The 72,089-nt window shown below is 43.5% G+C and overlaps 2 protein-coding genes across 14 annotated transcripts in view; both read right to left on the reverse strand.

Annotated features, from left to right (window-relative positions):
- Positions 1–7,918: 7,918 nt before the first annotated feature.
- Positions 7,919–52,347, reverse strand: NFKBIZ (NFKB inhibitor zeta). 10 transcript variants are annotated; one of them, XR_009966003.1, is made up of 14 exons: positions 40,656–40,991; positions 40,110–40,249; positions 39,182–39,218; positions 38,985–39,091; positions 38,126–38,889; positions 37,593–37,698; positions 37,122–37,268; positions 36,713–36,776; positions 36,158–36,327; positions 35,401–35,511; positions 35,116–35,283; positions 13,617–13,796; positions 9,535–9,744; positions 7,919–9,161 (listed from the first exon to the last, which is right to left on the reverse strand). XR_009966003.1 is itself a non-coding variant. In XM_062624788.1 (12 exons), exons 1-12 carry the CDS (start codon positions 40,885–40,887, stop codon positions 17,327–17,329), a joined length of 2,061 nt encoding a protein of 686 aa, XP_062480772.1. In that variant the 5' UTR covers positions 40,888–40,991; the 3' UTR covers positions 15,721–17,326. The 10 variants fall into 10 exon arrangements, 7 of the variants coding, with proteins under 7 accessions (XP_062480772.1, XP_062480771.1, XP_062480770.1 ...); XR_009966002.1 differs by having other exon boundaries at positions 7,919–9,744; positions 13,666–13,796; XR_009966001.1 differs by having other exon boundaries at positions 7,919–9,744.
- Positions 52,348–56,699: 4,352 nt separating this feature from the next.
- Positions 56,700–72,089, reverse strand: part of NXPE3 (neurexophilin and PC-esterase domain family member 3) — a 480,868-nt gene continuing 465,478 nt past the window's right edge. For all 4 annotated transcript variants that reach the window (XM_062624791.1, XM_062624794.1, XM_062624793.1 and 1 more), the window contains exons 3-6: positions 69,608–70,368; positions 67,535–67,608; positions 64,220–64,426; positions 56,700–61,068 (exon numbers count right to left, since the gene is read on the reverse strand). In XM_062624791.1, coding sequence (XP_062480775.1) covers positions 60,518–61,068; positions 64,220–64,426; positions 67,535–67,608; positions 69,608–70,368 — 1,593 coding nt within the window. In that variant the 3' untranslated portion in view covers positions 56,700–60,517. The remainder of the gene's footprint in view (positions 61,069–64,219; positions 64,427–67,534; positions 67,609–69,607; positions 70,369–72,089) is intronic.

Here is a 72,089-nt window from a genome sequence, read left to right on the forward strand (position 1 = left end):
TCTCCTAGAAGTCAACACCAAAACAGTTTTCTGGAGGGACCAGCTTTTTCCCAAGCAGATCAGGATCTCAGGCCCATGCTTTTGCAGATCAGAGATCAACAGCAGGAGAGGGAAATGAAATCATGGTGAATAACACAGTCCTATGGCCAATTTCACCAGCTTTAAGTGCTCAGAAATTAGGGGCCAGCCCTTTCCATCTCCCCACTTAGACTTTTCCCATACCAGTTGAAAAGAATCCCCACAAGGCTAGCTTGTAAATTCAGGACTTTAAGGGAAAAAAATAACAACAAAACCAAAAACCCAACATCTGGGCAGTTTCCCTTCAGGTGCCTTAGCAAGGGGAGTTTTCCAGCCACAACTCCAGCTGTTACCACCACAACCCCGGGGCCAACGCAGCTCCCTTTCGACAGGCACAGCAGGGCAGGCAGCTGGGAAGTCAGCGCAGGCTCCTCAGCAGCTGAAACCAGGGGCTGCAGGGTGCAAGGGAGCAAAGTTGAGCAAACCCAGCCTGGTGCAGCCACTGTGAACCATAACCCAGATTGCAGAAGCTGGCAGAGCCATGTTTTTACTGTCTGCAGACAGTGTCCCCTGTGGGGATAATGAGGCAGAGAGGACCCATTGGGTGTATTTCCTCAGTGGAGGATGGTGGAGTTATAAATTGCCAAAACCAGGCAAAAAATGGGGAGCAACTGAAATGCAGGGTGCATTGTCCAGCAGCTGCAGCACAACCAGAGGAGAGGGAACCGTGGTGTAAGAGCCCCACCGGCACTGCTGCTGCTGGGTTTTATTGCCTGCACTGCACCCAGACAGCGATAGCCCTCGGGAGAAACAGTCTCATAGCACTTCCAAAAATGCAGACAGGGCCTCGCTGCTGCAGAGGCTACAGCCGACCCCAGCCAAAAGAGACAAGCCCACGTCTGGTCACCTGCCTGTGCCCAGGGCAGCACTGAACATTTGTGCTCTTGGGACACTCTCCTGCTCCATGCACACTCCACTGGATGCTCTGCACCAGTGCCTGGCCACAGCAGCAGGAGGATGGTGGGGTGCAGGCTGCTCCCCTCAAGCTGTGTGCTGATGGAGGGGAAAGTTTGATCTTGCCATCCTGGTCTCACGGCTGCTACTGCAGGGCAGGGGCAGGATCCTGAGCCAGGCAGACCTTTAGCCTGGTCCCTTACACATGCTTTGCATTCGCTTCCCTTATTTCCTGCCTCTGGTGTGGAACAAGCTCCAATTTTTACATCTCTGCTGAAAATGCTGAATAGGAACACAATGGATTGCTTCCAGACAGCTCCCTTCAGCTGTTTTCTGGTGTTTCCTATCCTTTTTCCAGCCAGTCATTTCACCATGGCATTTTTTCCACTCTTTTGCTGGTTACAGCACAATAAGACATAGAGTGACAGGGAAGGAGCACAAGTGCATTTTGCTGCTGGCAGAGATGTTTCAGACCCTCTATAGCTGCCACCGCATGTGGAGATGGGTATGCACTGAGTGCCTGGGTATGCACAGCCACCCTTGACACCTCTGCAGCACTGGCAAAACCAGACAAATCCCCATGCACCTGCTATTTGCGGGAAAGTGAACAGAAGAGCGTAAGTTGTGATAAAATGAAACTGTGATAAAATAAAAGCCATCAAGCGTTCACACAACTGGGCCACATTTACACTGCAAATATGAATGACTATATGCTGGTTTGTTTGGCTGTTGTTAAGCCAGGAAACAAAAGGGGTCAGGTCTGGAGGCCAAGTGTGACAGCACGGCTTGCTCCCCTGCAGCTTGCCTTTCTCTCCCCAGCCAGGAGAATTGAGACCCGTCTGCTCTGCCTTGGGGGGCAGCCCTCACACACATGCTGCCCACGACTTCCCTGGGTGCCCCTCCCTACCCTGGGGGCTAGGGCTGTGCTCACCAACCCACCACACTGGGAGTAAGGCAGGGTGGCTGACAAGAGGACATGCTCCTGAGCTGCACCAGTGGCTGGTGAGGATGTAGCTGCTCTTTATGTGCTTGAGACAGGCATTTTATGTGGGGACCACTTTGGACCTCCCTTGCAGCACCAGTTCCTGTCTGGCAGCTCTGAGGCTGTGGTCTTACCTTTGGGATGATATGCTGTGCTTCTTACACTAATAGGCACAGCAAAAGCTATCCTATAGAACCCCTTGAATTATTAACACCAAAGGTAACCTGGCAACACAGACAGGCTTCACAAGAGGCCTGGAGCATCTGCTGATGCCATCCTATCACCTCTCCCTTCTCCTCTGATAAGGAGTGGGCAGGAAGTCTGCTGAAGTTTCCAAATTAGAATACCAAACTACAAGTATGTGCATATTGGCCAAGTTGGGCACTTTGACACAGAAGATGTAACAAACCCATTATTATTATTATTGTTATTATTATTATTATTATTAATATTTTACCTATTTCCAGGAGCTCCTGTCTTACTCTGCGCTCCCCACATACTAGAAGAATGTTTCTGTCCTAAAGAACTGCTCAGCTCATCCTTGACCACAAACTAGCAGCCTGAGGTAGCACAGATAAAATCACAGCTACACACCTTTATGTTCTACCACCAGTCTGAGCTGACAGGAATGAGCATCACCGGGCTAAATCTCTTAAAACAGGCATTGGAGCCCTATTTGAGCCATACTTTTACTTGGGAACTGAGAGACAGTGGTCTAAATCACACAACCAGGCATTTTACACTGTAAAACACCTCCAACCCATTGTTATATGCTTATATGTCAGTCTACTCTGAGCACAAATCAAAGGGCAAATGCTGATGGAAGAGGGGCAGAGAAGTGCAGCAGAGAGGTAAATAAAATGAAAGGCCTTAGGAGGCTTACAGCTGCCCTGGTATAAAAGAATCATCTTTCAAGCTGATAAAATAATATTACAGGCTCTGATAAGAATAATCTCCCAAGATCTGATAAGGATACAATGAGAAGAACACAACATTAGTGAACCACAACCCCATCCTGCCCAGAAATACCCTTTCTAGCTGCTGCTTCCTTTTGTTCTTCAGCAGGACAAGCACTGAAAAGAGCTGCTTTAGCTTTCCTCCCTGTTTAGCAAACTTGAGCAGCACAGCCAGGAAAGGACTCCCTGGGCTCCACCCTATTGAGTATGGAACAATTCACACCAAAGCAACTAAAGAATGCAAATAATTGACATCAAATGAAATTATTCCTATGTTTAAGTGTTCTACTGAATGAAGGCCAGGGTGCTCAGCACTCCAGAGTATCAAGTCTTAAGTGTTTTGGAAGGCGTTAAGTGAGAGGGAATGGTTTGGGAAACAGCAGTGGGGAAAGTGGGTGGGAAAGGAGTTGTCCCACTGAATAATAGGTCAGTTACATCTGAAGTTCTTGATGGATACAGGGAGAAGAAGAATGGTGAATGATCTAAATCTGTTTGGACATTTGTGTTAATCATGACTTACCACCTCATATCCACACTGACCTAGAAACTGGACTGGCTGTATGGTTAGGAAGTTGAATTAAGAAATACAACCTGTAATAGCCTATGCACACAACTCACAAGCATTCTCTCCCTATTTCTACCACAATAAAAGAGTGTATTCAGCCAACCTGCTGTTCTTGAAGGGATGGGATGACTTCCATGGCACAAAAAATAACTGAAATTCTGCACGTCTCAAGCTGAAGAAAGTAGATATTTTTGAGGCAGAACTTGTATTCCATGGAGCTCGGTGAAGCCAGCTAAGCACGAACACCTACCCATGCACATCTGAAGGACACTTGCAATGCAGGGGGACAGCTCAATACCTACTGCCAGGCACAGAGCTGTTTTGTAGGGTAGGTCATATTCACAACAGCAGGCACAGGGATGGTTTCCAAAAAGCCACTGGTTTGGTAGGAGTGACCAACACAAAACCCCATGGAAATGACCTACTGCACTGGACCACACCTGAGTGCTACACAGGCATTGTGCTGCAGCCATCCAGGGTGGGCTGTGGGTGAAATTAAGGAAAATGTGAAGTGGAAAACCATAACCTCAGGTTCATGCTGAACTACCCGGAGTACCCTTTGCCATGTACACTCCTGAAAGATCGTATCCCAAGGACCTGGACATAAAAACTGATTCATTCCTAATTTCTTCCAGCACATCGCTGGCTTCCTTCTGCCCCAACAGACATACTTTGCACTTCTCATGACTGATCTCAGTTTATTCCAAAACAACAGATGAAAGCCAGCTAGCATTAAAGTAAACAGGAGGTTTGCTCTCAACCACATTTGGAGCAGAATTTGACCCAGAATTAAGAGAACACTTTCTACTGGTGATCCAGCAGGTTTCTGATGCTGTTCCAGTAGCTCCAGGAGGCACACCTGCTCTTGGATCTGCATGGCAATTTCTGTGGTTTGGCCACTGAGGATAGTCTTATATTATTTTGGAATGCTACAGTTAAAAAGAAGGAGACTTTTTTTTTTCTCTTTTCCATCCACTTCACTTGTTTTGCAAAAACCTTAGACAGACCTGAATACAGGTGACAAAGCCATACAGAGACTGTTCTCACGGCTGTGCACAGAAAACATCCATCACAGTTGTGCAGGGTATTTCACCCAGCCTCAGCCTCTCACCCAAGGCCCCTTTGCCCAGCTGCCCATGCACCTGGCCCTCAGGACTGACCCGAAGCAAGCTGACTGCAGCAGAAGTTGCAATGCTGGTGTGACTGGTGTGTTCCCAGGAGACCTCAGCTGCCTCTGCTCTGTGTTTCTGCCTCTCTTCTCTCCCACTAATCATAGGAATGGAGTGGCGGGTGATACCAGGCTGGCAGACCCTGTAAGCTTTGCAATTCACCCATTACTATCCCATCTTATATAAGGAAACTGAGGCACAGCTGCTGACTCACTCCACATCACAGAATCAGGCTGGGTAGGAGGCCAAGGCTGTGGTCTAGTGCTTCCCACCACTAATCTCTAGGATATACCTTCTGCTTTGACCATCGCATTAATAACATCAGATGGCATTTGTGATTAATGGCCAAATCAGAAGTGAAAACATTTATAAAAACATGTAAAACTGCTTCAAGTGCAATTGAGCAGCTATTAGAGCAGTTTTCCACAGGAGTTGCCAGTGGTGCAGAGAACAATTCCAATTCAGTAGAGGAGTAAGTCGTGGTGAAACAATCCCTTGTGATATGCCTGCTACGGGAGATTTAGGCCAGATACCTGGATGTAAAGAAGAGTCTTTAAGACATTTAATATGATTTTAACAGTTTTGGATAATAACAAGTGTGAAGTGATGCTCAGACAGGCACCAAGAACAGTTTCTACATGGGTGGGGAAAAAAAACCCACAGGTTTAAATAAAAGCAAAGCCCACAGGAAACACTATTTTACTCCAAAAGAAATGAAGTGCACTTTTCAATAAGCAGGAGTGTGGCACCTGGGGAATTTGCAGGCTTGCCTGCCACCATGATATGGAGAGCAATAACAGCCAAGCAGGTCATTCCTGCCTGGGAGCCAGCAGTAGGGCTGAAATTGGACCCTGGCATTTGCGTCATCACCGAACAATTAGTAACAGCTTCAGGTAACTCAGGCCAGCAGTCAGTACTTCTGAAAACGTCTGTGGCTGGATAAGGGTTGTCATATTCCTAATGTCAACATTGAGGCTTTGCAGTGAACTCCGCATCGTCGCATGAGAGCAGCCAGCCTGGTGGGGAAAAACACCTCCTAAGGTAAATTGCTGCTCAGGGTAATGATAGGACGGATTTGGGACAGCACAGAAGGAGAAACAGGGCCAACTCACTTCCCTCCAAATGCAAAGGTCCAGTTGAGGTGGGGATTTCCACAGTTAAAGGCTTGTAAAGACAGCTAACCTCACTCACAAATGAAATGCCCACAGCTTGCTGACGCTCTTGTTGACTGGTGGAAATGTAACAGGAGATTCTCTTTTAGCCAGCTTAATTTTTAGCATTTTGACAACCAAACTTGCTTAAAAGCTGTTTCTTGAAGAGGGAAGAGGAGTAATGTAGCAAAATTCAGGCTCTTATGGAAAATATTTTGACATTTTCTGTAACGAGGCACTTTCATAATTCACCCTAGATCCAGAGGGATATATTTCTATTACATGTTGCAACTTGGCCAATCCAAATAACATCTGTGAGACATGGTGTCTCTCTCCCTCTGGCTCAGCAGCTCTGTTACTAATTTTTCCGTCATCAGGTAGATGTGTTGACAATCAGAAAAGGCTGTTGCTCTCCCAAGAAAACCTTGCAGACCCCAGTTTTAGCCCTGCCAAAGAGGTAAGTGTTTTTAAATCATGTACCTAGGCTATTTTGTGTACAATTAAAAAACCAAACCAAAACAAAAGAAACAAAGAAAAAGATACCAGTACGGCTGTTTCACCAGATCTCCTTTTGGAGAGACTTGGATAGAGCAAGTCAGAATTCACCATCTCTATAAGGAGAGGTGTAGGGGAGACATTCAGAGGATACTAGACTTATAGTGTGGCAGCAAGTTACCATACCAGCTGCAGAGGTATCACTGTGCATCAAGAACACAAGAGACACACAAGCAGGTGGGACAGGCAAAGGACAGCAGCTATCAGCAGGCTGAATGCAGAGCTGACAAACCGGTTTTTTAGATGTTTTTTTCCCTCAAAAAGAAACATCAAAATTGACTGGGGGACCAGCAGTTCATGTAAAACTTCTTTCACTCAAAAGCCACAGTTTCTCATTAAAAATTATATACCATTACCATTCAGAAACACTTTGTCAGGAGAGACAAAGCAAAGGATCAACTACCCAGTCCATATCAATAAAAAGAATAGCTAGGATTACTGCTGTAAACATGTGGAATAGTTAGTCAACCTCTGTTGCGGGTCTTAAAATAATCCCTATTTACATTATTAGTTGATCTCATAGGCAAGATAATCACTGACTTTCATGGCTTTTGGATTAGATCTCTAATAGGTTTTAGATCCTGGCATCTGCTGCCTTGTTTACAAACAAAGGCAGAAAAAAAAATCCTCATAAAACAATAATCAAGGTAAAGGAATACAAATACTTCAGAGATAGAAGGGAGACCAACTACTTAGCAACACCACCATTTTCCAGTAATCACTCCCAGAAAAAAAAAGTAATTGCTATTAATGTGCACATACTAATTCTAGATCCCTCATACTTCTAACCCTTACATGTTTTCTGTGGATTAAGTCCACTGCTGATGTAATATTCTCTTTTTACTGCTTTGCCACCTCTGAATTTTACTGCCACAACCTCCAGACTCAGTTCCAAAAGGCAGCAAGTCTAGCAAAGAGCCAGGATGGAGGACTGCACCAGCCACAGTTTTCTTTGACAGATAGAAAGGGTGTATTGTAAGGGTGAAAAAAAAAACATTCCTGTGTCACATGTGGAAGTTTTAGAGAGAGTAGGGGAAAGGAAGAGAACAGAGAACTTAAGCTATTAGTGCCTTTCTTGAGAGGACCTTGTACCACCATTCTTCTTTTCTCCTCACAAAATCCTATGTTTGGGGAACTCAGAGTATAAATCTACATAACTTGCCATCAGAAGAGAAACTTTACACCGGTTAATGTTAGCACTCACCTGCAAACCCAGTCTCACAAGACACCAAGTGTCCAAACATCAGCAATAATCCCTAGACCTCTTGTAGTAAAATACCATGATAAGAGCTAATCCAAAGCCAGCAGTAAAAATGAAGTCCACTGCGGCCCTGACATTACACTGGGAACTACTGTATACATCCGTGGTGTCATGAATCAAGGCATATACAGTAATCAGAAAATACCTATCCAGGTGTGGAGAGATCTATATTTAAGAGGAAGACTTAACCTGAGCTAATAAGGGGAAAAAGCATGCCTGTTAGGAAGATCTCTTCAGCAGCAAGTGATGAAATCCATTTGATACAAATATAAACCTGTATTATGAAATAGAAACTAGACATTGCATGTGCATTTCCAAACCAGCAGAGGTATTCTTACTTTCATTCTACATATATCACCACAGAGTTTCAGAAGAGATTTTTGGCTGTCTGGAGACATCCTTGGCATCCTGTCCTTTTATGCACAGAATGGTTTGCTCTCATAAGCAGCATTACATACACTCTGCCTTTTCAAATATCCAGTGTATCCTATTTTCTGTAAGGAGCAAGTCCTTTCTTACTCAGTTCTAGCAAATTGTCAAGGGAGATAGATGATCATGTGCTTCCAATGCTTTTGTGTCATTTCTCTGCTTGCTCTGCTTGCCTAAAGCTAAGGTCATTCTGGGCAAATACTTTTCCATCTGAGAAACACTTTTTTCTATTCCAGGGCTATAAGCCATTAGCAAACCATGTCTTCGTTGGGAATTAAGCCCTGCCAGAAATGAAGACATGTCATATGCTGCAAAAAGGAAGTCTCTAATCACAAGAAAATCTCTCAAAATCAAAAAAACAAAACAAAACAAAACAGTGGAGTGTAAAACAACTGGTTTGCTTAAAGTAACCAGAGTACCAGTGAGCAGTTGGTGCCTTCTTTTCTGCTAGATGAGGTTGCCTACTGACACCAAAGTAATAGCCCATTAAATATTGCTTCTTATCAATTTCATTTTTATAGCTTGTGGTCTTGAGGAGGTGGTGCTAGTGAAAGAGGGTGGCACCGTTACCTTTTCTCTACCATATTGGCTGACTTGGTGGAGTTGAAGTTGTGTATTTGCTAACTGTTGTGGTTTAAACCCAACTGGTAACTCAGAACCATGCAGCTGCTCACTCACCCTCTTCTTCCCCGCCTCCCTAGGGATGTGATGGGGAGGAGAATCAAAAGAATGTAAACCTCATGGGTTGAGCTAAGAGCAGTCCAATAACTAAAATAAAGTAAAATATAGTAATAATAGAAAGAATACCAACAAAACCAATAATGATAATAAGAAGCAACAAGAGAAGAAATAAAAGATCAGAAAACACAAGTGATGCACAGTACAATTGCTCACCAGCCACTGACCGATACCCAGCCCAACCTGAGCAGTGATCGGTCCCTTCCAGGAAACTCCCACCCATTTATATACTGGGCATGACATGCTGTGGTATGGAATACTGCTTTGGCTAGTTTGGGTCAGGTGTCCTGTCTTTGCTTCCTCCTGGCTTCTTGTGCCCCTCCTCCCTGGCAGAGCATGAGACTGAAAAGTCCTTGATCGGGGTAAGCGCTGCTCAGCAACAACTGAAACACCAATTGGTGTGTTATCAACACTGTTTCCAAACTAAAGCCAAAACACAGCACTGTACCAGCTACAAGGATGAAAAATAACTGTTACAGCCAAACCCAGGGCAGTATCCACCCCTTAGCCTATACCATTCATGTCATGCTCAGATCCCACATTTTCCAATATACCATCACTTTTTTTTGTCTCTTGATGTAGACACACACATATATACAGACAGGTATCATTCCTTAATCTATGCACCATTCCTATAAAATTTGTTGAGCTCATTCAATATGGTATCGGGCTTCATCTGTCCTAACAGTCCTTCAGGGCAGGAGAGACGGTGTATGGTATTAGATTGTTGCCTGCTGACATCACTGCTGAGCTCACCTCGTTTCATCACAGTTCATTCTTTGTTGGGATGATGATTGAAGGGAAGTCGGGTTCAGTCAATGGTGATGTAAAGACAGTACCAGGAGACTCCCATTGCTGCTGACTTTCCACAGCTTTATTCTCTGCTGATGATCATGACAGCACTGTTTTGTTTTGTTTTTTTTGAAGTCTGGAGTTGCAGAGATGGGCATCTAGCTGTACCGGCTACTAGGAAGAAAAATAACCTTTACAGATGAAACCAGGACACTACCATTCCTTATTTCCCATGAAAACCTGAAACACGGCTATGCCAGAATTTTATATGCTGTTACGAAAAAAAATAACACATCAATACAAACAATACCCCAAAATAGCGCACTTTGTCTTCAGGGAAGCAATGCAAACACATAAGTTTCAATCATTATGTTTTTGTTTTGCAAAGACTAGTTTCTTCTACCTCAGTCCAGAAAGTTTATCAAGCATCATCGTACACATAGTAGCAGCTCCACCTCAAGGATTAAGCATTTATATACACAGACGTGTGTGTGTAAGTGTATATAAACACTTATATTGCCCAAGATATGGGTGTAGCTTGGATTTATGTATTGTATAATAACATTACTTGGTTTTGGTTTCTTTGCCATTCCAGGTGTTGTGCAAAATCCAAGTATTTAAGTGGCTGCATGTTATTTCAGCTAAAGAGCTGATAGAAGCATCCACCACAGGGCACAGACAGGGTCTATTTATAATTTGTATGCAGGGATTTTTAGCCTGGCTGGATCCCACATGCTGTCCAGCTGCAAATGTAGACACTGGATATAAGTTTTTTAAGTGGATGTAACAAGCCAATAGTACATAAACTCCTAAGGCCACTAAGGCTTTATTTTGAATGCACAGAATTGAGACTTACACCAGAGTGAGAATTCAGGCACTAGTTTGCTTTAAAATAGGAGAATAAGGTCAAGCTATCTACTCTCTGACATTTGCATGATCACTCAGCAGCATTGGTTTTGACAGCTTGGAAAAAAACAGGGACAAGATAACATCTGAGTTGCTCAAAACACAAGCTTGTCCTGCAAGACACTGCTGGAGCTTACACAGCTCCTGCAGCCTATGAGTCACCCCAGCTACACAAAATTTCGTCTCCATCCAAATAGTACCAGTGCACCAACTGTCATGTACAGCCAGTGGCAAAGCCAGCATTACATGAAAAAATGGCCTGCCATTGTGCGGGTCAGCCACCTAGGCTTCCTGATGCATATTTCTGAAGCTTCTGGTTGACCTGCACGTGGCAGCTTTGCTGAGTTTTTTCCTGACAAAGCAGGGAAGACGAAGGCATACTGACTAAGCAGGAATCCTGTACATGGGGTCCTGGGTTCAGCAGTAGCAGTCATGTTTCTCCTTCTTGGTAGCTGGTGCAGTGCTGTGTTTTGACTTCCAGCCTGGGAACAGTGTTTGTGAAACCGATGTTTTCGGTTGTTGCTAAGTGATGTTTACCCTGACCAAGGACTTTGTGAGGCTCATGCTCTGCCAGGGAGGAGGGGAAGCCATGAGGAAGCAGAGATGGGGCGCCTGACCCAGGCTAGCCAAGGAGGTATTCCATACCACAGCATGTCATGCCCGGGGTGGGGGGTAACTGGGAGTTACCCGGAAGGACACGGGCTTCCGGGTGGGACTCGTTTTCTTGGCCAGTGGTATCGTATTCTTTTCCCTTGTTATTTTCTCTTATCATTGTGGTCATTGGTAGTAGCAGTGGTGATTTGTGTTGTACATTGGTTGCTGGACTGTTCTTGTCTCAACCTGTAGGAGTTGCACTCTTTCGATCCTCCTCCCCGTTCCTCCGGGAGCGGGGAAGGGGAGAGCCCCAGTGGGGGGGGGGGGCCCTCGATTGCTGTCAGCTTAGCACCACTCACTGGGAGTGAGTGAACAAGTTGCCTGACTGGGTTTAAACCACGACAAACATTTAGAAAGCAAAATCAGCATACACGGCACACTGCCATGCGATTTGCTGTCACCCTCCGTGGCCTGTGGTGGTGTAGCTGGAGTCATCAAAATTCTCAGCTTCCATGTGCCAGGAGTCTGCAGAAAAAGGAGCCTTGAGAAAGAGGCATTTTTTGCACAGCATTTGTGTTGAAGGCAGAGAAATACCTGATCTAGCAACAGGAACATCACCCACCTACAAAGAGAAGGATGAATCACATAGTAGTAGTTCACGAACTGTGAAACCTTGATTGCAACAAGTAAACTGCGACAAGTGGGCTGGGTAGTTTGTCTCCTAATGGGTTCTGTCACCTCTGTGCCTTGCAAGATGATGGAACAGATCCTCCTAGAAACTATGCTAAAGCACATAGATCATGAGGAGGTGATTGGTGACAGCCAGCATGGCTTCACTAAGGAAAATCATGCCTGACAAATTTGGTGGCCTTCTAAGACAGGGTTACAGTTTTGGTAGATAAGGAAAGAGAAACTGTTGTCATCTACCTGGATTTGTACAAAGCATTTGGCACTGTTCCACATGACATCCTTGTCTCTAAACTGGAAAGGCATGGATTTGATGGATGGATAACCCAGTGGATAAGGAATTAGCTGGATGATCCCACTCAAAGAGTTGTGGTCAAGTGCAGTCCTGCACCTGGGCTGGGGCAATCCCAAGCACAGCTACAGTGGAAAATGGTCTGAGAGCAGCCCTGACGAGAAGGATTTGGGTGTATTGGTTGATGGAAAGCTCACCATGAGCCGGCAGTGTGTGCTCACAGCCCAGAATGCAACTATATGCTGGGCTGCATCAAAAGAAGCTTGACCAGCAGGTCAAAGGAGATGATCCTGCCCCTCTACTCTGTTCTCCTGAATCCCCACCTGCAGTACTGTGTTCAGCTCTGGGGCCCCCACACAAGAGGGAAGTGGAGCTGCTTGAGTGAGTCCAGAGGAGGGCCATGATGATTGATGATGACTGGGGGCTGGAGAATCTTTCCTGTGACGATGGGCTGAGCGAGTTGGTCCTGTTCAGCCTGGAGAAGAGAAGGCTCTGGGAAGACCTTACAGCAGCCTTCTAGTACCTAAAGGGAGCCTATGAGAAAGCTGAAGAGGGTCTTTTTAGCAGGCCTTGAGTGACAGGACAAGGGGGAATGGCTTTAAACTGAAAGAGCGCAGCTTTAGATTAGATATTAGGAAGAAATTCTTCACTGTAAGGGTGGTGAGACCCTGGAACAAGTTGCCCAGAGAAACTGTGGATGTCCCATCTCTGGAAGTGTGCAAGGCCAGGTTGGATGGGGCTGTGAGCAACCTGGCCTAGTGGAAGGTGCCCTTAGATGATCTTTAAGGTCCTTCCAATCCAAATCATTCCAGGATTTATGATTCATTCTGTTCACTTGCATTGCGAAGTGCTGACATAGTACTACTGAGCTCATCAGTGGGAAAGACCCAGTTTCTTCAAGTGCGGTTTTACTCTGAAGGGTGACCGCCTCGAAAAGTTACTTTTGCTTTATGAGCTCTCTCTGCAGCATGAGTCAGAATATCACAGAAGCCTTCGCTTACAGAGATAGGTTTGCATAGCTAGACACATTCAACACACCGGGTGTACTCTGCACTCAAAGCTCAGAGCCCCACCACAGCTAGGGGGCAAGACCAGCCACCCCTGGGACAGGCTCACTCCTGATGATCCAGATGGCACAGCAAAAGCTATGCCTCATGTAAGGAGCCTTTCATTTACAATTGCCTTGTATTTAAAGCACCTTCTTCTATTACCTCCAGATGTTTTACCTTGCAATATTAAACACAAAAGCAGTCACAAAAGGCATATCATTAAAATTCAGGAAACCAAATTTCTGCTTTGCACAACAGTAGGAAATAATAATAGTATATCACCACAATTTCTTAATAAACTGGATGTTCAGTCCTAAAGTGAGAGATGCAGCAGGTATAGAAACAAACTCCTCTCCCATTTTCTTCACTCTGCATGTGCCATGTCACATAATTGGATTACCATAGACTACAGAATTTCCTCTGAAGCCTCACGTTTTGTCCTCTCCAGACCCACATACATGGGCAGTGGCCTGAAACAACAGATTACTACCACAAAAATATGTCATATTAAAAGTCACCTGGAAGAGGAGGGAAAATGCAAGTTCTCTAATTTGCCTGTGTTCTGACCTGAATGTCCCTGTCACTCTTCCCGACAAGAGGAGGTGGTGGGTTTCCCCAGCTGGCTTTTGGAGTTAAGCACCAGACTCGTCTGCCATTCTTCTACCTGAAGGCAGAAGCACTAACACTGAGAAAAAGCCCTGCAAAACGGCAAAAAATGTTTGTTGCAGACCTTGTTTTATCACATAGCTGGAACACCTGAAGATATTTAGGAAAAATAAAAGAGTATCCTTGCTTTGAAAGGAAAATCTGAAGATTACCCAGCAAGGCTCAAGGAAAAAAAAATCAATGTGCTTAATTTGTCATGAAGTCCCTGATGATTTTCTGAGGAAATCTACAGATAAACTCTGTGGTTTTAATGTAGCCAAATTCTGAAAATGGGGAACACTTCAGGTCTCAAGTCAGTAACCTCTTACAACATGAACTGCCAGAATCAGGCTGCAGCTTGTGAATGTCCTCTTCGATATTTAATTTAAAAATCCTAATTAAAGTTTCTTCCCTTTAGAGTTTCTGAAAGGAAAAAAAATGGGACATGAGGAAACCCTAAAAGCAGGAAAGAAAAGCACTGCTCCAGATTGCCCTCACATCAAATCATTCTCCTAAGCCAAGTTTCAAGCTAACCCTGGGTTAGTACTGAGTTGGTGAGATCAGTGACTGTGAAATCAGTCTCCACTTACACATCACTGTGAGGAAAAAGGAATGGGAAAAAAACACAAGCTTATGTACGAGGTCAGATCTGTCTTAAGAAACCAAGAAATACCTGATTTTTTTTTCACCTTTACGTTGCCTTTCTTTTCTTTTCTTGGGTGCTGCTTTGGAGGGCACATACGCCTTTATATTATCCACGCTTATGACCTGCACTGGGGGCTCACAAGAATGAATGCAAGCTTTAGTCAATTCACAGAAGCAAAGGAAAGCCAAAGCACACACACAAGGGCTTTGATACGCTGAGACTCGACAGCAGGCTCTATGACAGAGCCAGATACAGCTTCTGAACACATGGATTTCATGGCTGGAGAAACATTCATGCAGGACGGACAGCAAGGGTTTCACTTTCACAGCGCAGCGTGGGTCGGGTGGGGGTGGGGGGAGAACCCTGTGAATCACAATGGACACTTTCCCAAGGGTTTCTCAGGAGATTTACAAGTCTAATTGTAATCTTAGTTTACTCAGGCATGGCCTCTAGCAGAGCCGCAGGCACACCACCCCCTCCTGCTCCACCCTTGCATCCCTCAGGCCATCTCTTGTTCCATTACACCCACATCCCCAGGCTCAAGCCCAGTGCTAGTATCTGCCTCCACTGTCTGGGACCCAGACCCATCCCTCACCTCTGGGATCTTGGGACTGCCGACACATCCCCCTCTCCACCAGCCATGACCCATCTCCACACTCTGCAAGTAGAGCTTTTACTGGAAAGGCAAAATAAAATTTACCCTCATTTTGCACATGGTGGAAGCCTCACTGTTGGATCCACCAGTTAGCACACTGGTGGACCCTTCTGAGGTACCCATGATGCTTCAAGAGGCCCTAAACTTGCTGTCATCCTCCCTTTAGCAGGCCAGCTTACCCAGAGCTGCTTAACTCTCAGGAGACAATTCAGTGGCAAAAACTGGCAACAGAGAAAAATATCAGCTCAGGTCCACTGATTTATGTGAAAGAAGGCTGATGACGGTGGGGTAACCTGCACAACAGGCCCAGCCTAGGCTGTGAGAGGCAAGAGAAGAGGGAGAAGCCCAAACTAGCACCAGCACATCTGCAGGGGAGGGATGGTACTGATGGTAGAGGACTAGATGTCTATAGATTTAGCCACAAACGGATCTCCATCAGCAAATTTCTAGGTGGGGAAAAAATACTGGTACAAAACACACTGGACAGACAAAAGTCACCCTGATAATTTGGGCAGACTAGGCAAAGTACATGTACCTTTTTCTCTGAAAACCCCATTGATGTCACTGATAGAACAAATTGCTGTCATTTGACAGTTTGCTCAGCCCTTCAGATTGTTGCTGACCATTCGGTTTTTTTCAGCAGAATTAGTCATGCCATAAATTGTTACACTTGAAATGAGAATGACAATCACCAGATTATTATCCATTTAATTAAAACAAACCTAAGTATTTCACACTATATATACAGTATGAGGTTCATGTGCCAAATATCAAGATATGGAGTGCTTTGGAATTTATATTGACGTCAGTTTTTTGCTTCAGCCAACATTTACCTTTTAGGTCAATACATTTTTATGTTTGTCATAACAGAAGTGAGCATCAACATGCTTATGACTGTAATTATTTAATTTAACTCTTTCAGTGCTTGAAATAACATTTGCAAGGAAGAAGGAAAACACAGTAGCTTTGCCTGGCCTTTCTCTCAGTTAAATCCAGTAAAATGTTATTGCACTGCTGTTATCTGGAAGAATCACCTCACTCTTTGCCAGTGGTGGCTCAGAATATATAACAACATTGCCAGTAATATTAAATAACAGTAATAGCCCACCTGAATAGCCGGGAGACAAACATTCAGTTATTAAAAGTGATGGTACAGAATTGCCTCATTAAGCCTGGTAGCTTGCTGTTTACAATGGGCTAGTGCCAGAAGAAGAACACAGTTTTACAGCTTTTATTGCTATTGTCTCAATACATTGAAAAATAGTCTGTTTTCAGATAACTTAAAAAAAACAACCTGATTTTAATCAATATGAGGTATCTGAATTCTGTGGCCACCATTTGGCATTTGGTTCAGCCCTGCTGAGATAAGTAACAGAATAAGCGTTTTTCTGTTTGGTTTATGCAAGAAGTAAGTAAACTGTTTGCTTTCATTTAGCACGCTCCACTTGCCAGCATTATCCATGCCAGCTCAAGCACTAGTGGAGAAAACAACATCTACCCAGGGATGGATGATACACGTTACGTGTGCTTCAAAGTCCAGTTGTGGGTAAACCACAGCTGTAGGTACCAATGGCTTCCTCAGCACCACCATCTCAAGGAACAACTTCATGTCCCCAGACATTCAAGCCTAAAGCAGTTTGAGGATGAGAAGAGTACATAGAATCGGTATAAAATGTGCAGGCACAAAGTCACAACTGCCCTGCCAAAAAAATATGCTCATGCACTCACATGGTAGGCTTGTTGGCAGACTCTCTCCCTTGCTTTCTCTCGCGTATGTATACATGCATATATATGTGTGTATATACATGTATATATGTGTATGTATATATCTTTGCTTCTATTTTCTGGGCCACAAATCTTCCCTGCAAGCCTAGAATTGCCAAAAACCATTTCATTGGCCTTGCTCCAAACTATTAACAATACAAACAGCTGTTCTGCTCCGGCAATACCAGAGAAGCAAGGAAAAGAAGGCATGCTGTACACACAGAGGAGGAGGGACATTAGTGGAGAGATGGGAAAAGCACAGAAGAGGTTTTACCCTTCACAAGTAAAGCACACCATCACTGAGGTGTGGTACCCTCCGAAGGGTGTAACTGGGAGTTTCTAGGCATCTCCCTAACACAGCATGTCTCCATGCCCAGGGTGCGATCCCCAGTTTCTCTCCAAGACGTGGGCACAGGATGTTTTGGTGGCTGCCTGTGTCCAGAGCAGAGCCCTTACTCCAGTACTGAGGCTTCTCTTGTGCAGCACCAGTTCTGTACAACTCTGCGCTCATCCCCATCTCAATTACAGTTCCTCTAAGCAAACAGGAGGAAGGAAGGTCAGTGTGCTCAATTGCAGCCTGAAAACAAAGATAAAAAAAACCATGCAAAATTGGCTCTAAGCGCATAAAAGGCAAACAGTTTCCCTCACTTTCCAGTAACTCATCACCTTAAAGGCAGAAGATAGACAATTAACAGTATGGGTTGTGTGTTAAGTCACACTGGGGGGCTAGGGCTTAAACCCACTTTAAAGAAACTAGGCCAATAATTTTATGAGGCATGGGAATTGTTAAATTGGGCTATCCCTTCTGCTTCATACAATTGCATGAAGACTGATATTGTGGAGAGCTTTTTAGTGAAGGCCTTATATTGCTCTAGGTCACGACATTTGCATTTGTGAAGATTACATTGAAAGCACACAAAATGAAGCAGCATGAACAAACAGCAGTGTTTTCATCTTTAAAAAAACAAAAAAGCCCGCATTCCATCTGTGGGAATATGGTACCAGGGACTGGGAAACAATGATTTCTATTTCCAGCTTTGCTGTCAATTTACAGGAGTCTGACCTTAAGCAAATCATCTTACTCAGGAACCTCATTTATCAGCCTCAGGTGTGTAGGGGCTCATTAGCACCCTCACTAATGAGCTTCACAAAATCATATGCAAAGCACACCATTTTAGTGGGTTTTGGAAGACTAAGATTTGTAAAGCCCTTTGAAATTCAAGATGATGGAGATATGTAAAGATCTCCCTCTTGCTCACTTGCTCTCTTTCACACACTCTCCAGGTGATAAAGAGAAATTCCATTTTAAATATTTCAATTCCCAAGCACAAACAGTGTAAAATCAAAGTCCAGTTTTTGAAGTTTTATTGCTTCTTTGAAATAGTGTTAACACACACACAAACAAAATAAATCCAAACAGCAGCAAGTTACTGGAACTGTTGATCCTGAGCAAGCAATAAAGGCCTAAACAAAGTTGAACTTTGGATTATATCCCATGTTGAGCTATTGAATTTGACAGGTTAATTTGTTCATTTCTTTGGCCTGATTTATATAGTCGCTGTATACTTTCAGAACACCTCATGTGCTACTTTTATGCTTCTTGCCCTTTTGTAGCCTCAATAGTACAGAGGCAGTCACCTGCTATAAGTGCACAGTTGTAAGCCTGTGACTTACCTTCAACTAATTGGTACAGGTGGAAAAAAATTAGTTTTCATGCCTACAGCTCCAAAGCAAAGAATTACTCTGTTCCCAAAAGAGCATCTCAATTTTTTTGCAGTTGTAACACTTGGTCTAATAAAAGATTTTAGTTTTACCTACAAATCTTGTCCACCCAACTTCCTTTGAACAATGTTCTTGTAACAAAATACCAGGGTAAAAACTTTGACTTACTACTCCTCCTTATTGGAAATAAAAGGTGCACAGGTTTTGGCTGGGATACAGTCAACTTTTTTCATAGCAGCTTATATGATGTTATGTTTTGGTTTGTGACCAAAACAGGCTTGATAATAAACTGATGTTTTAATTACTGCAGAACAGTGCTCACACAGAGTCAAGGGTTTTTCTGCTTCTCAGTGTGTCCTGCTCTTGAGTAGGCTAGGAGTGCACAAGAAGTTGGGAGGGGGACACAGCCAGGACAGCTGACCCCAGCTCATGCTTGCATGTGCATGCACATTTTGCTTTACCTATTAAACTGCCTTTATCTCAATCCAGGAGTTTTCACACTTTTACTCTTCCAATGGTCTCCCCCATCCAGCTGAGGGGGATCAGCAAGTGGGAGTGGGATGAGCTGCCCATCAGGGCTAACTCACAGCAACAGGCTATTTCTAGCAAGGTAAGTACATCCACAAAAGGCTGGAGTCCATCAGTACTGCTTTAATCAGAGCAAATTATAGTTACACTACTTTAAGAAGATCAAAGTGGTAGGTTGAACATTTTCCAAAATTGAATTTAATGTGAAAACAGAAACAAAAACCAAAGGGGCTTTCTAGGAAGTGTGCCAGAAGCTACCTGACAAGCAAACTGCAATATCCTTGCACAATCAGTCTCATTTCCCCTTCCACACACAGAAGGTCTAAACCAAGGATAATCCCTATGAATGTCTGCAGCAAAGCATGCTGGTAAGTCTCCCCTGCACAACCAGATACCTGAAATCAGAATAAAATAACTCTTCTCTGCATGTGGAAAGCTGGACACCAGGCACTGATGCAGGACTCAAGCAATCACTCTGCTACGCTCATACAGCTTCTTCCTTCTCTGTCCCAAAGCCTCCAGGGAAGGACAATGGCCATTTCACAGACACAAAGCTGAGGTCCCAGTGCCACGTTATTTTAGGATATGTAGGTACTTTGGAAAGACTCTCAAATCCGTGTCAGCTGCCTAACCCTCATAGGGAGCAATTGCTGTCAGAGTCCAGGCAAACTTCAGAAAAGCCTCCACAAGTGGCCACATAGGAAACCCTTGTGCCAGTTTCATCTCTTTTTTTTCACAGGCACAGGCAAGCCATTTGCAGCCCAGGGAGCCCACACTAAAACAAGAGCACTTTCCTTGTGGAGAAAGGAAGGATTTTCTGTGGGAAAAGTGGCCAGAGCAGCCTTGTATGACACCTCGGGGCTCCGGTGAGCCACAGCCTTCCTGAAAAGATATATATAACAGCAAGAAATTGTGTTGAAGGGTAAGTGGGGAGTTTGTCCTGGTTTGTTTGGTGCAAGCTTTGCACAAGCTAAATATTTGCTTGGATGGAGGTTTTGGGCATTAAAATTAAAGAGAAACAATACTTTGATGAGGCAAAAGTCCCTAGGCAATTAAGGTTTTGTCAGGATGAGGAAGTAGCAGAAAGACCACCATTTTGCAGGAAATGAAATCAGATTCTTATCACTGATCAGTTTCGTTTTCTCATTGAACATAATTGCATTACTTTGCATTTATCCTTGGGTAAGGAAAAGGAAAACAGATTTAAGGTTCTATGTAAGAGAAGTTAGGTAAGGCGAGGTCAGAAAGCTCTAACTTGCTTAGAGCTTTAGTCTTGTCTCACCAACTGAATAGCTTTGCTTCCCCTTTGCACTTGCTACAACCCCTCAAGGACAAGGAGAGCTCTCCGCACCTTTCTAAAGCCAGTACAAAACCTCACCTTCCTCCACTTCCCAGAGGATCCAAAAGGCTCTCACGATTTCATCACATCTCAGACCATCCCCCAGATCCAGCAGGGTTCAGGGCTCCTCAAGCCAGCACTGGTTTGCCTCGACAGGCCAAGCAATCTCCAGCACAACCGCCCATGCAATCTGGGGAGAAGGCAACTGCAGCACAGTAGCCACATTTTTCCTCCTGTGACCTTCCTCCCCTTGCTGCCACCCAGCCAACCCCTTGCTGCAGGGCTTCTCTCTCTTAATGGTGGGAGCTGTCCAGGGGACCAAACCTATGAGCAGACTTTGAAGAGGTCCAGGTTAACAATAACCCCTTAAAAAAGAAGTAAAAGCATGTGGGAAGAGCTCCTAAGGCCATGCAACACATGGCAGAGCCAAGTAGGTGGCAGTTGGTGGTAGTGGGAATGAGAAAGGATGGGGCAAAACCAAGCATCTCGAACCAAACCATATTCCCAGAAAAGCCAGAGCTGGGGTCCATTTCCAACACATTCTGACATCCCCCATCCTGCAAAAGTGCTTAAAACCCTGGAAGGGTCAGTGTCAGGCCCTCCTTGGTGAAGAGAGGTTTTTCCCTCTTGCACTTCCTCATGCTTTGTTCAGAGAAACAGCCTTCAGGGAAGTAAGACTTTTCCCAACTAGGGGCTGGCAGCTTGCCCCAGTGTTCCTCCCCGGAATAACCCCATTTAGCATTATTGACCCCCACCCGACACCAGCACCCACGAGAAGCTGTGTGTGACTGACACTGGGACGGTGCTGGAGGAGTCACCTGAATTGCTGCCAAGGGAAGCAGACAAGCCCAAGGGCCCAGCGCCTGAGGAAAAGGGTGCTTCTGGCACCCAGCACCTGAAAGCCTTTCCCACGGAGGGAGAGGGGAGCTAGCAGAAGCCCTGTGTCCCCTGTTCTGCTCAGTACTGGGCTATGTGAGATTTCTCCTAGATGGTGATCCTCTTACTACCTTCATGCTGCTAAGATGATGGCTAATATATTAAGAAATGTCAAGAATGGATTTAAGGCATATCATCCCCCCAGCCACCTGGGTCAGCACCACTTCTCACACTGTAACCTGGATGTGGACTAAAATGGAGCTGAGATAAGATTCTTCCTTTGCTGCAGAAAAACATCCTCTTTCTTCCAGACAGGAATGAACCAGTGTGGGGTAAGGTGTCGAAAGTCCCTGCACAGCTTGCCATTACCAGCACAGTTGTGTTGCCAGGACTGATGCTGGGGTGTTTCCTACCTCTCAGGCCCAGACAACTAGAATGCCCACCCACTCCTGCCTTAAAGGGAAGGCTTGTTCCCTGCTGGGTGCATGAGCTGGCTCTGCATGCATTTGCATGTCTTCCGATAGCACCCAGAGAGCCACTCTTCCAAAATCATTGCACTGGAGACACCATGACTCTAATGTTGTGATGATTAACACCAAACTCGGTCCCCATCCTGAAGACCTCTATTCCTCTGCATGCCTCATGAGCTTGCATGCAGTTCCAGGATGGGCTATGTGTGGCAATCCACTTTCCCTTGCAAGACAAACATCATGTGTTTGTCCTTCTGCCCCAGCCCTCCCCATGCACTCATACACATATTTATATGGGCAGCATTGAGAATAGGGTCACCAGAGAGTGTCTTGGGGTCTGAGAATATCCTCCTGGTACCGGCATCCCAGGCAAGCTTCTGCATAGTCCTGGGACATGGGAAGTACTTTGCTGTTCCTCTGAGAGCAGGAAAGGGAGATGCAAGAGAAGGTTTTAAGAACAATCATCTGCCTTCCCCAATTCTGAGGATCTCTTTCCCCCTCCTAAAGAAGGTTTAACTCATCAGGAATCAAAGAAAAGCAACAGGGAGAAAGGGAAACAAGAGCAGAGCTGCAGGGAGAGCCAGGGCCATGGCTGGCAGGGCACAGGAGAGCAAGCTGAGCCATGCCACTGAGGTATGAGCCATGCCCCAGGCTCATACCACCTCCCACCCACTTCTGCTGGCACAGGCAGGGCCCAAGCTGCTTGCGCTGCCACTATGTCAAGCATATCCCCCCATGCCTGCCCCTCCTCTTCCATTCCCATCCCAGCGCAGAAAGTGCCAAGGCAGACAGGCATTGGGCTGCAGCCAGGCACAGATTCTTTTAGCTTAATTCATCCACCTAAGCTCAGCAGCCTGGTCTCCACATTCACAGTTTAATCATCAGTCTCAGCATCATTGCTCATCCTCACCCTGACCAGCCGTACAGTACAAGTGATCTGCAGAAAAGGGCACCCTATGTTAACGCTCCAGGGAGTTTTTCAAGGGCATTTTATATAATGCAGTCAGAAACACTAGTTATTTCCAAAATTGTTTTCTGAGGCCTTCTTTTCTAGTTAGCATTTCCTGTGGACGTAGAGCAAAAGGCAGTCTTTAACACCACTGGAGAAGAGAGCACTGTGGCTGCAACCTCTACAAGAGCAGAGTGAGAATTCTTTCTGCACCACCGTGGTTACAGCCAAGGTGTTACCAAGTTATGCACCAAAATAGGCTGGTGGTAGTATAAACTGGATACGAGGATGGCTACAAGAACCACAGTGTTTCTCTACATTGCCTTCCCCTCAAGGCACCTCCACTTGAAAAGAAGTTTCCAGCTGCACTGACAGACATGGAAGCTGAACTTCTATTTAGAAAGAGAATAGGCCTAACACAGATTTCCTCATGCTGTCTGAAAGGACATGACAGTCAGGAACCACACCAAGGGAGGCTGTTTCTGGGACTTGCAGTCTGTAAAGTCTTTGCCTGCCTTGGCCAAGGACAGTGACCACTGGGCAAAGGAGGGGTGTGCCATCCCCTCTGCAGCAGCCCACCTGAGATGACTCGAGGCAGCAGCAGCCTCCCATATGCTGGGGTACAACTGGGGCAACAAAGGAAGAGCCTGGCAGCATGCTTGCTCTCAGGCATATTTCTTCACAAAGGGAGCAGCTTCCACACAGGCATTTTGATAGTTTTCTAAGATTTATCATTAAGTCAACAACTCGTTAAGCAAGAGGACCTGAGAGATGTCACTGCCATAGCACTATTAAATCCAAGATATCACAGCATTTTTATACCTCATGCCATGCATCTGCTATTTTTCAAAGAGACAAGCCACCAGGCTACATACTTGTGACCAAAGATGTTAGCATTTTACTGAGGGAGACAGAAGACAGACAGATAAGACATGCAGAGAATACACTGCTTAAAAGAAAAAAAACGGGGGACAGAAAATAACAGCTTTCTGTGGGAGACAGTCTCCCCACAGGAAGAAGTAGACATTTGTTTTAAGTGGGTTTATTTTTCTTTTTAAAGGAATGGTGTTTCACCTGCAAAACCAGAGTTCATTTTACCTCCACCCACTCCTCATTAATCAACCTCAAAGAACATTTTTATAATAAAGAGATACAATATTAGTTAAACTAATGACTTTCATCGGCTGAATCATTCCCGCAATCTTGACAAATGCTTGGAGGAAGCAGACAGATCCTGAGAACTGACAGCGTTGGCTGAGGGGGGGAACAAGGCTCTTGAATGAGAGTTGCACGATGCGGGAATCCACCGTCCCAGCAAAAGCCTCTAGCTCCACCAGCCTCCATCAAGAGCATTGATGAGGCACGCAGCTGAGGCCACAAGGTGTGGCACAGCAAAGGAAACACTTCTGGGCACATACAGCAGCTGGAAATTCTCACTACCAACTTTGGGGAAATAAATGTCAATGCCAAGGCAATTCTGGCCACTGTTTTGATAGGTAGTATGCAAAGACAGAGCAGCTATTCTAGATGAAGTTCCATGTGCGGGGTGGGCTACAGGCTGCAGCCAGCCTACAGCATGGGTGAATAAAAAGGCACAATGGCTGCAGGACTGCATAAGCTCTGAGACCTGCTTATGCGGGAGAAGAAAGCACTCAACATTTCAGCAATGGGTTGTGACTAGAGGACTTTGAGTAGGAGACTAATGCGGTAGAATAGGTTAGTACTAGGCACATCAGCAAGGTTTGGCTGTTTCTAGCTTTGACGCTATTTCCTTCCTCTTCTAGTTTCCCCAAGTTTCAATTTGCCTTCTCTACAGAAGCAGTTTAATAGCAGCAGATACAAAAGGAAATGCATTGGTAGTGCTAGTAAGGTAAGCATAAGCTGGTAAGATTTGCACAGGTGGGAAAAGAGGCAGGGGAGAAAATGGTTGCAATGGCAGGGCTTGGGATGAACATGACTCTGCGGATAGCAACACAGAGCACAACAGAGAGTGGTAATGGAGACTGAATGCTGTAACAACATGGGAAGCCTGAGCTCCACAGAGGTGAAGTGCTCAAAGGCACCAGGCGAGGCAGAATCTGACTGCCCAAGCACACATATGGTGGTCCAAGGAGGAGACTGGGCAGGAGACAGGGGAAAGCAAATACCAAAGCTAGACATGGTAGACTGAATACAACTGGATAGAGGCTTTTGGATGCTGCTCAAGAAAAGAAGCACCAAAGAGATATCAGCACCAGTCTTGAGCAGAAAAGCAGGTTACAAAATGAAGTTGGCAACTTTCTTCTCTGTTTTGTTGCCAAAGTGTATCCCACCAAAGTAGTCAGGACAGCAGCAGGAAAAAATATAAATACATAAACCACTTGCAAAGCAAGAGTTAAGATGAAGGAAATCAGACAGGCAGAGGACATAAGAGCATACATAAAAGCAGAAAGAGAGAAGACAGAGCAAAAGAAATCCACCAACACCCTCCAGCTCCGAAAAGGAAGGTACAACACAGGCTGTAGAAGAACAAGGAAGGAGGGAGCTTGTGGCACAGGATAAGCCAAGAAGGCTGCTGGAAAACCACAAAGACTCACAGGAAAGCATAGGGATGATGCTCCGTATTATCAGTGCAAGACACAAGCTGATGGGGGAAGGAGGGGCAGAGAGAATGGCCAAAGCAAGCTGAAAGCAAAGCTAATGCATTTAACAAAGGCACAGAAGAGTCTCCACCAATATGGCAACACTAATTAAGAGGATGTGGCACCAAGATATGGTGGCAACAAATAATTAAAGATTGGCAAGAGGAAGTAATTTAAGGCTAATAAGAGGCAGTAATTTATCAGGAGCCAAGAAGAGTAAAGAGTCCAGAGCAATAAATTCAACAATGGAATAAACAGGCAGAGCCAGAACCAGAGCCACCAGCATGATAACCAAGATAACAAAACAGCAGCATATAAAATCTGTACACAAATGGAGAGCAGCTGATGAAAGCCCAGATGAAGCTGCCAGGCCTCCACTCTCTCCTTATTCAAATTTTCCCCAAATGCCTAACTGCATCCAGCCAGTGACCAGGGAAGACATCTTTTTGAAGTAGAGACCCTGTTGCGCTTGTTCCTGCACCTAGCATCTAGACCAAGAGCTCTTTGGGGCAGAGGCCATTACAAGATCCCCACCATGGATGAGGTGGACAGGGTGTGGATGGACACAAGGTGGGGAGGCATTTCCAGAGATGGCAGCCACCAGTAGATCCATGAAGGAAGGTACCATTGCTGGGCTTTTGGAGCACAAGCAGCACAAGGAAGGGTCAAGAGAGCTTAATAGTTGCAGTCCCAGCTAAGGAGCAACAGCCAGGCACCTCTCTGGAAAGCAAAGGGCCATTCTGCCATAGGAGTGGAGAACAGGAGCCTAGGTGTCAACAGGGGAACAAGAAGGCAGGAGGAGCAGCCTGCATTCCCCACAGTTCTTACTATGTCTTTTCAGCACCTTCCTAGAAAGCACATAATGCTCATTAGTTGTGCTCCTGCTCTGTTCGGCCCAGATGAACAGGAGTCATTGTCCCTGCAGCAAGGATACCTCTCCCTTGAACATGCTCCAGGACAAAAGCAAGGCAGCTGGAGGTATACACCCACCCCAGTGCTGTCTGTTTCCAAGCTTGAAAATCCTGATCCTGAACTTGGGCCACTCCAAAGGGGGATCAGTGCCCAGCAACCGCAGGTTTGCTCCAGCGCTTCCTCCCATCGGCTGTCCCCAGGCTCAGCCACAGCCACAGCAGCCAGACTGTGCTTATGGCTGGGGACACAAGGCGTGGAAAGGATGGCTGCCCTGAAATCGAGAGGCACCTTGAGACACTTGATGCAGAGCGTGTGGGAAAGAAGCTAACGACATTCATGTTCATCAGGAGACAGATAAACCACTACAATAATAAAATTTCATTATGACAGCTAAGGAAGAAGAAACAAAAATTCTTTGTTTACTGCATCTGTAATAAAGTACAAAGGTATCTGCCTTTGCACTACTGGTTGCACAGGCAGGTTTCAGCCCTGGATGAGGGCTAGAAGTTGCTTGTGCATTGTTTGTCATTTTCCAGGCAGCAGATCAGCCCTTTGCAGTGTTAACTCGGTCCTCCATGCCACAAGGTGCACACAAAACACCTTTACTAGGATCCTTCTCCTTACAGGAACAGAGAGGAGATTGCAAGATTTACTAGTTCACAGAGACTCATAGATTTATGAATCCACTGTGAGAGGAATGGGGAGGACGTTAGGGTTCTCAATTTCAGACACAGACTGTACTCACATACTTGGCATAGCGTTCATTCTCAGGACCAAAAACCGCTAGAAACTTGATTTTTATTCCCCATAGAGCTTTGGGTTTTACTACAGGTTTTCCCTAGTGCATGCAATTTACAAATCTGAGAGAATAGTATGGGAAAAGTTTCTATTTTTAACAAAAGAAAATAAAAACTTCTGAAGTAATGAACTCCTGAGTAAAAAGATTAATCTTGTTGAAAGAGCTTTGCTGCCTTATGTACTCCCACACAATACATTTTACATATTTCATTTTGCATGCATATATACATACACTTCTTCTACAGAGTACAAAAATAAATTGATCTGTATTATAAACTCACTCTACATATGCATGCTTTTTATTCATAGACATGTGTGAGAAAGTTTGAAAAAATGAAAACCCATACCAGCCTGCAACTAGGGGCAGGGGCAGAGCTGGATAAAAGCTGTGTATTCCAGGCAGTAAAACATCCTCTCCTACCTGCTTACTTTTAAAGATGCTCTTTCTCCCAACCCCCTTACTATTTTTGTTAAGAGAAGTCCATCTATCCTGAGCATCAGAGCAGCTGACCCACTGACATAGTTACCTCCTGGTGAGTCATCTGTGTCCTGAGCTGAATCTTCGCATCCCGGTAGGAAGATTTATTTTATAGAGCTACATCAGATCACTCGTGGTGATGTTTTAAGCACTGTTAAAAGCTCATACCTGTAAGTCAAATGTGTATGTCTTAGTTCTATTTACCCTCCCTTTTTTAAGAAATCCACTAATAATTAAGCATGTTTTATGACTAGCTTTTTAAAATGTCTTTATACAATTTCACCTCACTTAAAAATGGCTTTCATAGTTTTGCCCCAAATGGTCACAAAACGCAATGAGACTAGAGACCTGGGTTTGGCTTAGAGTTCCCTGCAGTCACAATACACTCAATTTGACCTGGTATATTTTTCCCTAGTCAGGGTCTGCTTTTTCGCTTCCTGTTCCAGCCATCATGGCTTAGATAACATTTTTCAGGGAAAAAGACTGCAGCTTGTTCTGAGGTTCCATCCAATGGCTGATCTGAACAGCCTGGCAATCCCAGCAGTGAGCAAAAGCAGTATCCCAGGCAAGGTCTCTGAACTGAGTGCACAAAAACCATGAATTAAATGTGAATTACTTATAAAAGGATACTGAATGACTTACAGATCAGTCATTGCACACCACATTATTCAGCAAACTCAGAAAGAGTAGGCAACTATTGCAGGCCTGCACTACCTTTGGATGAAGCTCCTGTGGTTCTTTGAGTATCTTCAGATGAGCCTTTTCTCTCTACCTCTGGCTTCTTATTTAACTGATGGGATTAGTGACTATTGCTGGCTTTTGAAGCCACCTGGAAATCTACTGATGAAGAGTGATAAAAGCACACTACTGTCTTGATGTTTCTCCTCAAATTGCTCCTAAAACACTTCCCCTCAAAATGCACATAGGCTGCACTGGTGACCCAGCTCTTACTCCTACACACTATGCCCAGCTGCAGCCCTGTGCGAAGGACAAGGTCACAGGTAGCACTGTAAGCATCTCTAAATATCTTGCATTGGTGTGACCTCAAATTTCCAATTCTTACAGAAACCGCAAATTTATTGACATCACTTACTAGGCTGTTTTTAGCAGAGTGAAAGTCCTTGGGCAAAGACCTGTGGTCTACCAGAGGATAATAAGATGTACCTGCTCAGCTCCGCAGGGTCTATTGGCTGGCCACAAACAGCAGTGTTTATGTAGTCCCAGTCCTTTCTTATGGCAAGCCTGAGTTTGAAGCTTACAGAGCAGGTCTGGGCCTCCTCAGAAAGCCCTCAAGAGCCACACGAGCAGTGATCGAAGGCTGTCCCAGTGAGCCACAGACTGAAATGATCCAACTTCTACATCTCTCCTAGGTCATGTTGATGGAAAGAGGTCAACACTGCTGAAGAGATCTTTTATTTGGGGCCTAAAAGCCAGCCACAGGCAGCCAACATGCACCATTTGGTACATGACCTACCAAATGGTATCTACTATGGTACCGAAATGTCACAAGACCAAGACCATCTGAACAGAGCTAGAGGCTTTCATTAAACATATGTGAAAGCATCTCTGCACTGCATCCACATGAAGACAGTTCAGTCAGGATCTCCATAGTCTTACTTGCAGTCCAGACAGATTTACAGAAGCAAAGGACAACTTCTTTCAATTACTTGCTCCCCCTCTTAAATTTTAAACACCATCTTAGTCATCTTTCCCTCAGGGTTTCTGACTAACAAAGGGGAAGGGAGAAATTTCACCAGTAACTAAGAGGAAAACCACATGAAGTGTAAGTTGGTTAGTACAGCAACCACCTTATCAAACCAGCTTAGATCACATTTTCAGAGCTAAGAGCAAAACAAAGACTTACAGAGTCAGCCTCTTAATCACGAGAGCTGAAAATAAATACACACTAAACAAACACAGCCCAAGATATATTACCTTTCTTCTCCAGCAAGACCAAGATAGGCACCTGCAGGAGAAACCAACCCCCAAATCCAACTACCTGAAAAGAGGTAACTTCTGGTATAGCATCTCTGCACTAGCACAGTAACGAGTTTCACTAGTGCTGTCTTGAATTTTTTTGCTAACAGTGATAGGATCTAATGAAATGCTTTAAGATTGAACACTGGTCCATTAGTCAACAATACTCGTTAAATTCTGCCAGGAAATGTAACTGCACATACGGGTTTTGTATATGGATGAACATTCCCAGATAGCAAGGCCACCTGTCATATGCAACTCATTTAAGGACTACTTCTGCCTCATTTAGAGGCAGAAACATCAGCAGTCCATCCCTTGAGAAAACTAAACCTTTCTCCTGTCAAGGTTGGTGTTTTATCTTCTAAAATAAATTGTAAGAAATTCTAATAAAGCATACTAAGAAAGGCTTCCTCTCAAAGTAGCAAAATTCTGCCAGGCGAGCCCTCGATGCAGGCCTGGGGGCAGTGGGGAAGGGAGTTGAGATGATGCTTCAAAGTTGCCCTGATGTCTGGGGGTGACACTTGCCTTTCTAAACCCAGGTGCAGGCCAGTGCCAGAATCAGCATTGCTGGCACTGTCCTTGTCTTAATCATAAAAAGTGAAAGGTAGCTACTGGAGGCTGTATGACACTTAACCAACCTGGTGAGGAGTCGGTTTTGACTCTCCCAAGGCACCAGTATCTCAGGCCAATATCACCACCAAACACTTAAGAAAGGTAATAGATAGCAACAGAAGAATTTGTTTTGAATGCACTGAAAATCAAGGTCAATTTTTGGCAAATACATAACTGCAGGAACCCATTCTTTATTTTCCCATGTTCACTGCACTTTAACCACCCTCAGCATTTCCCTTACACAGGGGAGCACCTATATTTTGAAAAGAAAGGCAACCAGATAAGCAAACTATCAGGCAAGAAGAACAAGCAGTTCGTGTCCTATCTTTGCAGTCGCTTTTACCACACCCAATCTCTGTAAGAGTGCACTTACTGGCTATGTTTTTCTTTTCTGATAAAATTATAAAATGAGCAATAAATGTGGGAAATTGTATTTTTCCATCCCCAGAAGCAGAACACGTTTCTTTTAAATTGTGGATTGCTGCCTTCCACAACTCCAGCCATATGAGTAGCCCACAAAAATAAAAAAGCAACCCTTTTGGGTTGCCTTTTTTGGCTCACTTAGACAAACAAATCAGAAACATTCTGGGAACAAAGCTCCATGTGTCTTAATATTCCTACTTGGACCCAAGCCAGAGTCTCTTCTGCCTCTACTCCAGCCAGAAAAGTAACTAGTGTGCTGACATCCACATCAATAAAAGTTATTCAGCACTTTCCCAGCACCATGAGTTTTTCAGGTAAATACTACCAACCTGCTAAATACTTAGTGTCACTTACCCTTCAGTGAAAGGGGATTATTTCCAATCTAGTTCTATCATGGCAGATAGGCCAGAACTTCCCAATATCATAGGGGAGAAACATGAGTCAATTACACTCAGAGTAGAGATACTTTTTTGTGAAGTTGCCTACTGAGCTCTTGAGACAATGAATTTAGGCTCTTGGCAGGTTAAATGAACTTCAAACACTTCAGTGTCTCCTTAGGAATTTCCTAACTTGGAGTGCCAGGAGCACCCCTTCCAGAACGGCATGAGTGCCACTGAAAGCCACTTGACACTGTGCTACTTGCCAAATGCCTCTCACCAGCAGAGCCTATATCATGCTCAAGGATTGTCTGAACTCATGCTTATGCTCTGCCACCCTTACAGACTCAAGGTACTTCCTTCCTTTGTGAGATAACTCAGTCAACACCACCCAAAAAAGGAATGCCAGGCATCTGGCTGATCTGAAGGGCCCGAATATCCCATCAGCAATTATTTTTCCTGTATCACTTCCTATAAAGAAAATGGAAGTGAAATGGAAGCAGTACTATCAAGTGTATCATAGCAAAAAAAAAACCAACAAAAACAAAAAACAAAACAAACAAATAAACCCACAAAAAAAGTCAAACCAAACCAAAAACCCTGCAGCAGGGTCACTTGCAGTGAGAGGTGCAGATAACATGTTCAACACAATTTAGGCCTAATTAGCTGTTCACATAGAAGTGCCATTTAACCTTTGCAAACCTTAACTAGAAATTCAGTTCTGTTTCCAGTCTCTATCATCATTTCTCACTCTCATCTACTAAACAACCTTCAGCCTCTTCACCTTACCTCAGCACCAAATGCCATTTTTGAGACTTGCAGGGACATGTTTTTGCACTCAAGCAAAGGATCAGGAAGGGTTCAACTGGCTGCAAGATGAATTTCCAACATTTTCTTCTTATGAAAGGTGCAACCAGTATCAGTGGAACCAGACTGAACTCATGAACCACTAAAGCCTAACTGCAAGGATCTGAGCGCAGGTTATAATCTACTCTGGTATCAAGTCTGTGAGAGCATCCATTAGCAAGTCCCTGAGAGCAGGGCAAGCCTGTAGTACAGTACTTCACCCTTTCAGAGAGGACTGCCTCACATGGTTTTTCTTATGACTCTCCACAAAAATGCCCTCCTTCTAAACATACACCCATGCCCTCCCTGGACCTGCAAAAGTCTTGTTTCTGCCACATTCTTCTACTATCTCAAGGAAACATCCTGTCTGTTTTGTACTCAGTACCTTCATTAACAGCCTCCAGCACCCATACTGGAAGAGACAGTGAGTAGTACATCCCAATCCGGTTTCACTGGCCTGACATGACTCTGCAGGCCTGTCATACCTGCTGTCAGACATCACTTTTGCAACTGAAGAGCCCTAGCTTGCTCTGATGCTCCCTGCAAGGAGGATCCTCCACACCTCTGAGCCTCTTCCAATCCTAAAACATTTTGATCTGACAGGACACCCTAACCACAAAAAACAGTGAAGCAGGGGTGAACAACAGGTTTATACAGTAGCACAGAAGCACTCGTTTCTCTTCAGTCCTTTCCTTCATATCCTAAAGCTTCACCAGCTTTTCTTGACTGTTGCCATGCCACCAGCACAGTGCTCAGCAGGGATGGTCTGTGATGGCAGTTCTTCCTCCTGAAAGGTCATGGCCAGCTCAGACCATTTTTTAATGTGTGAAGCAAGCACAGTCTTTCACCATGTGTATACTCTCATTTGCTTATGCAGACTTCCACCCATCCTAGGGTGACTGCTTGTACCTGAGCTGTAAGAATTGAGGACCAAGGCAAGGAAGTCGTGGGGAAACACGACATTGTCAGAGCTGCTCTCACTCACATATACAGGGAGAAGTGTTCGGGTCACAACCTGCAATTTCAGCAACCTGGTGACTATTAACTCTATTTAGGGCACATGTACTAAGTACAGAGGCAATACAACTGCATGGTGTATGATCCAAAACACCAAAGTACCAGCTTCAAAACCAGCATCAAACAAGAGAAAGCATTAAACAGCAGGATGAACATTCACCAGTCCAACAGGATTACCTTGCTAAAACACTTCTCTGTCAAGCTTGATTTCATTATCATTTGTATCACAGACAGTAGCCACCAAAATTTAATTAGCATGTTTATTCAATCACAAGTTACATGAGAACCTTCAGGAAATACATTGCAACTAAGTCTCTGCATATCAGATTTTTTTTTTTTTACTTAGCTTGTATACAAGACATACTTTGTCAAAACAGCACAACCAGACTGAACTGTTAGGACAGAGAACTGCGTGTGAGGCAAAACCAGTTTAAGAGCAAAGACCATAGACCATACAGAGAACATGTTACTGGATTACAGCCCAGCATCATCATTCAGAAAGTGACAGGGAGAAGCTTTCTCCAACAGAACACAAGTATAGAGCATCATAAGTGTACATTTTGCATTAATACCCATAATTATTAAAAAATAGAAAAACATCAAGTTCAAATATTACTTGGCTAGCCACCATACCTATAAGGTAAAACCATAAATGGACTAACTCTGCTTAGAAGGTGAAAAACACCAAGTCTCTAAAATTAACCAGAGCCCAGTTTAGCAGACTACTTAAGCATGTGCTCAAGTCCTACTGAAATTAGCAAGGCTTATACATGTTGAAGTATTACAATTAATATGGAGATATTTCAGCATGCATCAACAGTTAAGTACATGCTAAATACTTTCACTGAATCAAGATCATACTCTCTGAAGTACAATAAAGTTATACACAGACTACTGAAGTCATGATCTTTCTCCCTCAGTCTATTGTCCCATCAAAAGAAAAACCTCCTGGGTACACGAAAAACTGATGCAGTCCTCTGAACTTTTTGTGTTTCATTAAGAACTCCAAAGGCATACACAAATCAATGCTATGGACACTGTAACGGTACTTTTGATTTTCAGCCTTTCAAAACAACAGAATTCTGTTTGCACTAGTGTAGTATCAAAACTGTACATGCAATTGGCAAGTTCAAGATAAAGGAACTTGTTTCTTCAGTTCATTCCCCAAATGATCAGTGGATTCTTAGAACTATATACAGCTGTACAAATAATGACAGTGACCATGTACAATCCTGCATGAGCTATTGGAAGAAAGCGACAAAGTTACATAAATAAATGTTCAAATTAAAAATATTTAATTTCTTTTGCACTTAATGTTTTAAGTGAGAAAAAAAAAAAGCGCTCTGCAATGTTGACATGTCTCAGACTGTAAAATTAGACTTGCCATAGCTAGGAAATCTAGGTATCCAGGCAAATATTCCACATACCTGGGAATGAAACATTCCCATTTACTCAGAAGAATTTGATTGTTAGGTTTTGGTTTGTTTGTTGGGTTTTGGTTTTTTTTCTTTAATTCTTATATAACCCACTATATGATAGTGAACAAAAAACTTTTGTTTCATAGAAACAACTAACATTTGCCCACACCAGGCAAATGGTCTATTTACAGATATAGTAGGACTGCCTGACTGACAGTGAGTGTGAGTTGCTGAACTCCAAGGAACATGGAGCTTAAAATGGGGACACCCTCTGCTGAATCGCCTTCCCTTTTAGGATACGTCTTATCTGGAGACAAGAAAGACAAATATATTAGCATTCATCATCCTAACATGAGTCAATCTGAAAAACAACCCCAACCCTAGACCAAGTTCTGCATTCCTCATTTATCTGAGCCCAGTTACTCCAGAATTGATCCAATTTTACAGCATTTGAATCAATGAAAAGCAAAAGAATTACTCAGTTGCTTAAGTTATTAGCTACTTAGGTCAAGAGTCACCATTTTCATCATGTATTTGTGTAGCTCCTAGGAAAGAGGGATTTTCTTCACCTGTTACTCGGGCCTAAGAACTGCCATTACTAATTATGACAAGAGCAACAATAGTACAATCTTGGGCCATACTGAAATGAACAGGAGAAGGTGTATTACACTCCAATATGTTGCAAGGTTACAAAGAAAAATCCTATCTTGACAGGAAAAAGCTTTTGAGATGGAAAAAAAAAAGTGAAATTTGTAATTTCAGGTCTTTGTACAGTTTCCCTGATCCTGACTTTTTAAGCCAAAGATCCACGAGTAAAATTGTGTTTGCTATGCATTTTCCACAAAAGCTGTAACTCAAAAACCGAAATTCAGAGAGGAATATGGCTTTTCTGTAGATGGGGACAGATGGGAGCAAAGGAGAAGGCTGTTTGATTTTTTTATTACCTGTTCTCCTACAAGGCCATCAGGAACCAGATGAACTGGCTGCTCATTCTCCAGGTTCCTGGCACTTGGATCAGCTCCCTTGCGCATGAGCAGACGCACAGCATCCAACTGACTCACCCGATACTGCAGGCTGGCAGCCACATGGAGTGCTGTGTTGCCATTATAAGCCTGAAGAAGACAAAGTAAGTCCATGAAGTAAAGGCAGGGCATTAGCCTCCGGACACTCACAGTGCCACACACATGCACATCCCAGATTATATCTGCATTCCAGAAAAATCACTGTACCTTTGCATTAACAAAAGACAGGCAGTTGGGCAGCTCTAAAAAGAGACGGATGAGCTCCAGGTTTGCTTCTTCTGCTGCCAAATGTAAAGCTGAACGACCACTTTTGCGATCCTATCAAAAAAGAAACTGTTAGTCTTCCCTGTAGGTGGTTCACCCATTCACGGTGAACATGCAGACAAAACAGAAAGAGTAACTGCAGTGTTGAGCAAACATATTGATACTAATAATTCACTGAAAGTCAATTTGAATATGTATTTTAATATGAACACATAATGAACAATGGAGAGATCTTATTTGGCAGCGAGTTTTCATAGCAAAAATATCAAATGTTACATCAAGTAATGTCTGCCCCAGCACAGACCTAAACTGGACAGGTCAGCAGTTTTTAATTAAAATTTGCAGCTCAAGAACAAAGTAATCACCAGCACCCTATTACTATGGATACACCTCAGAGTGCTCCAAACATACTCTTACTTTTAAGACACAATCAACTGCAGCCAGCATAGCATCATTCTTAATCCAGAAATTAAGACTGTCACCTCCCTTTTTCTCCAGGGTTCATCTACATCAATAATACCTTGCTCTGAATAAAGGCAACATTCTCATTCCACTCAGGTAAATTAAGATGTAGGGAAGCTTTCAAATTAGTCTACTTCCTTTGTAATAACACTGAAATGTGGCATAGGAGAAAAGGACATGTTTTTTTTCCCCCACATTCTCTCTGGATCTAACGCTTCAGACAAGCCATTTTACTTACTTTAGCTTCAACAGAGGCTCCCATTTGTATCAGAGTCTTGATGGTTTCTACCAGGCTCTTGTTTCTCAACAGAAGCTCCTGGACCTCAGGGGAGTGAGGTGGCTGACTGTTCTGCAGCTCATGCAACACAGCATTATGGGCCAGAACAGCACAGTGCAATGCTGTCAAACCTTAACATTAAAAAACATCACATGCACATTAGAAAGAGCTGTTATAATGGAATCTCTGCTGCCGAAGATTCTGGGTTCTGCACCCACTGACACATTGCTGGCACTCAAATATTTTAAATAATAGCCAATTATTACCTACACTCTCCATGCCAAACACAGCAATTGCATGTAAGAGGAAAGAGGTCCTGACAGGCACAGATTAACCACTTTTTTATCTGACAGATATGCCAATTCTAATGTAATTTCAACTGTAATTGTGAAATTCAACCTGGCAAAGATATGCTCAATTTTATTGATTCTCAACCCATGATAACAATCACATCAGCAGCTATTAAACATTATAGCATCCTATAACTCTGTAAATTATAACCTCTTAACTACTTACCTTCATAGTTTGTTGTCTCAAGGTCCACATACTGATTGCTTCCCATAGCTCCCTTTTGGATTGCCTACAAAAGGGGGAACAGGTATGCATTTAGGTCTTATCCAAACCACATATTCCTTCCTCAAGCTTGTATACAGCCTTACTGCAACAAAGTTACAATAAATAATGGCACCGAGATTTTTTTTTCATAGACTAGAAGATTCCACCAAATTACTCTAAAACATTAGTGAGAACTTGATTGTGAAATTCAGTCTCACTTCAAGCCATTACCATAGAACCCTGAGACATACTCACAAGGCTACACAGAGAAATAAAAAGGGAGGAGTGGCGTTTCCAGAGTTTCTCAAGACAACTAATACAATGTAGAAGCATTAACCGTCCGGGCAGAACTATGCCTGCTTGGTCTTACCTGAAGGACCTGGGCATGCCCCTTCTCAGCACAAACATGCAATGGTGTTCTACCCCAGCAGTCCATGGTGTTGACTTGAGCCCCCAAACTAACCAAGTCCTGCACAATGAGATGCTGATTGGCAGCCACAGCAACTTGGAAAGCACTCTGCAAATCAAAAAGAAAACTCAAACTATTAGTCATCTGATCTCTAACAGGAAAGAGCAACTAAAACAAATAAAAAGCCTAGCTACCTGGTTTTATTTAAGCAGTGATTATGAATACCAGGAAGCCAGGACAAATGAAGCAGAGCACAGTGTTTTACCAGCTCAAGGTGATCCCAGGAAGTATTAATAGCTCAAGGTTAATGTTAGTATGCAGGCTAAATCTCAGGGTTAATATTAAATAAACATTTCACCACATCTTCCCCAAGGTCCAGACATGCAGAAGCACTCAGGTGCACCAAGCAGGTGCACAGACTGAGAACCTTACCTGGCCATTGTGCTCCTTAATATCCAGCATGTTCAGGGCAGCCATCTTCCTTGCAAGAACATAGGAGAGTGCTCGTCGGCCCTGGGCAACAGCAATGTGAAGGAAGCTGTGGGAAAGAGGTAAAACACAAAGTTACACCATCATACAAACTACAGATCAAGACATTACAGAGATCCAAACATATGGGAGGGGTGTTATGCAGCCTTTCTCTGCATGACTAAGACAGGAACACAGATACCTTGTTCCCAGGGCAATTTAAAGCATCTAAATTAGAATCTTTTCCTCCCCATTTACTACATTGAAGTCTAATGGTAAGAACCTGAATTTATACAGTACAAACACCTTATCCAGTCAGTGTGCTGCAATTCTGTGCATTGCAGCCCACCAGCAAGACTTTTCACTTGGTGAAACTACTGCACTCATGACACAAACACTGCTAATGAACTGCTTCCATTACAAGCTCACGATCCACCAAACCCTAGACACATCCCCCAGTCTTTCACACCAGAAATGCAGAGGTAAAGAGCACTCACGTGTCTCCATCAGAGTCTTTTGCAAGGAACTGTTCTTGAGAAATGCTGGCCAGTTTGTTTTCCTCCTGCTCTACCTGCCACTGAAAAAATGACTTTCCCAGCCGAGTCGTGCTTCTGGTGATGCTTTGGTCAGGTAGAGAGACATTCAGAGTAGCCAAAGAGACACTGCGCTCCAGACTACCACAGATGTTACTGGAAATCAAGCTAAAGTTTGGAGGGTGGGGGCTGACATCAGGCTGCAGGTGGGCACTGCTCAGTGGCTGGAGGGGAGCAAAGATACCCTCTGAACCCTCAGAGTCGTTCAAGAGGGAGGAGAAGCTCTGTGATGGGCAGTACTGCAGTTCATGGCTCTCAAAGGTACTCTGCTGGTAGCCAGGAGACTGGTCATTGGCAGCAAAGGGCCTGTACTCCAGGGAGGCATCTGAAGGATAGGTCTGTGACAAATCTTGGTTCTGGGATGGAGGAAACTGGTAATGCTGCGGCGGATCAAGCATATGCTGCGAGGTGTGATCTTGGAATGCGTGGTACTTCTGGGATGGGGAGAAAGCCTGTGTTCCTGGGCTCTCCTGGTACTGCTCACCAGGTGAGCTGTGACTAGACACAGTGGGCAACCAGCTGACCTGCACTGTGTTCAGAGAAATGGGGCTTGATTCGTTCTTGATGTTTATAATGTTCTGAAGAAGATCGGAATTGCTGTCATGCTTTGGGTTGTTTTTATGAGTCTCCTCCATGTTATCCATAGAAGTTGGTGTCTGGGGTGGCGTCTGCCAAGAATAAAAAAGAAAAAGGAAAATCCAAACAAGACCCCAAAAGTTGGAGGCGAGTTGGCTCTGGAAGCCACTAATCACACAAAGCTTACCAGGAGGTGTGGGTGAACATTAGCTTGGCGCTTAAAAGACAGTCCATCAGAAAGCAGCTCTGGAGCCTTTCTTTTGCCACTGTGACCTAGTATGCTCTTCAGCTCTGCTGAGCAGAAAATAGATTTAGAACCCATTTGGAGGTTACTCTCACAATCAAACTTTAAAAAGGTATAAATGTATAAGGGTATTTTTTTACCTGTGTATTGGTCATAGTTCACCAATCCTCCTTGCGCCTTTTGAGAGAAATCCAGATTATTCCATTATTACGATATTTCAGAGAAAACAAAACCAAGAAGAAATCAGCAACAATTTGCTTTTATAAACATAGATTATACCTTAGAATAATTCTAGTACATGGTTGCCTAACCCTAATTTAATTGCTTTTAATTAAGGTTAAAAAATTGAAACATGGAACTTAAACAAAAAATATTTTTCTTATTTTGAGCTATTCATTACAATACCACAAACTCAAGAAAATTTAGAGAAAAGCACTCCTTACGGAGGTCAGAGAATTTTTTTTTTTTTTAATAAGTAAGCCTATTTTACACTTCTTCAGTGCCATGAGCTTTTCCATGCAAAACTTTTCCTGTGGCAAACATACACTCAGAAAAGAAAACCTTTAATCTGCCCAGAATTTCCTGTATTGTTATTGTTTTTCGTCTTTTCGGGGGGGGGGGGGGGTGGGGTGGGGTGGGGGGGTGGTGGTGTCTGCCTTTATACTGCATGTTCCTCACAGAGGAGCACAATAGCATGACAAACAATTTTCTTCTGAGAAGATTCCCCAACTTGTACAATGAATGAGCTCATCCAAGTTAGCAGGGAGTTTCTGTGGTTTCGTAACACAAACACATCTTTATCCAAACTCCCTTCAGAAAATAAAGCTTAGTAAAAACATTTTCAAGTGCCTCCTTCACCCACAATAAACCCCCTTGCTAATTTCTTCCCAGCTGTGTTCTTCCATTACGTATTGAAAAGGAAAAATACTGACTCCATCCACACCAGATAAACCAACAAGCTCCTTCCTGGCATTATCGCACGCCTTTTTTTATTTCTTTTGTTTGTTTGTTTGCCAGCTTCATCAAGCATTTCAAGCAATTATGTTATTGCTGAAAAATGCTAGTTACCTTGCCTTCCTCTGTGGCGGAGCCCGAGGACATCTGTTTGCTGCTCCTGAAGTGCAACAGGAGCTCCTTCACGGAGTTCTTCACACGAACCCCCTGGAAAGGTCCCCTGTGCTGCTTTCCGCCCCCCATGTGCTGTTCAGCTGTTGGAACACGAATGCAAACCCCGAGTTCAAGACATCGATCCCGTTTCCACGTTTTAACAATTAAAAAAAAAAAAACAAACAAAGAAAAGCGGGAACGCTCGTGGAAACCCCCCTGAACTCCCTATTTCAACAGAGAGAAGCCGAGGCGATGCTCCTGCTCCCCCCTCCATCGCCTCAAGCAGGGACCCCACTGCCGCAAGAACCGGGCGTTGCACACGCAGCGCCGGCTGAACGGTCCTGGCAGAAGCGAAGCTCCCTCTTATTCACCGCTTCCGGGGCTTTTAAACCAAGAGGGGTCCGCGACCGGCTTCGCTGCCGGTGTGAACGGGACGGGGCAGAAGCGGCGGCTTCGCTCCCTCCGTCGCCCCGCTGGGGCCGGAACCGCCGAGGGGGGACGCAGTACCTTGCAGAGCGGGGCGGGCACTGCCCCGGGGGTCCCTCCGGCCGCCTCCGCGGCTGCTCACCGAGAGGTCCGAGTCAGAGCCCGGCGACCCAGGGCCGGAGTGCGCCGGCGAGCAGCTGCCCTCGCTGGAGTGGGGCGACGCCCCGTAGAAGTAGGTGAGATTGATGGGGCTACTGAGGGCGCTGCCGTCGCCGCCATCGGGCGCCGCGTCCCGGCTGCTCTCCACGATCATGGCGGTGCCACGGGGCGGCGGGCGGCGGAGGAGGGCGGCGGGCGGCGGAGTGACCACAGGCGCAGCCAGGGTTGGGCAGTCGACGCGCCAGCTACTAGGGTGAGGCAGTACTGGCGGGGGCACTTATAGTGGCTCCGCCCTCCCGCCCAGGGGCGGTGGGACGTGGCCGTGCCCGGGGCGGGGCGACACGACATGAAGAGACGTGATCTAGGATCGCCCCGCCCCGGCCGGGCTCCACAGCTCCCCAGCTCGGGTGCCGGGCATCGGCGGCGTGGTGGGGATCATCGTCTCTGTTCAGCCTGGAAATAGGAGAGCTCATAGAGCAGTCTCCCCGGACATGGAGGGACCCTAAAGGAAAGCTGAAGACGGGCAGCAGTAGCGACAGAACCAAGGGGGGATAGCTTTAAGCTAATAAGGGGATAGATTTATATTACATATTAGGAAGAAATACTTCACTATGAGAGCGGTAAGGCACTGGAACAGGTTACCCAGGGAAGTTGTGGCTGCCCCATCACTGGCAGTGTTCAAGGCTGGGTTGGATGGGGCTTTGAGCAGCCTGGTCTAGTGGAAGGTGCCCATGGCAGGGGGATTGGAACTAGATGATCTTTGTGTCCCTTCCAGCCCAGTCCATCCTATGTTTCTGTGATGGGGATGAATAGAGCTGGGTGCCACCTTGCACCCTGACCTCTCCTGTGGAGGCCTCCTGCAGCCTTTTAGCCCTCACTTGTGAAGCATGCAACCCCAAATTTCCACCCTCTCGTGCAGCTGCAGAGATGGAAACCACAAGCACCACCCTCAGTTTCCCACCACTGCTGATGCAGGCTTGTATCCCCTCTGGCATGTACCCCTTGGCCCAAGCACAAAGATGGCATGGGATCACCCACGCCGCTCCTACCAAGCCTCTGCTCTGGGGACACGAGTTTGGGAGCATGGGGATTTTTTTGGTCTTGTGCGGCATCCAGAGAGAAGGGGAGTGTGAGCAGTTACTCACAGCAGAGATGAGACACATCTTTCCCTCTGGTATCAAAGGCTGTGATAAGCAGGAGACAGACACAGAAATCTTTTTGTTTACAGGTTGCACCATACTGTGATGGCAAAGCCTCGTGGTCAAAAGAAGCAGGGAGAAGTGGGTAAGCAATACAATGCCTAAACAAAAACTGGGCAAAACCATGTGCCTGTGATTACTGTTAACAACACAGCTGAGTTATTACCCATATTCACAGGGGAGACTTCTCAGATTTCTACTTCTCAAACCAATATTTCTGCTTTCTTTTTTTTCCACTGAGGTCACAATCTTCTAAAACACGAGTGTGCTTTTTTGTCCATGAGGCTGCGATCAAGATGTTTTTAGCTCTGTGTCCGCCAAAAAAAATATGTAGTGAAAGAACACGGTATTTCTAAAGTGTATTATGCAAATTGGAGATCTATAATTTAGATTATTATACATGTTTTAGTTGTATTAAAAAAACATGGGACAGGTGCAACATGAAATTATATTAATCAGCCCATGAGGAGGCAGGAGTGAATTACTTTATATTATTCAAGTGTTTCCTCTGCTGTCAGTTGAAGGAAGGGTTTCACTGGGAATTAGCTCAGCATTTTTCTACTCCAAAGGCTGTTGTTTTACACCATTGTGTAAAACTGACTCATGCAGTCACAGTACAATTTGCAAATGTGACCCATAAAATGAAACCAGATGCCAAGTAGTGCCAGAAATAGCACAGCCTAATAAAGGAGAAAACTCACTTGCTCCCTAATCAGCAGCTATCTCCCAAGCACACCTTCTCCCTCATTTCACAAACTTCTTTATGCAAGTGAGGATTTGTGAAAGCAAGCTGTATGTTTTAAACACACAAGGAGGTGGGTCACTGCTATTCTTCAAGCCTGAGATCTCAGTTATGATACCTTAGCCTTAGGTACACACTTTTCAGCATTTCCTCATTAAAAAGCACTTGCTGCTCAGAGATCCTTCAGCCCCTGAACACTCTTTGCAGGCTCAGTGGCCGAGGGGTGGACCCACAACCCAGCTTTCCAAAAGCAGATCCAGTGGATCAGAGTGTGGAATTGCTTTTTCTCTTCTATTCCAAAGTTCCTACTTTCCTGAAGTGTGAATTGGTGACTTGCTCTCCTCTTACCAAGCAAAATCTGCTTCAGGCAACACTCTGATACCTCATCTTATACTTGTTTCGTCAGTGACATCTTATTTATCAGGTCTTCTGGCATAAATCTACTCCTAGTCAAAGAAGATTAAGACAAGTCTAATTCCACTGAGCTCCATAACAAAAGGCTCTTTCAAAAATACACACACCCATCGGTTACACAAGATGAGCTGGCTCCCAGCAGCTTTGTGCTCTCAAAGTGCTTCCATGCAAGTTACTGGTAAATTATTGCTACATCTACAAATTGTAGTTATTAATGCTGCAGACCTTGAGTATTTGTTGTTTTGGCCCAAACACTATGTAACATCTGTGGTGACCAAACCCCTGTGGGATGTCTTCACCCTAAGAAAGCTCCTCCAGGGCAGGGTGGTGGCTAAAAGCTTGTCACAGCTTCTTCTGACTGGAAACCCAGCATAGTGGGTTTTCCACATAAACTGTGGAAAAGCAGGGGTCAGCTGGGAAGGCATTACAAGGCTGTGGTGCCCAGGTGGTTTCTGCCTGCTCTGACCAAATTCAGTGCAACCCGTCACCCTCCAGAGCTGGTGAAAGTTTCAGCTCACCCAGTGCTGCCCTCACGGGTTTCTATTGCACCAGCTCCATTTTACTGGGATATATCAATAATGCCAACTAGCGGCCAGTATTAGCAACATTTGTCCTGAAACCTCTTCTCTGTACACATGCAAACAGTGAGATATGCTTGTATTGGTATCTCACACAGCTGCAAAAATCAGACACAAAATGCATTTGTTTCTGAAAACTTTGCTTCTTCCCTTACTTCAGAACACAACCTGGACAGGTATTGTGGAATTAAAGCTAATCCGTCTTGGCTTATGTTATACCAATATACTTGATTATCAAAACACTTTTTGAGAGCGAGACTTGTGCACACCTGTCCTGGGTTCAGCAGTAGCAGTCATTTTTCTCATTCTTAGTAGCTGGTGCAGCACTATGGTTTTGACTTTCACCCTGGCAACAGTTCTGATAACACCGATGTTTTTAGTTACTGGTCAGAATGTTTAGTCTGACCAAGGACTTTCTGAGTCTCATGCTCTGCCAGGGAGGAGGGGAAGCCATGAGGAAGCAGAGGCAGGACACCTGACCCAAACTAGCCAAAGAAGTATTCCATACCACAGTATGTCATGGCCAGGATGTAGAACTGGGGGCAGTTACGTGGAAGGGCTAGATCACTGCCGTGGTTGGGCTGGGTATCGGTCAGCAGGCAGTGAGCAGTTATATTCTCTTCCCTTGTTATTCCCATTATCATTATTATTATTGGTGGTAGCAGTAGTGGTTTGTGTTATACCTTAGTTACTAGACTGTTCTTATCTCAACCCGTGGGAATTACATTCTTTCAATTCTTCTCCCCATCCCTCCGGGAGCAGGGGGAGGAAGGGGAGGGAGTGAGTGAGTGGCTGCGTGGTTCTGGGTTGCTGGCTGGGCTTAAACCACTACAGTTCTTTGTGGTGCCCAGTGTGGGGCACGAAGGGTTGAGGTAACAACACATCTGACTGGTGTGTGTCTAATCGTATAAGCATTCATTGTTTCAGATTAACAGTCACTCATCACAATGCTGATTTATTGGCTCTCAAAGTTGTTGCTCTTGATCTCAGAATTTCAGCATGTTGTACCTTACTTACAGTCAGTATTTGCTATGTTAGTGTTTATCAGCTGGGGGTCTTGAGCTAAGGTTCTTGTTTCATTGTACTTTATGGTAATGACTTGTAATTCAATAGACTCATTGATCATGAAACTGATCTGGCTTGCATTCCGAGTGTGGTCACCACTCCTATACTTTGGGAGGTATATAATAGAAGTGTATGGCATTTACACATCTTTTTTTCCCCTCCTTGGGTGGTCAGCCAGTGAGAGAGACATTCCCACACACCCCTGCAACAAGTACAGCAGCTATTCAAACTCTGACTACAACAGATAACGCAGCTACTCTAACTCCAAGCACAGCAACTACGCCACCCCCAGAGACAAGTACAGCAGCTACTCAAACTCCAACTACAGCAGACAGTGCAGCTACACCAGCCCCAGTGGCAAGTACAGCAGCATCGTTTGAAAGTTCTGAGGGTTTTGAATGGCTTTTGGGTACCCTTGAGACCTGCCTGCTGATTGTGATGGGGATCACCATGTTGGCACACATACAGAGTGTGTTTTATCCACGACCATTTTGTCTGATCTTGAAAGTTAAGCGGAGTCGTGTTTGGGTCTTGTCTAGGGTTAGATGACAATATACGAGAACCAAGAGATTTTCCCCGAGGCTGGACAGTTATGAGTGGCAGGGTGTGTGGGACTGTATTGGGCAAGTACCTAGTCCACTGGGCCCCTCCAGTGCTTTGGAAGCATCAGAGATGGAAGGCAGCTGTATGGAGTCCCCAGCGACAAATTGCAGAAACTGCTGAAGGGGAGGGTGAATTATTTTGAGCCTGGTGGGCCCATGACTCCTCAGGCTATCATGGCAGGGATGCAACATAGAGATGGACTCATGATCGAGGGGTGGACTTAGCAATGGACACTATTGCCCAGGTTATTCAGGAGTGTGAACACTGCACACAGCCTCTCCTGCTCTGAAAGACTGTTACAAGAGATGGAGCCCGACATCATGGACTGAATGGACTCAGCAGCTTTATAGGAATTGGTCCATGCACTAAGGAATAATCTCTTTCTCTGTGGACATATATATATGTATATATATAAAAATGATGGTATATTGAAAATGCGGGATCTGAGCATGATGTGAATGGTATGGAATAAGGGGTGGATACTGTCCTGGGTTCAGCAGTAGCAGTCATTTTCCTCCTTCTTAGTAGCTTGTGCAGCACTGTGGTTTTGACTTTTGGGCTGGGAACAGCGCTGATAACACCGATGTTTTTAGTTACTGGTCAGAATGTTTAGTCTGACCAAGGACTTTCCGAGTCTCATGCTCTGTCAGGGAGGAGGTGAAGCCATGAGGAAGCGGAGACAGGACACCTAACCCAAACTAGCCAAAGAGGTATTCCATACCACAGCACATCATGCTCAGGATGTAAACTACGGGCATTTACCCGGAAGGGCTAGTTCACTGCCAGGGTTGGGCTGGGTGTCGGTCAGTGGGTGGTGAGCAATTGTATTCTCTTCCCTTGTTATCTCCCTTATCATTATTATTATTGGTGGCAGCAGTAGTGATTTGTGTTATACCTTAGTTACTGGACTGTTCTTATCTCAACCTGAGGGAGTTAGATTCTTTCGATTCTCTTCCCCATCCCTCCGGGAGCTGGGTGGGGGGAAGGGGGGGAGTGAGACAGAGACTGCATGGTTCTGATTTGCGGCTGGGCTTAAACCACGACAACACCCATGAGCTACTTTGAAGGGATCTGAAAATCCAGTTAAGAACAACAAAAATTCCTGTTGTCTCCAAGCTTGCACTTGCTGGGTAGTCATTGCAAAAGTCAGAGAGGTTGAAAGCCCAAACCGTAAACTTCAACCAGCAACTAAACATCAAGGCTAACCAAGGTCATGTGTCTCCCCTTTGCAATCAGAACCCACACAAAGAAAAGCTGCACTGTACATGCTGGGCTGGGCTTCCCCTCTGCATTCATCTCCACTAACGGTGCTCTCATTACACAGAAACAGCTGAGCCACAGCATCAAGTCAAAGCAAAATCAAGAAGCCTGCTCAGTGTTTTGGGGTTTCTCATCAGAATTCCATCTTGTCAACACCCTTTTTAATTGTAGCCATGAGATTTTCTCTCATACCTGGGCCCTCAACACTGAGAACAACATGTCAATAATGATAGCACAAATTAAAACTGAGGGAGAAATTTTGCTGCCTGCTTTCAGGAATCTCTGGTCTATTCTTTCTGACATGAGCTTTGCAGCGATGCTGCAGGGCAGGAGACTTCTGGGCCATTCCATGGAGTGGCAGCAAGGCAGCTGAAAGGAAACCTCCAGCAGAGCTGCCTGCAATCAGCCCCACAAAGCCCACACAAGGGAGCAGGGCAAGGACCAGGCACACAGTCTGAAGATGTCCCTACCTGTATATGGTCAGATGATGTGACCCCATAGGTCATCCTCACGTCCTGATCCCAGGACTGGTAACAGTGCTCTTACATGAACTCAATTCTGAGCTCTGAGTTCTGGGAGAAACTAGCTCTTTTGGGTGAAGCCTGAGCAAGAGTCTGCCAGTTGTCTCCCTCTATATTAGCTTACTCTCCAAAAAGCATTCTAGCTCTTCTTTCTTCTCAGAAAATCCCCTTGAAGCTCCTTCACACATACAACAGTTGAAAAAAAAAACAAAAAACCAAGCACAAACCCCAACAAACAGAAGATGCATCCTGGGGAGGCCACATGGAGTTCAGAAGAAACCAAGGCTGAGTAAGGGTTATTCTCTGTACGAATGTGGCTGGTCAGCTGTAAGGAAAGGGCTAGCCTTTACAACATCAGTGTGCCTGCACTGTTCAGTTCCTAGGGCACATACTAGGGTGAATGTTATAGGGGATGTAGGCTTTAAGTAAATACATAAATAAACCAAGCCAAGAAAGTAGAGCTTTGCCTTCCCTCTATACCAGCATGTAATCACTCTGCCAGACACACAGTCCTTCCTAACTGCAAGTGAGAAACATGCCAGCTCTTGGAGCAGCCTATGGTTCAGTGAGCATGGGAATAGAATAAACTTCTCTCTTTGTCTATCTCCTAAGCAGCATCATTGGATGAGGATCAGCCCCTAGGTAAAGAGACAGAGCACAAACTACTATTTACACGAATTCAGTTTTGCAATGCATTTCTGGAGAAGTATAATCTTTGTGGTATTCTCAAACTGGAAATAAAACTGGTAGCTTACAACCCAGTTGCTTAACACAAGTAAATATTTGCTGTGTGGATGTCAAATGTTCTTGTTCTCCAATAGATGTAATTAAGGTCTGGTGCAGTGTCAGTCAAGGCGTGCAAACCACCGCCACACCTCTGTACCCTAGCAGCATTTCCACAGAGTACACAAACCGAAGCCATGCAGTATAACATGTGGTTTGCTTTCAGAATAGCATCCAGAAAAACAGAGATAAAAGCTTAGTAACTATTCCACTCCTAGAAACTGTTCAGGATCAATACCTGTGTTTGCTTTAACAGTTTAGTAGAGCACATGTCAGCAGGTTGGAAATAGGCCATGACACAGTTTCACTCTAAAAGCCAGTACAGAGGATTTAGTATTTCTTCCCTCTTTGCTATACTTGCATTGCTACATATTTTCCTAGGCATTGGTCTCCAAAATTGACATTCTGGGATTAGTCTGAACTTCAAAAGGGTCATATATAATTCTTCATATAAAAGGAAAACTCAGACTATTTATTTAACATGTTTTCTTCTGGGGCTTGCTCCTTTGATCCAGAGAATGTCCTCAGTTTTTCTCTTTTTTTTTTCTCTCAGGCTGTTTGAATTTTTTTTTTTTTCCTAAAGTTGGGCTGCTCCTAAGTAGATCGTTTCTCACTGCATATAGAAAGCAGCTGAAATCAGTACAGAGGAAAAGAAAGCCCAAACCCAGTAAGGGTTACAAAGGTGGTTAAGTGGATCTCATTTCTGTGCAAGTAAAGAGTTTCCCCATAGTTGCACCTTGTGTTTGTGGTCATTCCTCTCAATGTACTCACTGCTCTGGTTAGTCATGTTTTCTCATAAGCTCATATACCTCATTAGTTCATTAGTGCCTTGCAGTAGGAACTCATGGCTGAGAAATACATGCACCACTGATGTCACAGCATGCAAATAGAGAGCAGAAGACTGTTTCCCCATAGCAAAGGGCAGCGTCATGTATCACCTGTAAAGGATACTGTATGTACATAGATGAGGTAAATAGTGTGCATCCTTGACTCAAAATGTTTTGCTTGTTCCAATCTTCCCATACAGAAAGGGAGTTAGTGCAGTTTCCCAGTGCTGTTAGGGAGTCCCAGTGCAGGTCTGAAGGGGAAAGAAAGCATCAGTTTTCCTCATGACTCACACTGAAGACCTTTTTCCTCTTAACTCAGGCAACCAACCTGGGCCAAAACCTGTCATTCTGCATCCACATTAATTCTGTTTTCTGCTGTCAGATGCAGGAGCCTGTGCTATAAGCACAGAGGATGAGTTAGGCTCTGGTGGACTTCAATTTCAGTCTTCCTACCTTTCACAGACAAGGATCACCTGTAAAACAAAACCCCTTTCTAGCAGGGACAGCAGAGCTGTCCCAGTGCAGCATTGCCACTCAACTCTTCAGTACAGGAACAGGAGGAAAAACTGCTTTATCTCAGTGAGATTTTTACCCAGAAAAATACAATTTCTCCAACTACAATCTACCTGGGACCCTGCGCTCCTAGTCTCTCAATTTATGTGTAGTAACAGGCAACCTGTCTAAGGTTACATCCAGGCTTCCCAAACATGTGTTTTTCCACTCAAAAACGTTATCCAGGCAGACTTGGAAAATTTACCCACTTCTTTGACAAGTCAAACCAGCCACATATACTGGACAGCAAATCCAACTGGGCTGATCTGTCCACAGAAATCCCAAGCCACAGTATCAGCACACATGCAGATCACCTGTGCTGTGGTTGCCTGGCAGGATCAACACCTGCAGGAAACCCCAGCACTGATTTGCACAATCCTACACAGCCTGTGAACATACCACCAGCTCAAGGGTGCAGATCAGCAGGCAGGAAAGCCCAGGCAGAAACAAAACAACCACAGAAAAAGACACTTGAACCATGTTAACATTGCAAAGATCATTGAAGGGAATGCCCTTGTCTTATACCTTGGTCTTATTTCACTGTTTTCCAGTTTATGGAGTTTAAATGCCTTCAGTTCAGACTTCCATTCACTAGAGAAATTCCAGCTTTCAAAACACAACTGGCTGACCTGGGGAAAGTCCTGAAAGTCAGCTTTAGTCCTTCATTAGTCAGACAAAAGTTCAATAAACAGGAAATTTTCTCATTTAAAAAAGCACCTAAACCAAGGCAGCAAAATTTTGTTATGGCAGGGAAAAGGTTAGATTGCTTCCAAGCAGAAGTAGAAAACCTTTCCTGTGCTTGGGATGAATTGCGTATACTGGGGCAGGATTTGTCTTCAGTTAAAAGTGTGTCAGGACAACTGGGACAACATTGCTCTATCTATGGATCAGAATTTTCTGTCACGTAAGTCCTATGTCTGCATCAAGAATATTAGTATCATGAGAAGGGCACTGTGTTCTTTCTTGCTTCTAAGCAAGAAACTAAACTTCTAACAGCCAGTTGCTACACATTTAGAAAGAAATAAATGACAAATGACAAATTTACTGTAATATGTAAACTCTGCATGAGTTAGCATAAAACATAAAGAAAGTTAGAAATAAATTCTTTGATTTTGTGGGGCACGGTGCAGAGCTCTGTTCCCAGGCATTGGCTCCTTCCTCCAGTTCCTAGTGGGAAAAGACACCAGCTGAAGCCAGACACATCCTGTCTGACAGGACACTGCTCTTCACAGAAGCTAGCCCATGGATGTTCAAGTTTCCTTTTAACTTCCTGCCAATTTCTTGAGAAGAAAGCAAGAGTAAAGACAGTTTTGCACCTTCTGTCTCAGGAGCCTGTGACTGGGAACGTGAAAAGTCACACGGGGATTTCTCAGCAGCACCAGCAGGACTGAATTTTGCTGTTCTCTGAAAGCCCCAGGACTAGAAGCAAAGCCAGAACATACCATCCTGGCTACAGCATGAGGCAGAGCCAATGGGAGAGATACTGCTGTGCTTGCCGCCTGGCTGTTCCAGGCAGCCCAGGGGTGAGGAGGCTTCCCAGCACCCAGGAGAGCTGCTGGAAGCCCATTTCCAGCAGCTAGTTGATGATGATGATGATGATGATAATATCCCAACTACTACTTCTTAGGCAGCAGCAGGGCTCTGATGTAGGCAGGGCAGGCTGCAGGGCTGAGGCTGTTCATCTTCCCCAGGCAGCCCAGGGCTCAGCTAGTGCCCGGAATCCAGAGGCAGATAGCAGTGCCTCCACACACACACACTCCGCCTATCCACTGCTATTAAGCACAATGGGAAACATGTGGCTTGATGTAAAGAAAGTGGATAAACCATCTAATTAGCCGAAAATAAATCACTTGCCTTGGGAACCAAGATGATACTGGAGTTTCATTTGTAGCAGATATATGGCCTTCTTCCCAATGTCCCTAGGTGACATTTGTCCCTGACCTTGGTCACTCAGTGAGGCTGAGGGAGAGCCCAGGGTATCACCCTTTCTCTGTACCTGTGTGCCTTCAGGCAAACTACAACGTCCAAGCTGAAAATACCTGGCTTCCATCTAAAGTACTTGCAAACCACTTGTCCGCAGCCACACTCAAGTCTTTGATGACATCATTGTACAAACATGCCCCCAAATTTGGGGGGTCTAAAACCCAGACCACATTGCATCCTCTGAAAGAAGCTTAGTGCTGAGCTGCCTTCATGCCTGCCAGATATGGGCAGAGGTCATGCATAATCGACCTCATGTGGTAAACCAAAGAAACCCTCACCAAGCAATGAAAATAAGTTTATGGTTTGGGTTAATAAAGCCCTTAGCATAACAAATTTTAAAGTCAAGTTTAAGTTAATTAAACTTACTTTTCTTAATTCCCACAGATATTTTACTAAATTACAAGAAAGTAGGCATAAATCTCTATTTTTATGCATGTTTCCCTGTGTTGTCTCACACTGCACTATGAAACTGGCAGGCTCGTATGAGGATGACATTCTGCTATTCCAGAACTACTGATGAGCTGCCAGAAAAGAAACTGTAATCAAGTTTATACAAAACACCTGCTTCCACTAAAAATGTTTCTTCCATTCAGTGCTCCCAGAGCTGAGCTTAGCTTAGCTTCCCATCCATCCATCCATGCATGCATACGTCATTCTTAACATCCTCCCCTGAAAAAAACAATTGTTTCAGAGAAATTGTCCAGAATAGCTAAGCTATTTAGGGGTATTTTGCCCCTGAATCCACTGTGGCCTTTCAAAAATCCCACCATTCATTGTGGTTTCTTCACACTTGGTTATCTTCCATTAGCTTCCCAAAATCCTGCCTTTCTTCTGCACCCAACCCTATACACAGGCAATTATAGCACAAGCCACTTGCAAGGCTATTAGAAGCAAAAAACCCCAAAATAATGATGAGAAATCAATATTGTTCCAATCAATTAAGGTTTTAAGCAATGAATCAAATATAATTATAATAGTGTACCTGCATGTCGAAGGAGTGAAGTTAGAATTAGCTCTATGGCAAATGAGCCAGTTCTTTGCACTCTAGGGGCATCTGATTCTTATGGCCACGTCTGTATGAATGATTGATAAGTTCCTCTGAGGTTTTAAGGTATGAAACAGAGAAGCAGCAGCAAGGAAACTCCCCCCAGCACACGCACGTGTCCTGCTTCCTCTGGCTTTCTGGTCACAGAGAAAAAAACGTATAAAAAAAAGAGGCCCTCTAAACACAAACACAAACACACAAACACAAACACACAAACACACACAGGTTTATCATAAGTCCCAGCTGAGTAAGCAAGGAGTCTTTTATTGCAGTGATCACACACCACTTCTCTTTCAGCGCTGGTTAGGGCAGCAGGATGTTATGCCATTCGACAGGAAGTGGCAGGGTGGAGGAGGAGGGCTGTGTGAGTGTAGCTCCCTGGACTTTTTCTGTGGTGGAATTTCCCAGGCGGGGTGAGACCTGGCATGGACATTCCCCCTCCAAAGAAGATGGCAGGAAACCCCAGGCTGGTGTAATGCTGCCAAAAAATGGGTCTAGAAGTCACTGATATGAGATTCACAGCAAGAACAATGAAAAGGGCTGTACAATAAAGGGGTGAAGAAAAACCTGGAGTGTACAGTGTGGAGGGGTTTCATTCCTGACAGGGTCAGGTTCTCCTCCTTGCCCACCTCCTGCCAGAAGTGCTGCCTGTATGGCTGCAAACAGCCAAGCTGGAGGTCTTGTAGCCTTTTGGTGCTGCAGGGTAACCTGGGCAAGCAAGTGCCTGTGTAGTGGTCGCATAGGAAGCAAGAGAGATGCAGTGTCCACAGATAAAGAACAGCTCTAGCCTTTGGGAGGTGGAGCAGGGTAAACACATCTCCTTGGTGACTGCCTGGGTTTCAGCAGGACTTTGCCCTCAGAAAGGGCATGAGCTTCACATGGGCTAGCATAAGTAGGAAAGCTCCATACAGCCAGAAGTCTCATTAAAATGGGGGGGTGGGGTGTACTCCCCTTTGTCACAGATGTATCAGGTGTAAAACAGGCACCTTCTCCAGGAGATATAACCTTCATCACTGAAGGAGTTTCCAGGATTTTCCTAAGAAATTAGCAGATCCATCTGAATCATACTCCTGCTTCTTCTTTCAGCAGTGGTACAGACCAGGATTCACCATGCTTATAAAAAACAGCAAGCAAGGACAGACACCCAAATCTTCTCAGAGCAAACACACCCTGGCTTCAGTGCTTTTCAGTACCCCTTCTCAAGCGGAATTAACAGACTGGCACCAGGAAGGTAAAAGCACCACTTATCCCCCTGCCTCCTGCACTGGAACGTAAATGTTAAAACCAAACAAACAACACCCCCCCCCTCAGATTCTACCCTTGCCCTGCCTCAGTAAGCTGCAGGAGGGACATAGGAGAGATTGTCTCTTTCCGAAAGGTGGTAATTTTGAAACCTTCCCCCTGCAGGCAGGAAACTTTGCATAGGCTCCATCTTCCTGTTCACAGATGTATTACGTCACTGGAACATGTTCAGCTGATAATCTTGATGGGTTCAATGCTTTTCTTTGAAATAAGGGCTGTTTGCTCCAGCCACGCTAGGTATTAATTCACGCACTGAAGGCCTACAGCCATCAGTCTTGTCCAATGTGTGGCAGGGCAGTGCCCCAGCGAGATTCATGCCCTGCTCTCTCTTGCAGCAACTGTGGAGCAAAACATGCTGTCATCAGGGATCCATGAGGCCTCTGGGTGCCTTCACAAAGTACCAAGATGTCTCTGCAAAGATGACAGGTTGCAGCCCCAGAGGGGCATGGATGGCCCAACGCACACAGGCACTAGGAGCAGCACCTGGAGCACCACTCAGTTCATCCAGCTGCTCCATCACTTTCTTCCCACGAGTCACTGCCTCTTGAATCAAGGCAGCTCTGGTATTCTGGCTCCTAAAGCTATGGGGAGCACTTGTCATTTGGTGTCAATGTTCAGCACCCTCCAGGGAACTACTGATCTGTGCAAACAAGCAATCCCTGCTGCAAAGCAAAGGAAAATCCAAATATGACAAGAAACAAAGAGGAAACCAGAAAGGCAGAGTAACAACGCCACGGCCAAACAGATGATGTGCGAAAGGGCAGGGTGAAGAGTCATGACGCCAGTCAGAAACAAAATATTCTGGTAGCAATATTTGTTGTGCAAAAGAATAGGGACAACAGAAGATCAGGAAGAAATTTGTTGCGGTAGAGAACCTACATTTAAAACAGTGGATATGAAATTGTTTGGAATGAAAGATATATATACTGGACACATTTTGCATTCTATAAAATAATTTTAAAATCTGCTTGCTACTAGAGCTCTTGAATGTTTTTTATTGCATTTTTATGACAGTATCTTTTTTTCTTAAACTATTTTTCTACTTTTTCTAATGAAAACAAAGGCAAAAATGAGATGTAGGAGAAGTTGTTAACAATAACACAAATACAGAGATCAAAAATGGCAAAGATGGAGGAAGGGAAGAAACCATTAGAAGAAAGAAACGGCTAAAGACAGCAATGGCTGCCTTGCCAGCAGCAAGTGACAAAATCTCTGAGACAAGCTGATTCAGGCAGAGAAAGAGGGCAGGCGGGACTGGAAAGCGTGATTCACCCAGCCCAGGGAAAATCAAGGAAGGAGTGGAAAGAACTGAGCACATGATGGTGAGAGGGGAAAAAACACATGACTTTGTCGTGGTTCTTTCAGTGCAGGTACGTTTGCCATGCCACTAGCCTCCTGAACTCCAATAAACACGTCCCTCTGGAAGCTGTTTTGCAAGACTCTTCAGAGCGGGCTGCCACACCGTGGCAGAGCAATAGTGCTTGCCATATAACCAGTCCTGACTGCCGCAAACAACCTGCAGCAGAGATTGAGAGTGAAAAGAGAGAGCCCCATATCAAAAAAAAAGCAGGCTCTTATAGAGGGCTCAAGAGTGAGGGCACCATGAGAAAAACACTTGTCTATTTTCAAAGCTGTCCAAGGAAGGGAGAGAAAAACAAGTGGAATCCAGCACAAAATGTTTAATGGATGGCTGAACCAAAGAACGCTGACTGCCATAGCATGGTCTTGCTGTCAGGTCACGCAGTCTGCTAAGTTTTCTACACTGCAGGAAGAACTGACTTGAGATGGACTGTTCTATCCCAGTAAAGGTTACTCCTCTGGATCCTTTTGTGACTTGGGGGGAGTGGGTGAGAAATCAGATTTAAGAAAAAAAAAAGTCATGAGGACAATCTTGAGCCAATCTGAGAATTACCAAGTTATCAATGTTTATGTCACCAACTAAATTTCACTCTAAAAAGACTTGCATGTAAAAGAGCTTCATTCAGTAGTGTTCACATCATTTGTTTTTAAAATACAACTACCCAAGAGTTAGAAAATAAACTACCTCTAAGGCTGTTACATTGTGGCTTACGTTTTTCATGTGAGAGTCATCCCAGGCTCTTTTTCAGTGCCTCAAAGCCCTCTTCTGGCCACATCCGTTAAGGATTCACTAATCTATAAAGCACACACTGGCTGACACAGTCAGGATATGCCCATTATACTTTCAGTTGGGTTTAGTGATGTGCTCACTCTGCGTCTGCGGCTCATACAAAACAACTTACATACTCTTAATTCTTCAGCATCCTCCTACAAAACCACTCTCTCCCATTCCAGGCAGAGAAGCTCCTGTGCAATTCACAAAGACAGACTCCCAAAGCAGACCTACTTATTTCACCATAAAAAGCTTCCACAAGAGGCTAGTAACATCAATAGTGAAGGAGAAAACAGTAATTTGGACAGGATTTTAGAGTCACTGCCCAGCTATGAGCCAGGTTACATTGCTTGAGAGTTCAGATCGGGGTGACAAGCACCACAGTGAATTAACATTTCAGGAAAGACTCAAAGATCCAGATACAGGAAGATGCATGGGGTGTCCTATGGGCCTCGAACACACCAAGTGGCTTACAAGACAGTTCTCAATTTTAATTCCATTACTTAAAGTAAAAACTCTTCATAACCTAAAAAAGCATCAAACAACAGTGGATCTCAGCTCTGTCCTTCACACTGCTTTTTTAACTGAAGTGGATTAAGTATTTCCTGTTGGCTGGTTGCATTGCAAAAACACTCAACAAAGGAAGCCCAGGTTATATGCAAGCTTTTATCATGCCTCAGGCCTGACAGATGGACAGGAGGAAACATCAAGTGTGCTTCAGTGCCGGGTCTCATGTCAGGCATGTGCAGCTTGCACAGACCACTCTCCTCCAAATACACATCATCAGACAAAAAAAAAAAGAATCACTTTTCTAAGTGATCTTAATCTATAAACTATACTGTGAAACTTCTACCCTACACACAGGGCAAAAAAAGTAATAAGCAAAACTAAGGGAACTACTATGCAACTATAAAAATATAATGGGGGGGGGTTACAGGAAATAGGATAAACAGAAACTAAATCAGATGAAAGAGTTCAAGTAAGCTTGCCCTCTTTATTAGGAACTTTTTATTTTTGAGCTTTTTGGCTTTTTAAATGATTTAAATTAGGAAATAAAAAGACGTTAGAGCCTTCTTTGTATTGTAAGTATTTCAATAATATACATGGAAAAAAAAAATCCTTTTGAAAACAAGTTCTCTAACACACAGAGTTCTTCTCTGCTACCAAGAGATAACAAGAGCCTTGCAGACATTCTAAATATATGAGTATAGACTAAGCATGAAGTGATCTGGACTTAACAACTAAGTGCTTTAAACAATAAATACACATTTGTGATGATTTAAGTTTTTGCTATTATTTAAACTGTCATGAGTGGAACAACATTTTAACCCACACTTTTGCAACAAAGCCAAAGCAGAACCACAGTACTCTCACCGTTCTCAGGAATTAACTTCAAATCATTGGGTTTTGTCATGTATACATGGAATTGTTGCCTGTAGTACATAAAAAGCCCTACAAACCCTTCTAGTAAGCAAAGATCCCATTATTAAAAGCTTACCTCTAACAAGTAAAACAATGAAAAAAGATAAATTGAATCTTGTAAAGCTATAGTGCTGCATAGCAGATGGAATTACCAGCAATTGAAAACCTTAAAAAAGGGAAACTTTTACTTTTTATCCTTTCTTTTCACCAACAATTCAACTAATGCTTTTACTAAATCTCTAGAACAAAAAATCAGCTTAATATGGTAGATATGAAAAACAAGATTCTCAAAATAACAGGTGCAGAAAATCACCATGAATCAGCCCAATCCATAAAATGGAGGGTTTGTATCTTATAAATGGACTGCTCTGAAATCTTCTGATAAACACCACAAGAATACTTCTTCATTGGGATTTATTTATTTGAATAAAGAAATTTAAAAAGAATAAAAATCTCTGTATTGAAAGGTTAATAATCAAAAGGCTCAGGACAAGAATGAAGATATTAAAAAATAATACAATTTCTTCCCTTCAAATGAAGAAAATGGAAAGGAAGATGGGGCTTTCAAAAACTCATTAAATAAATTTTTACATGCAAAAAGATATTCAGCTGACGATTGAGAAGTTCCTTTCCAGTCCTGTTTCATATTAAGTAACCTGAAAAATAAACAACCCCTTAAATTCCTATTAAAATCCGTTTAGAAACTTAGAGGCTTAAAGAAACCAATTTAAAAATATTTTATTGCTTCTATGTTTCCATATATATGGTACATATATAACTGGTAATAAGATGAGAATAGAAATGAAAAATCCTTTATAGTTCAACTGAATGACATATAAAAGCATAGTGTCCCCAGCCTTCATCTTAAAACAAGAGTAAAGTCTCAGTTTCTCCCTTTCTCCCCCCTGTCTATTCCAAAGCCCAAAGAAATGAATTATTGGTCCTCATTCCAAATCAACTGGCAATTTCTCTCAAGTGCATTTCCTAAAAGTTAGTTCATCTGTTATTAAATAATTAATCTAATTAATCTAAAAGGGAGAGGTTCTACCAGAAGGCAATTAGACATCTTTGCTAATGCCAACCCTGTTCTCCTTCCCTCAATTATAAAAACAGTCAAAAAAATATTCTTCTCTGTTCTTGGAAGCTAACACCAATACAAAGCTGCTGTTACAGAGCAATGCTGAGCACTACAACATTTGGAGATGAAACACTCTGCCACAACACTTTCACACATGATAATGGCTTTATGAGGAAAACCAGATGGTTAGTCCACAAATGAAGTAGTTTCTTTCGAAGTAAAAGTTTGAAGTCTTATTTTTATTAACATTATTTGATAGATTTGTTATCCAGGATGAAACTCTTATATTCTATCTATTTAAAAAAACACAGCTGGAAAAGATGAAAAGTCATTTTGCATTGTGGTGGTTTACCTTCCCAGACCTGAATTACTGTGGTCTCTTTTTAGCAGAGAATAAATTTCCATTAGCATATTAAAGAAAGAAATAGTTACCTAAAGCTAATGTATGAACAAATCTATGTGAATCAACTGTCAGTAGGAACTGGCAAATTGGACCTCCTTAATTCTGATGTGAAAAGCTAGGTAAAAATGCTATTTCAGTGTATGCAACTCCTCCAGTCATTTTAAAACATTCTAAAATTTGTAAGTTTCTAGATGGATATTATTGACAGTCTCTTACATCCTAAAAGCATTTACATTTGTTTTCAAAACAGTTCTTGGCTGTCCTTTAAAATAAACAGAATAAAACCACTGTTCCTGTGGTTAGTAGTAGCAGCTCTCTTGGGGCTCCAGCAATAAGAGCACAACCTTCCTAACATAGCAGCAAACTTGGCAAAGAGTAAAATGTTTCTAATATGAAGACATTTCAATTATGCCACTCTGGGCCACTACCAATTGGCCTCATTATTCTTCTTAGTTTGCTCACAAAGACTCAGCTTTCCCATTCTCCTTAAGAGTGATGAGCTTCTTCAGAAGCACTCCTCTACTGTTCTGACACATTTCTCAGCAAAGCAGATGGTAAAGACAAACTTTGGCCTGAGGAGGTCCAGAAATAAGACATCATGGAATACTGCTGCTTAACTTCGGGGCTGAATTTTCAAAGTGCTACTAGCTAAAGCTATAGACAGGCTCAATCAAGTGAGCAGCAGAAACAACCACACCAAGAGGCACAAGAGCCACCAGCTTTCACACCAGCAAAACCACCGATATTCACCAAGGGCAACTCTCTGTGTGCTAGGCTTTTGGGTGCAATTTTTTTGACCTTTTATATTGGCAGCAGTGAAGCTCATGAAGAAATCAGAAGGGGCACCATAGCATGGCCTTGGCACTAGTGTGTGCCAGTTACCGTTACCCAGTGCCAAATCACCAAGTGCATTCACATCACTTAGCTTCTCCGCACAGACACAACATATGAATGATGCAGAAGAGTAATTATCAGAAGCCCAGCTTCACAGGAACATAAGTGAAGAGCTTTATCTTACAGGGAAGGGAAACACTTTTATTAGTAAATGCTTCAAGCTTCAAGTAAGTGAGCCTGCAACTTGAACTTGCAGAAACTGCCTGAGACAGTGTCTTCACTGAGGTCATAATACACACATTTCTCCATTACAGACAAATCAAGAAGTAGACAGTGTACCAAAGCTCAGAAGAAATTCAGTAGTACAGGATATCAAGCTAAAATACTGGCTATTTGCATTATTTAGCAGCCATCTGTGAACACCAAAGTTGCCTAACTTGTGTACTCTATTTCAGCAAATTTGTGATGACTTAATATTATAGTTACTTTGATTTGCTTCCTTGATTGACATTAGCGATTTTGGTACACTCCCTTCACATTTCTAATTAGGACTTTGAAACAAGAACAGACACTGTGCTTCTCTGACATACATCTGGAGAGAGATGTCCCTCAAACACTAGAACACTGAAAGACTGCTCCCAAAATCTTTCGCAGACTTGACACACAATTCTGAGCAGCAAGACTCTGACAACAAAATCAGTGTCATATGGATTAAGCTAAGCATACAGTACAGACAACTAGTAAAGCTAATAATCCACGTAATTTCTTATCGAATCCTGTTGATTTAATTTAAAGTGCTCTCTAATCTCAGATATGAATGGTAAGGTTGACAGGAATCAGCCTTGCAGGAAGATATGGCCTGAACAATCAACTCCTCTTTACCACACTTCACAGCTACCCAGAGATAAGGCCACCCACTTATACTGCATGCAAGTACAATAACCAGAGTTCTTCTGTACCACCCAGCCTACCTCAATTGCTCCAACAAAGAGCAACTTTACTTCAGCTATAGCAAAAGATGACATAAGGGTACCTACTTGTGCTAAGTTTGCAAAGGGCACACGTAAGATAAAAATGCATTTATTTGATTCTTAACAATTATTTCTTTTGGGTGCAAGTTATGTGGCAGGTAGTGAGCCAGAGACATCTCCCAAGCATCCACAAAGTGCACAGCAATTCCTGAGAACATTTTTCTCATTACAGAATCAAGCTGAAAGGAATACCAATCACTGTTAAAGAGGCTCACTTCTGGCCCAAGCTCCTGAACATTGGCAGTTCTGATGATGATTGAAGTCTTGGGGCTGCGATCCAGCAATTGAATAATTGATCTCCGAATGTTCCTCAGCCGCTGAATATACACTTCCACAGGGAAAGTGCTGAAGTGGGACCATATAGTTATGGCTATCACTGTGTTTCTCCCACCCACTATGCCATTCAGTTCATTGGCAATGTAGCGCAGCTCACTGCTAAAGACTGTGGAGAAGCGAATGGGTGGCCCATGACAGCGGAACTTCACTAGGATATTGTGCTTCAGATCCACAGACATGAAAGGCCCCACGTTCTTAGGACTCCCCAGGTTAAATTCCACTAGATCTGAAAACCCAAGAGCAAGCGTTAGTGAAAGACAACAAAAGATATTAACACTATCAAAAAGATGCTAGGACCACAGGGCAAAATCAGCAGTAGATATGGAAATCTGAGTTTAATTCTGAGAACTCTAAAATGAAACAGAAGATGAGTATCATGCGTGTTTCAGCTGCATATTTCAGAGTGGAGTTTCTGGGTGCTGAAATCTGCAAGAAAGCACACTTCAACTTCACAAGGCTGTTCATGCCTTTCCCAAAATATTTCCTTCTCTCTCTCATAAAAGATATTTTCCAAATAGACTCCTTCAGTCATTTGTTCTCTATAAATCCCAAGTCCACGGAAATCCTCCTGGCAGTTTTAGGACTCCATTAAACTTAAAGATGACTTCATAGAATAGTTAGGGTTGGAAAGGACCTTAAGATCATCTAGTTCCATCCCCCCTGCCATGGGCAGGGACACCTCACACTAAACTGTATCACCCAAGGCTTTGTCCAATCTGGCCTTGAACAACACCAGGGATGGAGCATTCACAAGTCCCCTGGGCAACCCATTCCAGTGCCTCAACACCCTTACAGTAAAGAACTTCTTCCTTATAACCAATCTGAACTTCCCCTGTTCAAGTTTTAACCTGTTACCCCTTGTCTTATCACTACAGTCCCTAATGAAGAGTCCCTCCTCAGCATCCTTATAGGCCCCCTTCAGATACTGGAAGGCTGCTATGAGGTCTCCACGCAGCCTTCTCTTCTCCAGGCTGAACAGACACAACTTTCTCAGCCTATCTTCATACAGGAGGTGCTCCAGCCTATTGATCATCCTCGTGGCCCTCCTCTGGACTTGTTCCAACATTTTCATGTCTTTTTTATGTTGAGGACATCAGAACTGCACACAATACTCCAGGTGAGGTCTCACGAGAGCAGAGTAGAAGGGCAGGATCACTTATTTCGACCTGCTAGTCACACTCCTTTTGATGCAGCCCAGGATATGGTTGGCTTTTTGGGCTGTGAGTGCACACTGAAGCTGGCTCATGTTCATTTCTTCATCAACCAACACCCCCAAGTCCTTCTCCGCAGGGTTGCTCTGAATCTCTTCTCTGCCCAACCTGTAGCTGTGCCTGGGATTGCTCCGACCCAGGTGTAGGACCTTGCACTTGGCATGGTTAAACTTCATAAGGCTGGCATCAACCCACCTCACAAGCGTGTCAGGGTCCCTCTGGATGGCATTCCTTCCCTCCAGCATATCAACCGAACCACACAGCTTGGTGTCATCGGCAAACTTGCTGAGGGCACACTCAATCCCACTGTCCATGTCAGCGATGAAGATGTTGAACAAGACCGGTCCCAACACTGATCCCTGAGGGACACCACTCATTACTGGTCTCCAGCTGGACATTGAGCCATTGACCACAACTCTTTATGTGTGGCCATCCAGACAGTTCTTTATCCACTGAGTGGTGCATCCATCAAATTGATGTCTCTCCAATTTAGAGACAAGGATGTCATGTGGGACAGTGTCAAACGCTTTACACAAGTCCAGGTAGATGGCATCAACTGCTCTACCCCGTCCATCAGTTCTGTAGCCTCATCATAGAAGGCCACCAAATTGGTCAGGCAGGATTTCCCCTTAGTGAAGCCATGCTGGCTGTCATCAAGCACCTTGTTGTTTTTCATGTGCCTTAGCATGCCTTCCATGAGAATTTGCTTCAAGATTTTGCCAGGCATGGAGGTGAGACTGACTGGTCTGTAGTTCCCTGGGTCATCCATTCTCCCCCTCTTGAAAATGGGGGTTATATTTCCTTCAGGCCCCATGGATGGATTCTATCAGGTCCCATGGACTTGTGCACATTCAGGTTCTTAAGATGGTCTAGAACCAGATCCTCTCCTACAGTGGGCCCAGGGTATCAATTCTTACAGTCCCTGCGTCTACCTTCCAAGGCCTGGGTGGTGTGGTCAGAGCCTTTGCCAGTGAAGACTGGGGAAAAGAAGTCATTAAGAACCTCAGCCTTCTCCAAATCCAGGGTAGGCAGTTCTCCCTATAGCTTCCTGAGGGGGCCTATGTTGTCCCTAGTCTGTCTTTTACTCACTACGTACCTATAGAATCCCTTCCTGTTATCCTTAACGTCCCTAGCCAAGTTTAATTCTAATTGGGTCTTAGCTTTCCTAACCTGGTCCCTAGTTTTCCAGACAACATCCCTGCATTCTTCCCAGGCTGCCTGTCCTTTCTTCCACCTTTTATAAGCCTCTTTTTTCCCCTCGAAGTTTCCTCAGCAGCTCCTTATCCATCCAAGGAGGTCTCCTGGCCCTCCTGCTGCACTTCCTTCTAGTTCGGATGCAACACTCCTGAGCTTGTAGCAGGTGATCCTTGAATATCAGCCAAGAGTCTTGGGCCACCCTGCCCTCTAGGGCTATATCCCATGGGACCTTACTAAGCAGGTTCCTGAAGAGGCCAAAGTCTGCCCTCTTGAAGTCCAGGGCAGTGAGCTTCCTGCACGCTCTTCTGTCCTGAGGATCTCAAATTTGACCATCTCATGATCGCTGCAACCAAGGCTGCCCTGGAGCGTCGTATTTCAAACCAGCCCTTCCCTGTTGGTGAGCACAAGGTCAGGCATGGCACCTCTACCTACAGGCATTAAGGAGTCTCAAAGTCTCTATTCCAACACAATTTAACTGCTTTAGGGGTAAGGCGTGAGGAAGGAATATCTAATTGGCTACTGAAATTCTGTTTTCAGGTTAAAATAAGGGAAGCACAAGAAAGGGCTCAAAACCAATCAACAGTAATGGAAGTCATTTTCTACTTCATTCTAATGTCATTCATGTGATGGGATGCTGCAAGGCCTTGCAAAGCAACCCTAAGTGACTTCTGCCATGCCCCCTAGGTGGCCACCTTAACTCACAGCTACCGCAGCAGTCCTTACTGGTGAAGCATGGACAACTTTGCAGACACCTCGTGGCCTCATTTCCAAGGCCTACTTGTTTCCAGTGTCTGCTTTAACATTTGACTAAATGCCTATCTACCAGTACTCCCAGTAACGTTTTGTCTTTCTTCTTCCTTTACATTGTCATCCAGTAATATCAACTTTGTGTTTGAGATGTGAAAAATAAAATTATGCAAAGTTCTGTAAGGACAAAACGAAATGAAGAAAAAAAAATAATAAATTAACCTGGAACAAATGCTGTCAGATATTCAAACCACTGCCTTATTGTAGAGTCTCCAAACAGGTGGATTACTTTTCCTTGTAAGCACTTGGTTATATCATCTGACTTGTTAAAATGATGGATCCAATGTGTTCTGGACCTCCACTGATCTTCATAATAATAACCAGCAGGTGAAGCCATAGAATCTTCAGCTCTGTCTACACTGCTTGAATCTGGAAGAGAAAAGTTCTTTAAAATTATGTACAGGAAAAACCAGCCTCCGTAACCTTCATGGACATATTGCCAGTGGTGTATGAACATCTTTCCTAGTTTAAAGCAAATTAGTATGATGTATCACACAGATTAAAAAGCTTACAGAATCACAGATTCATAGAACAGCTTGGGTTGGAAGGGACCTTCAAAGCTCACATAGTCTAACCATCCTCCAATGAGCAGGGACATCTTCAACTAGATCATGTTGCCAGGAACCACATCCAGCCTGGATGCATCACAGTTCTGAAGCCTGATGCATCACACTTCTTTAAGCTCCAGTATTTCACCCCTTCTGCAGCAAAACCTGCAGGAAAACCAGGCCGAGTTGGCTGAACTATTACAATTTCACTCCTCTCACGTTACATGGTGTCCCTGATAAAGTACAAAGTAGTGAGTACCTGTCACCTTCCACAATTGGACAGAAACGCTCAAGGGTGGGTGCTTGCAGAGGGTACAGAGCAGCAGGGACCTCCGTGCAGCGGCGCTCTGCTGTCCCCCAGCGGCCATCCTGCCGCCAGCAGCGCGGCCCACCAACCCCAGCGCGACAGCCAGAGACCACTCAAAACACAAACAACCGAACAAAATAAGCCTGTCCATGGAATTACACATACACACACCGACACTCCTGCTCTGACCACACAGGCTGCAAGAGTGAAGTCTGGATTGTAAGGACTCCAAAGCTTGGAAATGCCAGAATTAAAGCTGTGACCAAGCATTGTTTTATGTGTCCTTTGAATGTATGAATTACAAGTCTCTAATTCCCTAGATTTCCTACTTTCTCTCTGCTACCTAGCCCCTTCCCTTTTTACTGCCCACGATAGGTGGCCCCCTGAGGAGTAATGAGACTACCCCAGGGAAGCTCTATTCTGTAGGATGACTAGCAAACTTGCAGATGTCAGGCAATACCTTGCAAGCAAGTGCCAGAGATTAGAGGAAGAGAAGCTGCAATCTCATAGTTACGTCAGCCAAACATTGCCATGGCCAAAATCATGCCAGGGACTGTTGTAACTGTGTAAAAGTACATGCAGAGAAATTCCAAGCATCCTCTGGTAGATGCTTCATTATAACACAGGTATAGCCAAACTCAGTAAAATTAGACCATAAGCATGTTTAAGCACCCATTCCCAACCACCATTTTTGGTCTCACTGTGTGCAATATGATCTGCGTCTTGCATTAGTAGATGTTAACCTCCTTAGTTAACATCTACGTTTTTACAGGGACACCATAAAAAGCAAACTACTATTCTGTTTGTATAACAGAAAAGACTATAATGATGAGTACCACAAGACAAAGCACTAGAAGATTGTATCTCTGGATGTTTCTTTAAATCCGGCAACAGGGACAATGAAGGAAGAGACAAAAACTAGTAATGTTAACTCCTCTAATATGTATAAAACAGGAATCTTACAAAAAAAATAAGGAAAATACCTTCATACGATCATGTAATTAAAGAATAATTCATCATGTGAATTCACAACTTCAGTTCATTTGCTTCTTAAATTTTGATATAAAAATGATTGCACTTTTTATCTCTTAAATCAATTCTTTGACTATACATAAATATATGAAGATGGTACTAGAAAAACTTTTTGACGCCTCATGCTAAACCTAACACCAGCATTTCAAATCTGTGCACAGTACCATCAGTTTTGTTCCAGAATTCAGAAATTCAGAATCCGGATAGTCTGGATTTTATAGAAGAGAGTAAAAGCTCCAATCTGAACAGTTACAGACCAGGAATAGAAATAAAACTTGTATTTCAGAAAAAAAAAAAAGTTAAAAATATCATCTTTATCTACATTTACCCTTAAACAGAAAGGTATGTGCAAAAGCAAGAACAGCAGAATAATGCATTTATGTGCCTTCAAACCTAACAAAGCCATACATCCACCACCGTTATACCAATGTATTAAGTTTATTTATTCAGAGACCGTTCTTCATAGACAGAATTTCCCCAAAGAATACTGTGCTACTGCTATCAACTCTTTCTAATCCAGCATTACTCCTCAGGAAATGAAGGCAAGCTTTGATCCTGAAAACTCCTGAAAGAAGGGCAATGTAATCAAATTTCAAATTTGCAGCAGTTTCTGTGAGGAAACACACAGGATAAAAAAAAGGCAGCAAAAAACATCTCATCTAAAGGATGTGAAGAAAGAAAGCAGGGGGAAATGCTGCTGGCCTAATAGCAGCACTCTTTCACTAGTGAAATGCAATTCTAAAAGCAAGAAATGCTGTAGGCTGTTTTCTGTTAAGACATTATTGCCCATGTCATGAACTCTGCCTTTAAAGTCTCCTACAACCTTATGAAAACACGCTTTCAATCAAGAAGCAATTCCCTGTGTATCACACAAAATGAGTCATACAGGCTTTAAGATGTATATGGATATGAATGAGATAACCCTCTAAGTTGAACTTATTACAGACCATCTCTTTGTTCTGTTTTTAGACAGTGTGTAGAACAATTAGATTCTGGTCCACAGCTGCAGATTGTGACATCATGTGGTTAAACAAATGATAGTAATGCTTACATGCAAATTTCCAAAATCTGGTAGTCAAAATACTTAGAGAAAGAAAGTAAGAAATGCCACACAGCTGGGTTTGCTAGAGTAACTTGAGATTTTGGTGAGCAGTTATAGTATGACATTTTATAACCCTGAGTAAGTGCTAGAAAAAATACACTTTTGGAGAGAACAACCTTTTTATTGTCTTTTGCTAAAAATTCCATGTATGTATGAATTTTAGTCAATTTTATTGTTAGAATCATAGAATAGTTAGGGTTGGAAAGGACCATAAGATCATTTAGTTCCACCCCTCTTGCCATGGGCAAGGACATCTCACACTAAACCATGCCACCCAAGACTACATGCAACCTGGCCTTGAATACCGCCAGTTAGTACTAAACTTGCATTGCAGTTAATGCCCAAAAACCTGTGTCTTCTAAAGACAAATTTAAAAGTTATATTCCATGCTATGAAAACAAGCAAATCAATTATTACCTTATGCCTATTATTCTTTTTATAAATTTAGTTATGCATTACAAACAAGAATCTTACGAAGTTCACTTTACCTGTAAATGCCTTGGGCTTTACTATCACTGAATCAGGTCCACTGGAGAGTATTGGCCTTTTGATATTCACATCACTTGGAAGAAAAAAAAAAATAAAATTGTGTAAAATTAACAGTAAAATTTGAAGGTAATACTAATTTTTTTTAAATCACTTCAAATAAGTAAATAAGGCTCACTAAGAACTTAAATTTAAATTCAGTCTACTCACTATAGCTGAATTCATTCTGTATTATTTTCCACTATCATTCTGAATCAGAATTCAAAATTTCATAGCACTAGAACACAAATCTTGCAGACACTTTTATCGGCACAAACCTAGATAAAGCTATCAGAGGTCTGCAAGATGCTTTGGGGGATTTACCACAAAGAGGGAACTTCTCAACTTGTGGTACATGTGCCACTGGCAGGAGACAAGACACTAAAAGGGTACACTGCTGCGGGAGCAGCTCCCAGCTCTGCCAGTGCTCTACAGGTGCTTATCACAGAAAAAACTTCTGCTGAGGTACTTACTGCTTTTAGCCCCTGCAATCCCACAGCCTGCTCTGCAGCACACAGTGGAGCTTGTGGCAGTTCAGCACCTGCAGTTCTAGCTATAGCCTAGGCTGGAAGTGGTTTCTCCTTGACCCTGGGGAAGACAGTAGTACCAGCTGCTGTTCAGAGATCTCCAGCAGTAACTTTGGTCTTCCAGTAGGACAGCAATTTGCTGAATATAGAAACAAAGCTTATCCCTTTAAGCACCAAGAGACCTCAGAAGTACTTGCTTGTGGACATCAGTGGATTCTGATCGCTTTGTGTTGGACAAATATCACTACTGTACAGCTGTGACAGTTGCAGAGATTTAATACTAAACTATTCTGTCTTTTGTTGCTGTTTAGAAGAGAATCCTTTTTCCAATGTTTTTTTCCATTTAAGAAATAAATAATTTGGAATTTCTATAAGCAGATTCAGTAAAGGATCTCAAAGGGGAATGAAACAAAAAACCAAAATATGCAGGAAAAAAAAAAATCCCACTCCCATTTGGAAACCTAACCAGTCAGTATCAGCCATATGTTGCAGGTGAACTGCCTGAGGCACAGAAAGTCAGAAGACCCACTTACAATCTTAACAAGGAACAGCGAAAAACCATTTCCACTGATATTTATGGTTGACCTCTGGCTTTCAGTTACAAACATGCACACTCTTTCCTAATTAAACTATTGGGAGCTGCTACTCTAAAGCCTTTCCCAATTTAAACCTCAAGTGAACAACCTGCCACAACATTTTCAACATCTTTTTTTGGAGAGCAAGGCGGTAGCCTACAGCTACAATTCTGACACTACACAGTAGCTAACTATGTCTAATTTCAGCTAAGGGTATATCCAGAAGCAGTTCTATCACATCTACCCAGGCACTAAGGGATATATTTTTTAAAAAATGCTGAATGCAGAAGAAAAAGATGTCTGTGAAACTAATTAGGTTCAACACTTCCTATAACATGCACAGATCATTTCCACTTTCAAAGGTTTTGCTCAGCAGCTTGTCCTACCAGGTGTTTTCTTCATGACTGTCCTAAAATTCTTCACAAGATTTAAAAGGAACACATTACATTAGATGCAAGATGGCTTTTGCTGAGGGTAAAAGCAATTGTTTTGTGTAAAAATAAGCCTAAAACTTGGACCTTTTTTAGGTAGCTCAGACTTGGCCAAAAAAACACCCCAAAACATCTCAAAGCAGAGATTTGTATTTGTATACTTATTTGTATTGCAAGTGTAGGTGTGCAAACAAAAGAAGGAAACAGTCCCTCAAACCACACCAGATTTAGATAGCATGCTCTCTAACATAGCAGGTGCACCAGGGTTGAATTCAAAGCATAGAGAGAGAACTACGTTCCAAGATTCTTTAGTTTAAGATTATTGTGCTCTTGGCACAGCTGAATGGAGGGAAAGAAACTATTCAACAATTCACACCAAAAACCTGCTCCTGCAGATACACACCTCCTTTAAGGCAATCTGTAATATTTCACCAATGACTGAAAGTTTGTCTTTAAATAAATAATACTTGGCTGATTATACATTAATTCAATAACACACATACCTTTGGAAAAAGAGGCTTTCTTCTCGTGTCAGAAGACCTTTTTGATATCCACCCTTGGCATGGCTGATTCGGCTGGCACAGGGGAGTTTTCGAGGCTTGTAACAGAACCATGGCTCACCCGTGTAGAGATCTGTGAAGTTACAGACTGGGAGACCTCCAGGCAGGCAAATATTACACTCAGTAGTTTCTGAATACCTCCCAGACTTGAATGAGCTTTTGAAATAGACTCTGTCAGGCCTTTCTTCTCGTAAACGCAGGAGGACTTGGATTGCTTCACTCGGATGGACAAGTGATACAGAAACTTTGACCTCCCCTGGCCAAAGCAAGGTAAAGAAGACTTTGTAAAGGCCATTGTGGCAATCTACAATCTTTCCTGTTGCTCCAGCTTTCAGCAGAGGAGAGTGAATTCGTGCCTGTAGATAGTCGCCACCATATTGCTTAGGTTTTCCTTGGAAATCCTTCATATGAACAAGCACCTCTAACTGATCACCCACCTTGAAGAACCTGCTGGGCTTCACAATCACAAAGTCACTATGTGCGGGATCAGTGCTTTGTACAAAGGCAATTTTGCTGTTAGGCAACTTTGGCCACTGTATTGCAGCAAGCAATGATTCCTGTTCTACTTGTTCTCTTTTGGACAAAGTCTGCTGCTTATAACCACAATAAGGTTTCCTGGCAGTTTTAGTTGTCTGTGATAGAGAACGCTCAACATTGTTTTCTGTTATCCAATTTGATCCTGAAACTGTGTCATCATCCAGGTGCTGAGGAGGAAAAAGATTACCTGAAACTGTGCTGTTAAATGAAACACTATGAATAACGGATGCTTTGTCACAAAATGATACCAAGAACTGGGCTTTGCTTATAGAGATTCACATGTGACCAAATGAAGCAATTTTAACAGGAGACACAAATCTATTGCTTTGACCATGGGCAAAGAAACAGGTGGTCAACCTGTGGTCACCTGGCAAAGAGGCTTTAATATATAAATCAGGTCAAATCTTTTCTGTGGCAGTATTTTGAATACCAGTATATTCTGTAAATATCATCAATCTAGAAAAAATTACAAAAGGTTGTATAATTAAATAGTAAATTGTAACTCATGTTTAATTTTCTTACTGTAGCAATATTATAGTCTTTGAGCACGATGAGTTCTAATAGCTGCCCAATACAATGCAAGGAAATAGGGTTTGAGACATTACAACACGGATGAAGCTAAGGTACCCCCTGCACATGCCTTCCAGATTAGCCTGTTGCATGTAGCAGCTGCAGTCACTTATCTGCTTACATTCACATTGCTTCCTATCTAATTATTTGAAATGTGGAATTCCCTGTGATGTACAGATTGAAAGAAACAGAAGAAGGAATGCTTCAGGGGCAATGAGTTCATGAAGTGGTGGGCAAGTAAAATAGTCTGGGACAAGCTAGGACTAAACAGGAAAAAAATATTTATATTTAAGATTTTAAAAATCTATATACAGCTTCCTCTAGAATCAAATGAAACACAATCAAAGCATTCCCTAATCCACACAAGAGTTTAAAAACTAAAATAGTTAAAACAGGGCTAGACTAAGAGAGATGACTTCTGCTGTGATTTGAGATCAGTGTCCAAAAAAATGTATTTTCATGCAAATGACTGCATAGCACAGTCTAAGACTCCAGAGTAATCTGTGAGATTTCTAATCAACAAATCCAAATTTACACCTCATATATGCACAAAATTACAGTCAATGAGTACTTAATTATCAGGTATGTGTTGCAGAGCTTTATTCATACTTGCGTGTCATAGAGAAGCAAACAATTTTTCAAGTAAAGGTTAAAATTATACAACATACCATTCTCATGGCATCAGAAAATATGCCAGTTTTAAATTTCTAGAAAAAAAAAAAATTCTAAAAAAAACCAAACCATACTATTTTATTTGTTTAAAAAGATCATTGTACATACCAATATCCTAGTGTTTTCTGTTTACTTCCTCCACAACTAGCTGCCCAGTAATGTACTAAAATTCCCAGCATTTACGTTAAAGCCATAACAATAAGTTATAAACCTTTCTTAGTCCATTGAAATATCATTTACATGTACAGACTAGGTAGTTTCCTCCTGCTGCTACATTTTATTTGACTTTGTCAGTATATTAAAGGCATTTGAACAACATAGAGATTCAATACATTTTTTAGAGGAAAAATAAACCTAACAAGCAATAGGAATGCACAGGCTTTTGAAGCCTGTTACATAAGAAGCTGGTTTTGACCAGGTTAAGAGGATGAGTACACTAGGATGCAGGATGGATACACAGAATTTTCTCTGTTTAATATCCATACTAACTATAAAACCTGAAACTGTAAATTGCTACATTTTAACTATGAAATATAAATTGACAGGTATTCACAGATCTGTATTCACAGACATTATTATCATAACAGAAGCTTTTACTTCTCTTTTACATTTCCAACCAGGATGGAATAAACTTTCCCTGAAGGCC

This window comes from Pezoporus occidentalis, unplaced genomic scaffold (genome assembly GCF_034315485.1).
Source record: "Pezoporus occidentalis ecotype Australia unplaced genomic scaffold, CSIRO_AGI_Poc_V1 ctg271, whole genome shotgun sequence".
Classification (NCBI taxonomy): Eukaryota; Metazoa; Chordata; class Aves; order Psittaciformes; family Psittacidae; genus Pezoporus; species Pezoporus occidentalis.

Bases quoted from the DNA above. Each gene is read 5' to 3' on its own strand.
- NFKBIZ (XM_062624783.1), bottom strand. From the start codon at position 40,887: ATGATCGTGGAGAGCAGCCGGGACGCGGCGCCCGATGGCGGCGACGGC. The intron at 40,250-40,655 runs GTACTGCGTCCC...GTGTTCCAACAG, and splicing joins TGCCCGCCCCGCTCTGCAAG to CTGAACAGCACATGGGGGGC. The intron at 37,699-38,125 runs GTGAGTGCTCTT...TCTTTCCCACAG, and splicing joins AAAGACTCTGATGGAGACAC to CTTCCTTCACATTGCTGTTG.